This window comes from Crassostrea angulata, chromosome 4 (assembly GCF_025612915.1).
Source record: "Crassostrea angulata isolate pt1a10 chromosome 4, ASM2561291v2, whole genome shotgun sequence".
NCBI classification, from domain to species: domain Eukaryota; kingdom Metazoa; phylum Mollusca; class Bivalvia; order Ostreida; family Ostreidae; genus Magallana; species Magallana angulata.
The window spans coordinates 17,587,159-17,639,247 of NC_069114.1; the positions used below are offsets into that span (position 1 = coordinate 17,587,159).

General features: G+C 34.1%; 3 protein-coding genes across 6 annotated transcripts; 2 read left to right on the forward strand and 1 right to left on the reverse strand.

The window, feature by feature from the left end:
- Positions 1–10,618: 10,618 nt before the first annotated feature.
- On the reverse strand, positions 10,619–25,605 carry LOC128181070 (grpE protein homolog 1, mitochondrial-like). 2 transcript variants are annotated; one of them, XM_052849320.1, is made up of 4 exons: positions 25,451–25,605; positions 21,401–21,563; positions 20,014–20,094; positions 10,619–11,414 (listed from the first exon to the last, which is right to left on the reverse strand). In XM_052849320.1, exons 1-4 carry the CDS (start codon positions 25,540–25,542, stop codon positions 10,986–10,988), a joined length of 765 nt encoding a protein of 254 aa, XP_052705280.1. In that variant the 5' UTR covers positions 25,543–25,605; the 3' UTR covers positions 10,619–10,985. The 2 variants fall into 2 exon arrangements, with proteins under 2 accessions (XP_052705280.1, XP_052705281.1); XM_052849321.1 differs by lacking the exon at positions 20,014–20,094.
- Positions 15,074–19,926, forward strand: LOC128181069 (uncharacterized). 3 transcript variants are annotated; one of them, XM_052849318.1, is made up of 3 exons: positions 15,074–15,360; positions 15,637–16,049; positions 18,345–18,978. In XM_052849318.1, the coding sequence occupies exons 1-2, from the start codon at positions 15,244–15,246 to the stop codon at positions 16,045–16,047; spliced, it is 528 nt and encodes a 175-aa protein (XP_052705278.1). In that variant the 5' UTR covers positions 15,074–15,243; the 3' UTR covers positions 16,048–16,049; positions 18,345–18,978. The 3 variants fall into 3 exon arrangements, 2 of the variants coding, with proteins under 2 accessions (XP_052705278.1, XP_052705277.1); XR_008243281.1 differs by adding an exon at positions 19,790–19,926 and having other exon boundaries at positions 15,078–16,049; positions 18,345–18,480; XM_052849317.1 differs by having other exon boundaries at positions 15,078–16,049.
- Positions 25,606–25,973: 368 nt separating the features above from the next.
- On the forward strand, positions 25,974–47,772 carry LOC128181151 (erythroid differentiation-related factor 1-like). Its single transcript, XM_052849443.1, has 21 exons — positions 25,974–26,459; positions 26,756–26,819; positions 27,242–27,370; positions 27,645–27,701; positions 28,011–28,090; positions 28,981–29,062; positions 29,364–29,485; positions 30,656–30,767; positions 31,293–31,440; positions 32,424–32,632; positions 33,516–33,641; positions 34,145–34,306; positions 34,801–35,137; positions 35,394–35,594; positions 36,204–36,425; positions 36,761–36,987; positions 39,575–39,730; positions 45,223–45,375; positions 45,998–46,145; positions 46,663–46,882; positions 47,521–47,772. The coding sequence occupies exons 1-21, from the start codon at positions 26,041–26,043 to the stop codon at positions 47,690–47,692; spliced, it is 3,546 nt and encodes a 1,181-aa protein (XP_052705403.1). The 5' UTR covers positions 25,974–26,040; the 3' UTR covers positions 47,693–47,772.
- The last annotated feature ends 4,317 nt before the right edge of the window (positions 47,773–52,089 follow it).

Consider the following 52,089-nt stretch of genomic DNA (forward strand, 5'->3'; position numbering starts at 1 on the left):
ATATGGGCAAAATAGGTAGTGACCATTGAATACGCGCTGGTTTCGTTTCTTTTGTACTGCTTGCTAGATTAATAACCGCATGAAACACTAAAGAATGCAATTTAAAAAAAAATGCAGATGATAAACAAATTTTTATGACAAAGTTCATGTATTTAAATCTTCCATGATTCTTTTTCATTTTAATATCAATTTTTGTCTGTGTCCTGTCCAGAATATGCCATTCTTAATGAGACGTCACAAGTTATTGTGATTAGATTTCAGTTCGAATTTTAATGTTGTTGCGCAGTGGAGATAAATCTAAATGGCACCTACTCTGATGGTACCATATAACTTACAATGGTTTTTTTTTTCTAGGAAAAGTTAACTTACATGCACGTGTACAATAAATAATACAAACGCATTTTTTTGTTGAAAATTATTTTTAAGCATGATTTAGCTCAGTGGGAGACAGAACCCCGTCTATTAAAGCAGAGACAAAAGGCCCCGACCGAGATGCGAAATGAATTGGATTTAAGACGCGCTACAAATACAAAATGCAAATGGCGATGTCTGTTGAAACATAAATCATATATATATGGCTACATTACATTATAATTCCCTTTCTTACCCCCTGGAAAGTGTATATATATATATCGTCACTTCTCCAAAACAGGACGCCAATTTTGTTGTCTTCAATATTCCGGCTGGTTTTGTACTGTTGATGATGTTGTACAATGGCATTCCTATATTGCCTCAGTGCATTAGAACATAGCAGGCAATTTAGCTCAACTCAATAAAAATAGAAACATTTGCTATGCACTTTGACGCTTTGTTTTGGTTCGGGTCTAATTCTGGAAAATTCGTGAAGTTCAGATGGTTCGTAACCCAGAGGAAACAAATTAAAACAATACGAGTCATTGCGTTTCAATTATTATAGATGGGTTTCTAGGTTTCCAGGTTCTCCATGCTGTGTTTATGTGTACTATTCACAGATACTATAAGTACACGGTTAAAGGCAAGAAACTCAGCAAGAGGCAAATAGAACCATTTTAAAAATACGTTGGACTTTTCGTATGACGTAACTATCTATATATTTCTTGCATCAAAATAAGTTTTAAAAAATGACGCTTGCTTCAAGCGAAATATACACCGACTGCGTTGCCTTAGCTCAAAAGCCAGACAAATTTTATTGAATTAAAAAAGCCATCGCTGAGTGGCCTACAATGTAACAGACAAGCCTACGTCACATTGCAGTTTGACACAACTACTAAAAGTCTAAGCTCTTGTTAAAATGGTTTTACTTAGAAAAATAGCAAGTGATGCACAATTTTTGGTATTTCCATAAAGATTTCATTAAAAATCATTTTCGTTATCTATACGTTCAATCAAATATTTTGAAAAGATATTAGTATTACAATGAATTACAACCCAACTTGATTTTCAAAAGAACCAGTGTAGACGTGCATATATAGTCTTAGGGACGTATATACTAAACATACCGCGTGATTTCGGCGAGACTTGCGAGAGTTGCCTATCCCGTTAGTATATACGTCCCTGATAGTCTCGTTCTACAACTTGTTGCTCACCGTTTTTAAAATGGACATGTATTTTGGAAGCATGCTCGACTTTGATAGACTTAACCCTTGGTGCTGATTTTGTTCGGATTCAATGACCAGCCATCACTTGTGCATATCTATAGAAGAGTTCCAAAATTATAATGCCAAATTACATGATCCATATGTATATAAAACACAATGCAATATTCTACGAGCATATACGTATTAACAAATGTGTTTTCGTAGAATATGGTGTTTGTTTAAAAAAACCCAGATCATATATTAACCATGATAATCTTAATGGAAGCGCCAACACAAAGGAATCTATTATACTTTTGTCGAATTTTATTGTGTTTGATGCAATTCACTGATCAACGCAGACAATAAAACCACGCACAGTTTGTTTATAATCATCATTTAATGGAAATTGGAGGTTGAAAACAATATACATGTATAATGTTATCCCACACACAAAAAGTAAATGTACAAAATACCAACGCCTTCGTGACTTTCCGACAATTTATTTACTATCACCAACACAACATTTTTAGCCTCATATAGACAACCAATGGAAAAGAACATAGAACCATTTGAACAGACTTTGGACTTTCGGTAGGACGTAACTATCTATTTCTTGCGTCAAAACAGGTTAAAAATGACATTGGTTTCTAGCGAAATATACAGAGATTGCGTAGTCTTAGCTCAAAAGCTAGACAAATCTTGTTGATTTCAAAGAGCAATGGCTAAAGTGGCAAACAATGAAATAAACATGCCTACGTCACATTGCTGTTTGACACCAACTACCCAAAGTCCAAGCTTTTGTTAAAATGGTTCTAGTAGAATTTTCGTCAGCAGCAGCACTTCATTGTCGTCTTACAAAGCCCAGAGCATAAACTAAATACAATACGTGCAGCATAAGCATTTTTATTCCAACAATCCAAACCTACACATTGTAGAAAATTGATAATGAACACCAGTATTCTATTAGATCCACTTAAACAAGACCTTGGACTTTCAGTAGGACGTAGCTATCTAATTCTTGAGTCGAAACAAGTTAAAAATGACGCGGTTTCAAGCGAAATATGTACCGATTTCCTTGTCTTAGCTCAAAAGCCAGACAAATCTTGTTGTTTTCAGAGAGCCACGGCTGAGTGGCCGACACTGAAATAGACAGGCCTACGTCACATTGGTGTTTGAAAAAACTACCCAAAGTCCAAGCTCTTGTTAAAATGATTCTATCTAAATAGATATTCTATACCGCCGCTTTATATACTAAACAACCTGTTCATCATACACAGGTGTACGGCAATAGTTTACTAAAACACAAAACTGTCACATAGGCTAGCTAAACATTGAAGTACATGTACATCAGCTTCGCAAAAGATTAAACTGTCAGCACACAGTTTATTTTATTAAAAATTACACTGTCACCATTGACTAACTAAACATTAAACTGTATAGACGTTATACAGAACATCGTAGACTTACTGAAATTGTACTGTACAGCATATATTTGTCATGTTGTAAATTTTGAATTTACAGGGTGGCAGTAAATACAAACTTTACAACATGACAATCATGCTTTGTAAATTTTGTAAATTTTGTATTTACTGTCACGCGGTAAATTCAAAATTTACAACATGACATATTTACTGATTATCAAACTGTATATATAGTATATAACCGCCTGGTTTGTACCGTATGGGGTATTTTCCGTATCAGGCGATTACCAGGGAACAACACTCGCTATATTTTCCATATTTATTCTTATTAATAACACAATCCTAGTTACTCTCCACTTTGTACACATTAAAAAGGGGAACTCGCTTATTAATAATTCTATTTTAATGTCAAAGCGTTTGATCAACATTGTTTTACATTCTATCACATCACAGTCAGGAGGAATTTCACCAGAATTAAGAATTAAGAGAAAATAACGTTAATTTACCAACAAGCTAAAACTACAGAAAATGTTCACAACATGTAAAATATACATTTCACATGGTGATAATAGACATAATTAACATAGAATTTAACAATGCTACATATACCTAAATAATAAAACTGTACCGCATAGCACTAAAAGAATAAAATACTTAAAAAGGTAAATCTTTATTCAAAACGAAGAAGAAGCAAACCATCTTTTTTCTATCTTGTTACATGGAGCAGAACTATACAAATAAACATGATCATATGATGAGCACAAATCTTCAAACATATTTCAAAAGCCACAGTCGTGTAGTACCGTACCTATATAATAACACTTTATAACTACTATTAAACAGGGGCATAGGTTAACTAACATACCACGTGGCTAGATGTTGATCAGTTTAGAACCATTTAAATAAGACCTTGGACTTTCGGTGGGACGAAACTATTTATTTTTTGCATCAAAACAAGTTAAAAATGACACTGGTTTCTAGCGAAAGATGCACAGATCGCATATTCTAAGCTCAAAAGCCAAACAAATCTTGTTGATTTCCAAGAGCCATGGCTGAGTGGCCAGCAATGAAATAGACAGACCTACCGGTCACATCGCTGTTTGATACAACTAACAAAGTCCAAGCTTTTGTTAAAATGGTTCTATGAATCTTTAAACATAATAAGCTGGCAATAAATATCAATAAAGCGTGGTTTTAATCGTACATCTTCCAACAACTAGCATTGAACAACTATAAAATGATCGAGGAGATACACATGTACTATAGAATAACAATAAATTATAAATTGAAGACACCAAAACACTGTTTGAATGAAAATCGCTATTCCGTATGCATATGTTGGTAAAACACTAAAAATGATGTGGGTGAAATAGACAGTATATAACTGCCCATTGATTTTATCGTTGAGTGGATAAATAAAGTATTGATCTACGTCCGATATTAGTACTTCATAGTAAGTGGTTGTAACAACCATAAAAATTAATCTTAACGTAGATTTAGACCCCCCCCCCCCTTCCGCCGAAAAATCCACAAAAAGAAAAAAAACACAAACAAAACTTGTTGCTTTTGATGTAAATTGAAATTTAAAAAAACAAATCATCAAACGTCCATCGTGACAATATGATTTCCCTTCACAAAACCTCGTGAATTCTTATTAGACCGATCACGGTTTCAAAACTCGTATTTAATATATTTGCTGCTATAAGGACAAACAACAAAGAGCGCTTGTCATCGACTTGATTAATTACACATGTGTACATGCTGAATTTATTATCGTGATTCTGGTTAAAATAACTCCCAAGTTCGTTGACATGACAAACCTACTTAAAAAATCGGTAAAAAAAAAACTGTCATAATTTACAGCATCATCAAATTCCAAAATGAGATTTGGAGAAAAAACGTATGTGACGTTTTATAAGACGCACTTGGCATGTAATATTATATTCAATTTCATAACACGAAATTAAAAAAAAAACCATAAAACAAAATAAAAGGTCGGTCGGAGTAAAACATTTTCTCATATATGGAACCGGAAAACTTGATTTTATAGCCTGAAATTCAACGAAAGTTTTCGTTTCTTGAATATACATTACATACACACTATTTAGAAGAGTCTTTTTAAAACGCGAATAAGGCAACAAATACCTTGATTTTATATACAATGTAGATCGATTTTACGATTTCTCAGACATATGAATAAAAAGACAACTAAAAAAGAAAGTAAACCTAAAATACCCGAAATAATTGTGGTTGGCTTGAAAATTGTTAAAGCTGAAAACTTTGCATCTGAAAACAAAATGGGGAAAAAGGGTGACTAATTATTTCTTTTGTCGTGGTAAATTAACTTGCTGAACCAATTGCATGGAAAGAATGAGAGAGCAAAAACACAATTAATGTGTCAAAAGACATTAACAGGGCCTGCGATCTAGTTTTATTCAAACTGAAAAATCTTGAAGAACAATCTATATCAAGATGAAAAAGGGCTCCATTGTGTCTTGGCAAATAAACACTCATTGTCCAGCCAAAAACCTCAACACAGACATCCGGGTTACTAGATTTGGCGCAAAACAAGGAGGGGGCCTTGTAGAAAATAACGATCTCCGTAGGAACTCGGGCAGAAACGGTTTCCTCCATGTGTGAGCATGCACGTCAGTGAAATAAAAAAAGACCGCCAAACAAAAATGTATAATTGATCACAAAAGTTTGCTTTTCCGCCAAATTTATTATCTGGAGATGTTATCCCATTCGTTTGCATGTAAGACCACCATTTATTTGTGGGTAAATCAAAGCCACACTGGACAAATGATCGATTAAAGCCTCGTTACTCAAGTCACGGAAGAAGAGAAGGTATATAGTATCAATATTTTACATTGTAGATAAATGCAATCACCAAGTTGTATTCTTCTACGCAAGCTCACCAACAATACCACGTAAACCCATTTCTTGGTGTGAAAGGGGGGTTAATTATACTAACCTCAGTGGAATACCGCGGAGGTCATGAACAATTGTTATGATCAAGATAATGAACGATTTTTTGTGTGAAATACAGACAGGAAATGTTGAAGAAGACAAAGAAGAAACGAAACGAAAAATAGGAATCATAAAATGACGCAACAATTTTGCTTACGAGAGAGAGAGAAGGGGGGGGGTGAGAACGCCTACGACGATGCAAAGTTAAATGCATGTCAAGTGAGTAGGCAAAACAGATTCATTTTAAGGGGAAAGCCTCACCAAAATCCCGATTAATTGTATTTACACACAAAAGTAATTACGGTGCGCATGTCACCTAAAGATACTTGTTAGATAACTCTCCTTGTTTATATCAGGCAATCTTTAAATTGCTTAAGACAATGCGTCAGATAATGCAATAACAAACCGACCTTGCACAACTCTACATCAGAAGTTCTGCGCCATTACGACCTTGGGTTTACAGGGATTCTAGGTCTTTCATGTGTTTATTATAAAGCAGCCATCAACGCTAATCCAAACGGTTTTTAATGGGTTTAAATTAACCTTGACGATGATGAAAAAAAAAAAATTATTAATACAACACTTTAACATAACCTGTGACTTTGTGTACTCTTTAGCAATGAAGATTAGCAATTTAACATTAACAGCGAAAAAGTCACATTAAATCTTACATCGAATATCAATTGCTGATATAGAAAGTGAGGATTCATGACTTGGAAATAAAAATACATTTCTGATAGCACACAAATTGATAGCCCTCGGCACGACGACACGGTTAATGGATTGATACGGGAAGTTTATGAGAATTTTTGTATTAAATTTGGGGTAATTAATATGGTGCTATATCAAGGAGGGGTACAGGTTAAGTTAACTGATCAGGTATACGCACACTTTTAACTTAAGTATAAAAAAATTCATTCCAGACTCCGTAAAATCTGATCTTGTCACTTTGAACGTATATGTACGAGAATAGAGAAACACCTGTCCTCAACCTATATATTACCGATATTTCGCCGTATGGATGCTGAAGTGACCTTTACTCTAGTTGTACTAAATAATTACACAATGATTCGGGTCAATGATCATTACAAAACAACATCTTCCCACGTGTAATAAAATTGTGTCAGAGAAATTAGGAACACATGCTTCAAAGCATTTTATGTTCACATCAGAGATGGGTTTTTTTTATTGTTTTTAAAATATGTTCAAAGATATATACCTTCATTCACTGAAATTGGATTTTGCGATATGATAAATCTGCATTCTGGTCTCCGTCTAATAGCAAAGTATTTATAATGTAGATGCATTAAAATATATTATATCCATAACGGCTGCTTTCCATGCATGTTGTGACTTTTTTAAAAATCATCGGAAACTCATGACCACTCTCCCATACATTTACTAACGTTCGACCAAATCCTTTTGTTCCCATCACTACATGTAATTCATGAACTACCGGTATTACGATTGGCTCCTTCAAACTTTTGTGAAGATAAATTCACCAATTGGAAAGCGCGGTGAAACTGAACAGTTTTGCCTTTTTATTGATGGAATGTTTATAATATTCATAAAAACGAGAAAAGTTCAATGAGCTGACCATGGCCAATAACATGTGTGAGGGACTAACAGAGATAGGAATTTCCTAACACTACTAATATAGTCTTAAAATGTCCCGACTGTCGAGCCCTTGTAATTATGAACCTCTCAGTGATATTTAAAATATATTTGTACGTTATGGATACGAAGTCGGACGGGCAGACGGACAGAGTACCCCCTCCCCCTAAACTTTGCTGGTTAGAGTGTTATTAAACATGCAGGACAACCAACAGAATTATTTCCATTACAATCGATGATCCTACATTAATGCAGAGACCACCTCAGATTTTTAAATGATTTTATCTCCCCTATATTAATTGAACTTTCAATGTGTTGAATAATAAATGTCTAATCTCATTGATAGATTTCTGAATCAAGAAATGATGAAATATGGCAGCTGTCCCTGAGCAGTCTTTTCCCATATTCTTCTTCTCTTTTTATGTCTTTTTTTCTTGAAGTCCTAGTCATAAATGCCTCCAGAATGACCTTGGGGATCATTCAATTCGGATAAAACACTAATACCAAACGAATCAATATGATGTATTTTATTAGACTAACTGGCCGTTTGTTGGTAAAAAATAATGTACTCAAGTCACTCTGCCATCTGAGCAAATTATTGCAAGCTTCCATCTTTGACATGTAGTTGTTCTTTTCCAAGCAAACATTCAGACAAGTTAGTATATAAAATCATAAATGTCCAAACCCATGCACATGTGTACTTAAATACATGTATCACAAATATTCGATCGTAAACTCATTGTAATTCTACAAGGTTTCGGAAGTTTTTTAAGACAGTGTACGTGTTCCTTGAATACATTTTTGGTGTTGTGTTAAAATAGTATGAAGTTTCTTTAAATTTAGTTATTATAGTATTTGTTTACCTTCACTGGATTAAGCTCATGCACAGACAGAAGTAAACCAACAATATTTTTTTTTAAACCAGATGAGTATTTAAAGTAAAGAAAAATTGTTTCTGTAAATTACTTGTAATGTACTGTGAAGAGCAGTGTAATGAAATATGCGAAGTCAAGTAATGGTACAATTTATTTGTAAATAGTCAAGTATGGAAGTGTTTGATCATTTAAAAGTCAAGTGAGCAACATTTGTTTCTGCGTATGTTCTTGGTGTAGTCTAGTACAAAAATGTTTGTTTCTGTGTAGTCTGGTTAAGCAATGTTTGTTTCTGTGTAGTCAGGTAGAGAAATGTTTGTTTCTGTGTAGTCTAGTACAATAATGTTTGTTTCTGTGTAGTCAAATACAGAAATGTTTGTTTCTGTGTAGTAAAGGAATGTTAGTTTCTGTGTAGTCTGGTAAAGAAATGTTTGTTTCTGTGTAGTCTAGTACAGAAATGTTTGTTTCTGTATATTCTAGTGAAGAAATGTTTGTTCTGTGTAGTTTAGTAATGAAATGTTTGTTTCTGTATAGTCAAGTACAGAAATGTTTGTTTCTGTATTTTATAGTACAGAAATGTTTGTTTCTGTGTAGGCTGGTTAAAAAATGTTCGTTTCTGTGTAGTGTGGTAAAGAAATGTTTGTTCTTGTTGGATTCTGGTAGAGAAATGTTTGTTTCAATGGCCGTAGGCTGGTAAAAAAAAATGTTTGTTTCAATGGCCGTAGGCTGGTAAAGAAATGTTTGTTTCTGTGTAGGCTGGTTAAAAAATATTCGTTTCTGTGTTGTCTAGTATAGAAATATTTGTTTCTGTGTAGGCTGATTAAAATATGTTTGTTTCTATGCAGTCTAGTAAAGAAATGTTTGTTCACTGTAGTATAGTAAAGAAATGTTTGTTTCTGTGTTGTCTAGTACAGAAATGTTTGTTTCTGTGTAGTATAGTAATGTTTGTTTCTGGGTAGTCTGGTACAGAAATGTTTGTTCCTGTGTAATCTAGCTATTATAATAGTACAGATATGTTTGTTCACTGTAGTATAGTAAAGAAATGTTTGTTTCTGTGTTGTCTGGTATTTCAATGTTTGTTTCTGTGTAATCTAGCTATAGTACAGAATTAATGTTTGTTCACTGTAGTGTAGTAAAGAAATGTTTGTTACTGTGTAGTCAGATAAAGAAATGTTTACTTTTGTGTAGTTTTGTAAAGCAACGTTACTTCCGTGTAGTTTTGTAAACCAATGTTTACTTCTGTTTAGTTTTGTACAGCAATGTTTACTTCTGTGTAGCTTTGTAAAGCAATGTTTGTTTCTTTGTAGTTTCGTAAAGCAATGTTTACTTCTGTGTAGTTTTGTAAAGCAATGTTTGTTTCTTTGTAGTTCTGTAAAGCAATGTTTGTTTCTTTGTAGTTTCGTAAAGCAAAGTTTGCTTCTTGTAAAGCAATGTTTACTTCTATGTAGTTTTGTAAAGCTATGTTTACTTTTGTGTAGTTTTGTAAAGCAACGTTACTTCCGTGTAGTTTTGTAAACCAATGTTTACTTCTATTTAGTTTTGTACAGCAATGTTTACTTCTACATTGCTTTGTAAAGCAATGTTTGTTTCTTTGTAGTTTCGTAAAGCAATGTTTACCTCTGAGTAGTTTTGTAAAGCAATGTTTGTTTCTTTGTAGTTCTGTAAAGCAATGTTTGTTTCTTTGTAGTTTTGTAAAGCAAAGTTTGCTTCTTGTAAAGCAATGTTTACTTCTTTGTAGTTTTGTAAAGCAAAGTTTGCTTCTTGTAAAGCAATGTTTACTTCTATGTAGTTTTGTAAAGCAATGTTTGCTTCTTGTAAAGCAATGTTTACTTCTATGTAGTTTTGTAAAACAATGTTTACTTCTTGTAAAGCAATGCTTTTTTAAGCAGTGTTTATTCTTGTGTGTGCAAGTAGTGTTAACTTATGTATAATCAAGTACATGTAGAACAGTGTTTCTTTGTTTGCTTATGTACATTTTTAAAAACTTAAAGGCATGAATTGTAAGTTGTCAGCATCTGTAGTTGTATACCAGATGTTATTGTCATCTGAGAGCTTGAGGACTGTAGAGGACACATAGATATTGCAAAGTTTTTCAATATTTAGTATGACTGTTAGCCTTACTGCATAGTGTAATCATCCACTGGATTTCTTTTGAGTATGAATGAAAATTAATCCACTCCCTCTGTTTATCAATGAAAAGATTTTATTTTCATGCTGTTACACCCAAATACATGTACAATACTATTCAAAGCATGAGGAAATCAAATCTGTCCTTCAAAACACTAATATAATAGACCATTTTTATCAATTTTGTAATTAATTCATACATCTGTAGAATCAATTCTCAAATCAATTATCTATTCAAAGCTTAGAAGTCTTGAAACTAGTTTAATGGACACATTCATATATATTCCAGTAGTGTAAGAGAAATTTGTTGAATTCTCTTTCATTTTTCAACTTGGACATTGAGAATTGACAACATGGTGTGGATGTTCATGTATGAAAACACAAGTCTGAAGATGACGTCACAATGAATCTGGTCCAATGGCTCATCATGACTTGAACACACCCACTAGTGCTGGCCGCAAGGTTCTTTCGTGGAGTTTATATCCCAATTTTTCGACAGTGGCAACATTGGAGGCCATGCTTGGATCTTCCGCTGGAACTTGAAACAAAGCCTCGTGGAAATGAGGATCGAACTTGTCTCCTTTTTGGGGAATAATTTGTTCAAGTCCATGTTTCAAGAAGACCTTCTGTAACTGCGCCTCGGTCATCACAAGCCCATCGTATAGGTCCCGCAAGTGTTTGTTTTCCTGTAGTTCTTTCTCGGGCACGCTCTGTGTGGCCTGTTGGAGGATATCCGCCACTTCCAGCAGGTCCTTACAGAAACCTTGGATCCCGAAAAGTCGTACGTCACTGACCTGCTTCGTCATCCGTTGTCGGACATTTTCCGTCTCTGCCAACGCTCGCATGTACTTGTCCTATAACAAAATTTTCATCAATGAATGTCTAATGATTAATTCTACACACATTTGTTCTACTAAAAATTTTCACCAATGAATATCAAATGATTTTTTTTCCTACCAAAATTTTTAATCAATTAAAACTTTGCATAACAATACATTCATGCATAGTCATACAATTAACTTTATATTTAATGACATATACTTTTTTCATTCAAATATGTGTGTGGTTTCTTTGAACACAGTATATCAGCAAGGTTAATTTCAATCACAATAGTCTATTTTACCCTGCGTCAACCTATGACTACCAATAATTATCATTAATTTTATATAAATCAACAATTTGATCAGCGATGTTTGAGAACCTTATGAAAGGTACAACACAAGTGAATGACATTCTGTTCATTGATTCGGCGTATAGCTATTCAATATTCTGTGTTCGCATCTCTTTATAGGACCAACATCCATCTTTCATCTCCTCTTACAAAACACGACTTATCTGACAGCGACATCATTTCAGGATTTACGCTGAATATTATGATTTCACATCACAGCATTAAGTTACTTCCTAAAGCATCTTTAACCACGTTCAGTGTCTGGATTGACATGTTTATGTCTTGTGCAATACGTTTCCTCCGTGCCAGACTTTTTTTTGAGGAGTAAAGTACATATGGCATGCTTTGCAAGGTCTGACTGTTTTATATAACCACCATCTACCCCCCCCCCTCGAAAAAAATTCTTTTTCAAGTACGACGTGACAAGACCAAATTAAGATATAATTTAGGTAGGCCCAACATTCACTGCGTTTAGACTTCCTTTTTTCTTTTTTTCTCTTTAATCTAGCCCATTTTCTTTCCTTCTTGCTATTTTTGTAGGTGTATGGGATATGTTAGCATACTTTATATTACCCGCTAGATCAAAGACTTTCTACCCATCTACACTTTCATATCCAGTACTGAACATTTTACACTCAAACAACGTGGAGGTTCTTTCTTGAAAAACAGGCTGGAATATTTTTTTTGATTTTTAAGCTTTTATGGAAGCAAAAGACTGTGTGATCAAAAATACTTTAATAAAAGCCATTGTTTTTCTTCAAGGCAAGGACACCATCAATATAGGTTTCTCATTTGTAAACAATGAACTTTTTCTAATTAAAAAAAAAGAAGCTGATGTTAACATTCGGTATCAAATATCACTTTCATATTTGATTATTGCCTAATTAACACTTTTAAAAGGTCACTAAATAGCAAAAATAATAAGAAAAGTGAAAATAAATCCTATAAAAAAGAGAGATAAAGAAAATACAAACAAAATACATTACATTGAAAAAGCATAACATTATAAAAATGGTTTGATGTTTTTCTCCCCTGACTTTTGATTTTGCATTGTAAAGTGAATCAACCTTTGTCAAGCATAAAGCGATTACCGTAATAAGACTTAGCAAATAAACGAAATGTCAGTTTACAAACAAAAGCTAAACGGCACCTTTCAAAGAATTTGCAGACTTAGAAATAAAATCAATAAAAAAAAAATCCTTTCTTTGAAAAGATTTTATTCTCAGAATGCTTGATTTTTTTTTTATAACTAGCTCGTGTATTTCTCAAAGCCAGAAGATGAAAAATAAATTCTGCACCCACAAGTCTAATATTTCTGCCCACTGTAATCTATCTTTAAGTGACAAAGACCTGTGATAATGATAATGCTACACGTTAAAAGCAAATTATTGTTATGCACAAAATGAATTTTCAGTTTTTCTGGAGTTTGTGTGAGATAAATTCCAATGAAGCATGTCACAACAGTGACACAATTAAACTTTCGACATGACACATCATTTTCATTTCATTTCCAGTACATTTGCAGCTCAGACTACAGACAAAAGAAGGTTGCATTGTACCATTTCCTGGGGCCCCAAAGAACAAGAGGCTCCAGCAGACCATGGTCTTTCTGATGTTGATTTTACTGGGGGCTGTAAACCTCTGTAACACTGGGGTCTAGCACTCTTTAATACCGAGGTCTTACAAACGTTTGACTACATCCCAAAACTAAAGTGCATGTACCTGGTTTTGCTGGAATATGACAGACGACGATCAATCAAAGCAGACGGCACTCAATCACTTATAAGGGGACAAGTCATAGACTGCAACGTGCCACGAGGTGCTTATTTGAGACAATTCTTTGATAAGACAGTCAACATGTAAACTATTACTCAAAATGGATTGTTGAACAGCCGTATTTACTGCCTGTATCAGATTTCATGATCTCTAAAATAGGTGTTTAGGGCTCCGACAAGAGAATAATAAATTTAAATGTACTGGGTATCATCGAGTATGCTGAGCATTTTGGTGCAATATTTCTCATTTTTTGATTTGTACATATTTGAAGATAAGACCCAATTTGTCCAATTTACTGCATGTTGTAACTTTATGCATGACTTTAACAGGATCAGCAAGTACGTTTTGCTAAAAAGTTCAAACATTATAAATTTTAAGTGCATAATATTGCAACTTTAAAAAATTGCAAGAATTATTTATTGCCACCTAGAGATGTTGATAAACTTGTCGGCATGGTCAAAGAAAAGCAGTCAATAACGTTCACATAATAACAAATTTAAGCTGATTCACTCCGAATCGATTTCCAATTTAATAGATAAAAATCGTTTCAAAAAAGTCAATAAGTAGGGTAAAATGAAGTAATAGGCTTTAATTCAGTTCTCAAAAGAATAAAATCATTCATCGCTTTTTCATCAATTAGAGTGTTTTCAAACTTATTTGACCTGCCCTTTTTTTGTATTTGGAAATTCTTTGAGTAATGCATAAGATTTAACAAGGCAATTTGTTGACATGGCAGTTCATTTGAATTCCTTTCTATTCCTTTTCCAACATAAGTCTAACCTGATATATATAGTCTGTGCTACGTGCATTTAAATCTGATTCTTGTACCACCTCTACTCAGATTTAGGCATGTATATACGTGCAACTCCATAGAACCAATTTACATCCAAGACAGGACACAAATATAAAGTCAAAAGCAACAAAATTGAAACAGTTTTCTAAATTAATCCTTTTCTCTGCTATATAGTCACTACAATTGTAAATGATTTTTGAGGCAGAATTCAGATTTCCTTTCTTCTGCGATTTTAAAAATCACATTATTTTTATAAGAAACATGTTTTTTTAAAAAATAAAACATGGGTCTAAGAAATTTACCTAAAATAAGAAACACTAGTTTGTAAAGCATATGAAAATTATTAATTATATAACACAAACCCAAAACAAACCCCAAAACTTCCAATAGTTATACAGACAGTTAAAATTAATACTGTTACTATTTTAAGAATATTATAATTGAAGCAGATCTAAAGTAAGTGTCTGTATGATGACATATTTTTTAAATTTGTCAAAAGATCTAATTAAAATGATATCATAAGTTCCAACTTTCTGAGATTACCCTGCTAAATCTATGTCCAAGTTTGTCAATAACCCTGTGTATACTGAACAAAGTACCTAAATGTGGTGAATGACATTTAAACCTTTGATACAGTGCAGATATTTAAGGTATGTTATTTATTCTTAATGCAGTCTTCTATTTGCAACACAGAAATTCTTTATAAAACAAAGAAAGATAACTCTAAATTCATGTATTTATCATGGGTACTGAACATTATTTGTACATGTGGGGAAAATAGGCGGGTTTGTTTTGGTACGGGTGATTGGTTTTTACAATGATTGGCTATTTATATAGTAACAAGTACGCATGAGTGGAGATGTTATATAAGGGTGTGTATTTGGTAAATGAGCCATTCGAAGGCTCAGATTCTTAACTTAGTTCACGTTTTTTCCATGCCACTATGTCCGAGCATGAGGACGCAGAGTTAAATCTTCTTTACGACACATCAAATCAAGGCCGCTCTCAACGGGTTTCAAGGGCACCCGAGGTTCAGTCGACACGAAGTACTAACGGCAACGTAAGTGACTTGGCGGATGCAGTAAGTTTGTTCAAAAGCGTAATCGATTCTCAGTTTGCATCATTATCTGAAAAACTTTTGACTGAACAGAAAGCTAATGCAAAAAGTCTCTCTAAGAAGATAAAAGAAAGCAAAAGCACGCGAATTCAAGGGGAAGGAAATCGCATTCAATACATTTTTAACGAAGAAATTATTGAAGACTTAGACAATCTTTCCATTGTTGTTAACGACAGTTCGGCTGTTTCTGTAATAAATGATATTAAAGAAAAATTGCAGAAGCGCAATAAGCTTATCAGGATTGCAGACAGCAGTCCAGCAGGATGGAAGACTGTTAGGGAATACGAGCAGAATGACTACGCAGATGACTCGGACGACGACAAAAAGATTCGCAGCGCGGAGTCACGGGCTATGCGGCAGAAATTCCGGGGGAGGGGACGGCCCACACCGTACAGCCGTCCGGTGCCAGCAGCAGCAGGGTCTCAGGCGCAGCTTTCCTCTGGCAGTTTTGGTGGCTACCCTCTACTTAATCAGCCCTTTCGTGCCTTTGGGGGTTCAAGGAGAACCCCCCAGCCTTCAGACGTGTGTCACAGGTGCTTCAAGACGGGACACTGGAAAAGTCGATGCCCCCTCAACTACACACAATCCGCCACAGGGTCTGCAGGGGCAAGCTCTTCAGCCGGTCAATGATGATGAGTATTACTATAGTTCCAGCTGGTCCGGTATTCTCACTATTTCGAAAAGCATTAAAGAAAATTTGATTTCTTATGATAGAAAATGTAATTTGATAACAGGTAGAGTCAAGAAAAGTTTATTTCATAATCTTCATTTTTGGAAAGAAATAGATGTTTATGATTCGGTTTTTTCTATGATCAAAAATGGATATTCCCTTGATTTTGAAATTCACCCCCCTTCAAAACACTTTGAGAATAATAAATCAGCTATGTTGAATGACAATTTTGTTTCAGATGCAGTTCAAGATCTGGTAGAATCAGGTAGAGTAATTCAGGTACATGAAAAACCATATATGGTTAATCCGCTGAGTGTAGCAGAAAATCACGAAAAGAAAAGGCTAATTTTAGATCTCAGTTTTTTGAATAATTTCATACGGAAAGAAAAAGTAAAATTCGAAGATTGGAAAATCGCATTACAATATTTCAATAGATATTGTTTTAGGACAAAATTTGACTTGCAGTCGGGATATCACCATATAGATATTGACCCTTGTTTTCAGCAGTATTTAGGTTTTTCATGGAAGGGAAATTATTTTTGTTTCACTGTATTACCTTTTGGTCTTACTTCAGCCCCATTTGTTTTTACAAAGTGTTTGAGGCCGTTGGTAAAATATTGGAGAAAAAACAATTTAAAAGTAGTTCTATATTTGGACGATGGTCTTATTATGGCTATGTCTGAGGCCCAATGTAATTCAGCTACAGGAATTATTAAACAGTCGTTAATTTCTGCAGGTTTTTTCATTAATGAGAAGAAATCTATTTTCAGCCCTGTACAAGAGATTGAATGGCTTGGATTGCTATGGAGATCTTTAGATTTTAGTTTACGAATACCGGAACGAAGAATCATGGACTTGGAAAACTGTTTAGATAGAGTTTTGAATGCTTTACCTAATGTTTCTGCGAGAATTGTTGCACAATTTACAGGGAAAATTATTTCAATGTTACCGGTTATGGGAAATGTTGTAAGACTTATGAGTCGTGCTTGCCACATGGCAATAGAGAGTAGAACTTCTTGGGATCGAAAGTTAGATCATGTTATTGTAGATTCTATATTACCTGAAATTTATTTTTGGAAAAAGAACGCAAGATCGTATAACTGTAAAAACATTCAGAATTATTCAAGAAAGCATGTCATGATTTTTTCAGACGCAAGTGATGTTGCAGGGGCAGCATATACTGTAGAGTTGGATCAAAAGGTTTTTCACATTGGATGGAGTGAATTTGAAAAAGGAAAGAGTTCTACATGGAGAGAACTAAAGGCTATAGAGCTTGGTTTATTATCGTTTCATAGAGTTATTGAAGGAAAAACAGTGAAATGGTTTACTGATAATCAAAACTGTGTAAAAATCATTGAAAGTGGGAGTATGAAAAGTGATTTACAAGAAATTGCACTGGGCATTTTTCAAATTTGTCTGTCAAAAGGTATTTCTATAGACGCTCAATGGATACCCAGAAATGAAAATCTTAGAGCAGATTATTTAAGTAAAATAATTGACTACGAAGACTGGGGTGTAACGGATGAGTTTTTTGAATTTATGAGCAAAATTTGGGGTCCATATGACATCGATCGATTTGCAAATTTCAAAAATGCAAAGTTAGAAAGATTCAATTCGTTATTTTGGAATCCTGGTACAGAGGGCGTAGACTGTTTTAGTCTCTCATGGGAAGGGGATAACAATTGGCTAGTGCCACCCATTTCATTAGTTGGTAAATGCATTTTACATTTGATTGCGACCGAATCAAGGGGTACTATCATTGTTCCACATTGGCCCTCTTCTTATTTTTGGCCTTTAATTTTTGACGACCATAATGAAACAATGCCCGCTGTAAAAGAAGTTTTAGAATTCCGGGAAGCTTACCGAATTTTTAAGCAAGGAAATAATGAGAATTCTATTTTTGGTTCTCGTGAGTTTTATTCTAAAGTACTGGCAATCAAATTAGATGCAAGGATGCAAAGTAGGTCCTGATGTGCAAGGGCACATTGCAGATGTTTTACCTTATTAATGGGCCTGGTGCATGGGGGTGCATTGCAGATGTTTTTATGCATGTATATATTGTATGATAAGTTTTCAAGAGAGATACAAATCAAGATTCTTTATCTTGTTGTTTTGGTTGGTCCTGATATGCTAGAGGCATATTGCAGACGTTAGAGTGAATAACATGAGGGACGTCACGAATAATCAAAATGTATTTACATTGTACATATTTTGTATGCATATATGAATTCATAATTATAAATGCTTTTAATTATACGTTTTACAGATATATTCCGCAAGGGACGATGGGCAGAAGCCAAAGCTTACAACAATCCCGAGCTGGATAGACTATCTGCTCTATTACCGGAGTACTGTGTGAAAGGAAAGGCAGAGAATACGAGAAGGAAATATAAGTATGCATTTAATAACTTTTGTAAATGGTGTACTTCTCATTGTTCGAATTTGTCCTTTTTACCTTCAACCGATATGACGGTGTCTATGTATTTAGTTCACATTTGCCAGGTTTTTTGCTCGTCAGCCAAAATAGAGGAAGCTGTAAGTGCTATTTCATGGGCTCATAATTTAGCAGGTTATCCAAACCCATGCCATTCTTCTTTAGTTACACAGGTCAAAGAAGGCGTGTTGAGAGAATGCAGGAAACCAGTCACTAAAAAGGAACCTATTTCACCTTTCCATTTATTTCTTCTTGCAGAAAAATATGGCAATGAAAACAGCTGTCTTACAGATTTAAGAATAATAACAATTTGTCTTTTAGGATATGCTGGTTTTCTTAGATTTTCGGAAATTGTTAACATCAGACGATCTGATATTTCATTCCAAGATCAACATGTCTCCATATTTATTCAGAAAAGTAAAACAGACAAATATAATGAAGGATCTAGTGTTTGTATTGCAGACATGTCCAGTGTATTTTTTGAGAAGATATTTGAAATTAGCTGGAATAGAGAGTTCTTCAGACGAATATATTTTTAGACAAATAACATACTTGAAAAAAGCTGCTTCCTTTAAGTTAAGACATACAAACAAACCTCTGTCATATACTAGAACAAGAGAAATTATTCTTTCTGCCTTAGAGGATATTGGTTTAGATAAGAAAAAGTTCGGATTACACAGTTTAAGGTCAGGAGGCGCTACAGCTGCAGCTGCTGCAGGGGTTAATGACAGAATTTTCAAAAAACATGGCAGGTGGAAAAGTGAAACAGCAAAAGACGGTTATGTTAGGGAAACACTGTCAGAAAAATTGAGTGTTTCAAGTAATCGGGGTATATAATAATATATCCTTTTTTAAACTCAACTCTACTTTATTTTGTCGAAATCTGAGCGCTTCGCCTCCCATCCTATAGTAATGTGTTGTTTTATATGGTAAATGATTTATGTTCGTTTGAGTGTAACGAACTAAGAACATAAATGTATTTATCATGGGTACTGAACATTATTTGTACATGTGGGGAAAGTAGGCGGGTTTGTTTTGGTACGGGTGATTGGTTTTTACAATGATTGGCTATTTATATAGTAACAAGTACGCATGAGTGGAGATGTTATATAAGGGTGTGTATTTGGTAAATGAGCCATTCGAAGGCTCAGATTCTTAACTTAGTTCACGTATTAGAGATATTCCCACCCACCCAACCCTTGTTATGATATGTTATTTGTAATAATCGATTTGCTATCAGTATTAAAGTTATAATTTATCTTTTGTAGTTTGATGATTGTACATATGGATGGAGTTAAACGAGAGATTGATTGATCGAGTTGATTGACTGTGATTGGATTTGATAAGAAACAGAAAAAGAGAATTTATGTAATGTGGTTGAATAAAATCTGAGCGCTTCGCCTCCTATCCTATAGTAATGTGTTGTTTTATATGGTAAATGATTTATGTTCGTTTGAGTGTAACGAACTAAGAACATAAAGCTTGATCCAACCTTCCAATTATTGTCATCGTTGCTACCGCGCTGAAACAGCGTTTTCCCTGACAGAGATAACTTGGACCACCAGCTGACATCCTGCAAAGCCAGAGAAACGAGTTTGAGAATACTGGCTTCCTAATGGTGAAACAGCAGACCAAACAAGAACCATTTTAACAAGACCTTGGACTTTCGGTTGGACGTAGCTATCTATTTCTTGCGTCAATACAAGTTTAAAATGATGCGGTTTCAAGCGAAATATGCACCAATTGTGTAGTCTTAGCTCAAAAGCCAGACTAATCTTGTTGATTTCAAAGAGCCATGGCTGAGTGGCCAGCAATGAAATAGACAGGCCTACATCACATTGCTGTTTGACACAACTACCCAAAGTACAAGCTCTTGTTAAAATGGTTCTAAGTCAAAGCTAACAGTATAATCAGTAGGTGGTCCTATCAGGTACATGTAGTTCAAAGTTATAATCCAAAGAAGTGATATTATTTAAATCGTAAAATAATCAAGAATACCTGATTTTTTCTATAAGACAAATAATTTGAAGAGAAAAACCCACTATGGTACATGTAATAGTTACTATCTTAGTTATATGATAATTTATTAAGGATCTTCCTTACAATGTTCAAATCTAAATGAAGTTAAAATAATGCAATAAATTCATTGTGCAATATACTGTATACAGGGAAATATTCGTCCCTGTTTTATTTTCACCCTCTTCGCCCTCGTTGCCAGTGGGCGAATTTAAGACCGGGCGAATACCAATTAACTTTCTTTAAACACAACTGTGTAGGGGCGAATTCAAGACGGGGCAAAACTATTTGCAAGTGAAGAGGGGCAAAAATTACACAGCGCAAAAATTACACAGGGCAAAAATAACCCTGTAAACAGTATTATGATTTTAAATCCAATGTGATATATCGGCCTTCTCTCAAATTTGGATTTTTATTCTGAACTGGAAATTAGATTTTAATACATTAATCCATGAAACTTTTGTTCTTCTTGGGGATTCTTGAAAACATCCCAGGAGGCACTACCACTAAGCTGTCAAATCACTGTTACGGAACAACTGAACACCCATACCAACTTTTAAAGACAAACATATTTCAATTATCATAGTATGTACACTTGAAATGCTGAATCTTTTCTTGATCATAAACCTTGGACCTACTAAGAACTTTTCCAGCTTACTGGAAGGGGCTCAGACCGTTGCCATTTCTGTAACAAACTCTTTGACAATGAAAGAGAGATAACTCTTTCACTATTTCCAGAGAATAACAGAGCTGTTGGAGTCAATTAAAAACCCTTTCATCCATCAGACCAAAAAAAATTAAAAATTAATAAAATAAATCACCTGCAATATACTGGTACTAGTCAGATTAACTTAATATTTCACCTTAAAATCTTTTGCCTCTGTTTTCAGTTTTTCACCATCTGCCTTCAAATTCTCTATGACTTTCTGTGGATCGTCATTAGTGTTTTCTGCGTCTGGTTTTTCTGTTCCCTCTTTGTTTGATTTTGTGTCAGAATTTGTTGTACAGAGCTGTCTATGCTGAAGTCTGTGAAAAAAAGAGAGACAAAAAGCATGTAACCTATGGTTTAATTCTTGGAAAATATATACAGTCAGTTTAACTACATACTAACAACAGATTACTTTCCTCTTCTATACAAGGCCAGAATACCAGTAACCATTGTTTGTTTAGAATTGCCTCTTGCCTCATTGAAATACCCCCCGCTGATGAAATTATATTAGCAAAAAATAAAGAACTTTTTTTTAGGAGATATTTTATTTTTTACTATTACCTTTTAATTAGTTCAACTTCAAGTTTGAAAAATAATCCTTCCCTCCCACCTGGTCTAGATACATCCAGGCAGCAATTCCAAACAAACATTTTTTTATTAGGATGGCCTCATGTGAATGCTAAAATATTTATTTGTAAGCAAAACTAGAGGTACTGTGAGCAAGCTAACAATTGATACCCCCCGCTAAGAAAAAAATCATAACGCGTGTATTTTTGCTATTATAGAAAATATTGGATGAATCTATTTCACTGTCCATTTTCTATAAATAACAACTGCTTTATTTTTGAAAACTGTTAATTTTTAGCTTCTAATATTTCCATTAATACAAGACATGACACAGACAGAATTTAGCTTTTTTGAAACAATGACCTTGAGTTTCTCAATTGACCTTGGGTCAAGGTCATGACACACCCTTAGGTCATAAGCAATCTTTGTGTGAAGTAAGAAATTCCAATGTTTCTCCATAAGAAAGATATGGACCGGACACGAATTTTGCACTTTTTCTGCCAGTGACTTTGACCTTGCCCGAATGACCTTGGGTCAAGGTCATGACACACCCTTAAGTCATAAGCAATCTTTGTGTGAAGTAAGAAATTCCAATGTTTCTCCATAAGAAAGATATGGACCGGACACGAATTTTGCACTTTTTCTGCCAATGACCTTGACCTTGCCCGAATGACCTTGGGTCAAGGTCATGACACACCCTTAGGTCATAAGCAATCTTTGTGTGAAGTAAGAACTTCCAATGTTTCTCCATAAGAAAGATATGGACCAGACATGAATTATGCACTTTTTCTGCCAATGACCTTGACCTTGCCCGAATGACCTTGGGTCAAGGTCATGACACACCCTTAGGTCATAAGCAATCTTTGTGTGAAGTAAGAACTTCCAATGTTTCTCCATAAGAAAGATATGGACCGGACACGATTGCACAGACGGACAGACAGACAGACAGACAGACGGACGGACGGACAAGGTGATTCCTATATACCCCCCCCAAACTTTGTTTGTGGGGGGTATAATAAAATCTTATCTTCAAGTTCCTTAGACTTGGGGGAAAAAAATGAAAAAAGAAAAAAAAACCAATAATGTGAAAATAATGACATTTTATTTGAAAAGGTGAACATCTCATTTTTCAAATACTGGACATTAATTCTTTAAGACCCAATCAAAAAATCCCTAGACCCTATATACAAAGATAGTTCTTGTGAAATAAGAGTATACAGTGAAACTATTAAGGTGTCTCAAACATGGATATGATGAAGTGAGTTGCAAGTCAAATCCACCGTTTCTTGCACATTACAATCTTCTTTTCTGGAATCCTTTTTTCCTCCAAGCTAGGACCAATTAACTAATAGAGTTGAACTACTGTACAGCTTTTTAAACTATATTTTTTTCGTGAGTTTATGTCTGACATTATATTATGGTGGTATATTATTTCAAACACACATTTTCTTCCAGCTCTTTCATGCAACATAATATCTTGTGCCAGTGACTTATTTTGCATGATACATTGTATATATGACATTAAATCTTGTGTGGACAAAATATCATGTGTAGGACTTATTATCATATGAGATTATTACTTGTAAATGGCTACTCATTGTGCACACAACATTTCATGCCAGCATTTGAATTGGCATGTCTCAGGTGCATGCAATCTGACAAAATTAGGTCAACTGGCAACTATAGTACCATGCAGAGTGAAAAGCAATGCATAAAGATATTGAAAAAGTGCATTTAAAAAAAAATATCTATGTCAACTTCATAATTGTATTAATTTAAAGGGGCATAGTCACGATTTTGGTCAAAAACTATTTTTTTGATTTTTATTTTAACAATGCTTCACTAAGGCATTTTTAATGGGCAACCTAAATTTGCGTGTCATTCGTTGAGTTATGGGCGAGTTACAGAGCTTACAATTCTTTTCAATGTAAACAAAGTCTGTGTTTACATTTTGAATGTTGAAGTGAAAATTCTAGTTTCAGACTTAAAATGAATGTGTTAAATGCTAGAAACTGTCTATTTATGCTTAAAATAATAAGAAGATAGACAAATCAGTTGAAAAAGGTTTTTACTGGTATATTGAACCTATGTAAACAAAAACGAGACACGAGCCTTATTTACATGACAAAGAATTGTAAGCCCTGTATCTTGCAAAAACCTCTACGAATGACTCGAATTTTATTTGATCATTAGAAATGCATTCCTAAAGCACTGTAAATAATAAGAACAGAAAAATAAAATTTGAGCAAAATCGTGACCATGCCCCTTTAAACAACTTTTTATGTTTTCCACTTTTGATTACAAGCTGATTATCAATTATGTTGACGTATTGTTTGAATACCGACAACAGATAGCTAAGTTGGTAGCTACAGAGCACCAATCTGTCTGAAGATTTAGGGGGCCTGGGTTCAAATCCTGGTCATTATTTCTTTGGGATGGGACGATCCACTGATGCATCATGGTATTTATTTTGACAATATTTGGATCAATACATTTACCATTAATACAACGATAACTTAGCGAACTTTTTTTTATTTTCCAAAACATCCGAGCTTCATATATCGGCCATTTTTAGTCTGCACGCCTAATATGAAAGTACAAATTAAGATGGCGGAAAACCTCGTAAAGTTGTCAAAACTGTTATGAAGCTAAATCTGGAGTGTGGAAAACTTTTGGATTACTTGTTTATGAAAAAGTGGTGAATATAAGATTAAAGTAATTTGTAAATTGTGCAACGCTCATTTTAAATATGTTGAAATAACTTTGGACATGCGGTAATACATTGACAGATATAATAAATTTTAAGCCCTTACTCATGTTTTCATTAAGTTGCAATGTATCGTGATATGTATCGTATTGCAACTCATGAATCATGATATGTACAGAATCGGCTAAGTAAAGTATCGTCCCAGCCCTAATATTTCTACCATCTGAGTATATTTGGTGCTGGGCCAACCCCTGGAACTTACAGGTTAACTCCTGCCAGGGGAAGAAGCCTTGTAATGTTGATCTTCGAAGGCAAATATCATTTAAGGGGTTTAGAAAGCGATGGTCAGCCAGGTTAGAATATGCACACTACAGAGAGTTTACTGGGTAAAGAACCTGACTAAAGATTCAGGGGTCCCAGTTTCAAACCCTGGTCTGGTCCATCATCATTTCTCCCATCCCATTACAGATGTTAAAAGATTTTGACCCTATCCTGAGTTACTCTTAATGAAAATTTACTTGAACCTTAATCTGCATATTTAAATTAACAATAACTCACTCCTAGGGTTGACCATTAACATTTCATCTACTTTTGTTCACTTATTTCTTTACTGAAAACAATGACTTTTTCAATCAGTAACATTTTATAACATTTTAATCATGGCTTATGCAATGTTTACACAAGCATACGAATGTTAATTCCGAGGTCTAAACAAACATATCATAAACATTCGTACGTTTATTGCAACATAACAAACACAAAAATTAAAGTACAATACTATGAAATCATATTATTTGAAAGATTTCAGTATCAAAGATGCAACGGGTTTCGTAACCTTGAGAACTTTAAGGATCAAAACAAATATAGGTTAGAAATATCACGATAAAGCAAGTATATTTTAAGAAATGTAAAAACTGTTCAATATTTTACCCATTCCATGTTGCTCTTTGGTGAATACTTTGTCGCAAACATCTTGAAATCGATGTGACAGTTCTCACGCACATGCCTCCAACGGTCGCCATTGTAAGAATAATTTCGTAATGATTCTGGTCAGATATTATATATCCGGAAATATTTTATGTTATTGCTTCATCATTATTTCATAACAAGAATTCGAGTATCAATCTTTCACAAATGTCTTTTCACATGATCTAGTATACATGATTGGATATATTTACTGGTTTATATCAATAAAATAATTCTTAAAAATATATAATTTTTGCCGTTTTGAGATTACCCCTACTAAGTAAGTTGTGTTATAAATATTCGACTTTAGAGAAACATGGTAATTTAGTGATAAATCTGCCATTTTATTGTTTCTGTTTCAGAGAAATAGTTTTATGTATATATGTTTTAATATATTCACCTTTTTTCCACAAGTTTTGATAGATATTTTCTAATTTTGTAGTCTTAAGACTCAAACTTGTTCAAGTTAACAAGTTAGTAAGTTTTACTTTCGATTTAAGGAATGAATATTCTGGAAACCGTCTTGAAACAGTCGTAATCAAAACAAAGTATATATGTTTAAAATTTTTGGCGCAGAGATTGCTATGGATCCAACGGAGGCAATGTATCAATGTGCATCAGTTTTAAGCTCAAAAGATGTTGCAACCACAAGTTCTGACAGTAATAACGCCTGCTCATCCCACTATGTGTCTCGGTCCCAGTCGCCAATAAGCAATGAAAACTCAGAATCCTCCCCAACTGTTAAGGAACAGTCTCTTGTCAGACACAGAAGCAGTCTGGCGGGGAACCCACATCGCCAGCTCAAACGGGAGATGTCTATTGTGAAGGGGCCAACCCTTGATTTCTCTCCCCTGATGACTTTGCTTCAGCCCCACACTGACTTGAACAAACCCCCACCCAACTGGTTAAGGAGACGACCCCCTCAGCAACGACAACAGGGTAGACAGTTCTTTTGGCCAAAGTCTGTCTCCAGGTACAAGGGAAAGCTATATTTTTTTTGCACTTGTGCTCCATCTTCATAGGGTTCCCTCTCTTACAAACCTATATATATGTATTTTTTAATGAACCAATATTACGATTATTAATGAACAGTATATTTTTACCTTTTGTATCAGTGGCGGTTTAGCCATGATATAAAATAGAGTGTATAAAATATCTTTATCTCTATATACCTTTTCTTGAAATTAAAGCTTTGCATGTATTCATGTACATTTTTGTGACGGATTAAAATTTCATTTCATAAAACAGTCTAGAAATCTCCTTTTTCAGTTTTTCCATGGCAAACAATGCACTGGAACTCACAGGAGAGGTTGATGTTATCTCACAAGCTAAGGTACCGTACATTAATTATATCTCTTCTTTGAATGACTTGATTCCACATACACTTTGTATTATTTTGTTCATGGTGTGCCCATTGGGGGGGGGGGGGGGGGGGGGCGGCAGGAACCACAGATAACTCAAATCATTGTCACCCAGCCCCCATCCAAGAATGCAGTCAAAATTTTTTCTTGACAAGTGTATAGCTTTAGTTCTTTTTGGCCATAAGAGCTTGCTTGCAAGATTGCAATAATATCAGATCCTATAATATTTAAATTTAACTTCAGTCTGTAATCTCTGATTTGGTTTTGGGGCAATACGTAACGTGTGATAGTGTTCAAGATAGGAAGTGGGAAAGTATATGGTAAAGTGAGTCTTGAGACATGTTTATCATGTGTTTATTGATATAATGTCTTTAATCCTTTTCTTCACATCTAGAATATCAAGAAGTTGTTGAAGATGCCATTTTCTTCAAAGTCTCAGATCAGTATGATGGTTCATAAGGTTGACAACTCCCTCTTGATTGACGACTTTGACATCCACAAAAATCTACTGAGAAAGCAAAATGTAAGTGTATCATGAAGATTGAGGATGTTAATTTACTACATATTTCATATAACCTTCACTATATAATGCATGTTTGTATCCTTGATTATTGCATAACAATACTTTACTTGCATGTTAGGGGTGAACAAAGAAGAAAGATGTTGTGGTATCAAACCACTCAGCAAATGCAGAAATTCCATTTTATTTTATAGTCACCAGTTTAATTAATATTCAGGGTGGGGATGGGGGGGGGGGGCAATACAATAGAAATCCTTATGTATTTGTGCCACTGTAGGATGACTGGAAGTGGTTGAGAGAATTCTACCTGGAGTCTGTGAAAAAAGATATGCAGGTATGTATACATTTTGATAATTTTGTGAATTGACCGCATATTGCTAATTTTACGTGAGTACTTTCTTCAGGAATTCTTCTGTTTTGTATCCATTACCAAACATATAAACTTTGAAATGACTAACTTTTATTACGATCTCATTAATTTAACAACTGTTTGATAAGTAATATTGAGATTTTTCTTGTGATTTTATGCAGATATTAATTTCTTGCATATATTTAGGAATCTACTGTCATAAATATTGCTCCATCTTTTTTTATACACTAGCTCTTAATAAAAACATTGAATTTAAATGATTCTCTTTTTCAGGTGAAATGTGTTCCAAAGAAAAAGAAGAGCAGAGATCATCTTCAGAATAAAAACATGCTTTCGAAATTTCTCTACAGAAGGTATAAAGCACGCTGTTGTTATCAATGGAGAAGTTTAAAGAAGAGAGTTTATCATTTAAAGCAGTATGAGCTGTATTTTTGAGAATTATTTTTTGCTGCCAAAACATGGTACAGTGAAACTCTGTTATAGCGAAGTCCTAGGGACCAAATAATTTACTTCGTTATATCCATAATTCGTTATAGCAGTATAACTAATTCGTAAAAATAACAATAGTGAATTTGCTATATACATGTTTTCTTTCACCAGACTATAATTTTTGCTATTTGAGGCTTAGAATAAAAATACATAACATTGATACTTTCAACAATCGGATTGTGCATTGAAAATTTTATATGAAAATAAATTCATTTAAACTATTATGTTAAATGGCATTTAAAACTTTTCAAACTGTAAGATATGTTGTTATAAAAGTGTTCAATTTTGTTATTATTCACCTCTAAGGGACTCAAAATCAGTTCGCTATATCCGTAAATTCGTGATATCCGAATTCGTTATAACTGTAAAATTTTGCAAAGATTTTTAAAAAATTGACCAGGGACTCCAAAAAGCTTCGCTAAATCCGAGAATTTGCTATATCCGTGTTCATACTCAACGAGTTTTACTGTTATTTGATAATTCTAGTGAAGAAAAAATTAAAATAAACATAATATATTAGTTGCATAAAGGTTTGAGAGATAAATATTAAGATTTACAAGTATTCCCCCATATTTCCCTCAGGCGATGCTAAAGAGAAATACGATTTTAAGATGGGGAAAACTTCATATCTTCCTCACCATCACACAATAACAATAAAGAGTCTGATGTGAAATTGTAAAGTGGCAGAAATTAGTTGTATGGAATTTCAGACACATAAGCAATGTAATTAAGAGGTGGTCGTTTTTTGTTTTAGCATGCAAGAAGCTCAGAACTCTGGAGAATCTCTGCCTGTGACCTGTTTAAACAGGGATGTTAGTGAACAAGATTTCTCAGAGGTAAACATACAGTTACATGTATACCAACAAACATGCTTGATCTAAATCATAATACTGATTGCATTAATACTTAGTGTTCTTTTTTTTTCAAAAATACATGTAAAATTTTGTACTTAAAATTAGTTTGGAGAACTTTACTACAATTATTTGAACTTCTGGGTACAAAGAAATGACATTAAAAAAATGCTTGTCTGTCTTTTGTCATAAATGTATTCTATTTCTGTATTTTCTGTCTTTTTTCAAATGACTTTTATGATTAGAGATTTTATGGATTTTGTTGTTTTTTCCATAATTTCTATAGGACATCTGTGGTCAGCACAGAGAACTGATCTGGACCTTTGAGAACATTCAGATGCTGATTGGAACAGACCTACCCATCTTCAGCAGAGGCGCCAACTACCCATGTGTTAGTCTGAGACTCAGGTCAGAATACTGTAATCACACTTAATTAAAAGCTGTATAATATCTTATCAGAATACTTTAAACTAAATTTAGCTTATACATTGTACAAGTATTAGCAGAAAATGAATTTTCAACAAATTAGCCGTTACGCACAGCCAAATGTTTACAGTACTGTAAACTACTGATGAAATGTGAGAAATCAGTTTTTGTACAAAATTGCTAGAAATACAGTATCGATCAGACCCAACCTAACAGAAAGTAAACCCCAACTAAACCCTGGGTTTACTTTCTGGGTTTACTTCGGGTTTACTAGAGTGGACCCAGAGTAAACCCAAAGTAAACCCAGAGTGGACACAGAGAGTAAACCCCGATCAGAAATACACCCCTGAAAACAGATGCTAACTGTGTATTCGGAATACACAAGGGGTAGGAATTACAGGCAGAAGGATTGTAAGATAAATTACGGGTCTGTTTCACACTTCAGTGCGCGCAGTTGACCAAAAAAGCAGTTTCCAAGTAAACCCAAAGTAAACCCTGAGTGGACCCAAATTTACAAAAAGTAAACCCATAGTAAACCCATAGTAAACCCAAAGTAAACCCCAAAAGTAAACCCAGGGTTTAGTTGGGGTTTACTCTGGTGTTAGATTGGGTCTGATCGGTACTGTATCCTTTGTGGATTTCAAAATCTTGTTTTTATTTTTCTGAAAGTTGTAAACTGTATTAGATCACAACAACAGTGTAGTGCTCACAATTTTATAGTCTCAAAATTTGATACAAAATGTTGGAATCTTGGAATTAAGTATTTGCATATAATGAGGAATATACAGTTTACTTGCAGAACAGTTGTCTATCTAAAGTGACAGTCTCATTTTCAAGGAATTTAAAAAAGATTAGAGCTCCCTGCAAGTATAAAAGAGATGAAGTAATCTGAGTTATTTGTCTTAATTTGGATGAATTTAAGATTAAGATGAAAGTAACTCTGCATATAGTTTGTCCTTTCAAGTAAATTATTTGATCAGTTGATGTTTTAAAGTAATACATTCATTATGACCCCTACTCTCTTCCTTTTATACATATAGATTGTATATATCTACAGGTATTATGGCAAGTAATGATAGACATGCAGTTTAATGATATTGGCAATTAATATTGTACTTTATACATTTATTTGACGGTTTGTTTTATCTGCAGGGACATGAATACTCCTATCAACGTCCTGACTGGGCTGGATTACTGGCTTGATAACTTGATGTGTAACGTTCCGGAAGTGGCCATGTGCTTCCATGTGGATGGAATTGTTCAGGTATATGTGCTACATGTATCTTCAATATTCAGGGTGGCTTAATTTTTGTAGAATTTGTAGGTAGCCATCATCCATGAATTTACATCCTCAACCAATGAAGATCTTGATTTAGTTATCTGCAAAACTATAAACGACTATCATTCTACAAAAATTGGCCACCATTTATTTGTAGTAAATCCAAACATTGAGTTTGTTAATTTAAGATGAACTTACATTTACCTTTCTTGTTCAGCTAACTTCTAAGTAAAATCAGGATCATAAGATACCTGTATGATATAAAACCAATCACTTTTTAGACAGGATACTTGGATGAGAAAAATAATCTTTATCAAGCTCTATTTTAATCGTAATCAAGCAATGTTACATATTTATATATCTTCAGAGAACTTTATTAATCAGTTGATTAGAAATACATACATACATGAGCAGATTAAGACAAAGTAATTATTCAAACAATTACACATTTTTTATAGAGAACTTTATCAATCAATAGGTTAGCTGATTGTGTTTTCCTGCTCATTGCAGAAATATGAGCAGATTAAGACCGAGGATATCCCTAACATGAGAAACTCTCAGTTTGACCCGAACATGGTGACAGACATTGCCTGCAACATCCTATCCTTCCTTAAATCCAACGCCACCAAAGAGGGCCACACATACTGGCTGTACAAAGGTCTGCTCTTTAAATCAGTTAATTATTACAAATTAATGCAACTTTTAAGTTTATCCAGATAACCGTAAACATATATTTACCATACCATGAAGAAATTGATTTTTCTATAACAAGATTCTTTTAAGCAACTAAAGAGGGCCACACATACTAGCTGTACAAAATAGGTCTCTTCCTTAAATCATCTGTGAATTGATTTTTGTTTCACAGATAAAATTTTGGGATTTTTTAGCATGTAGGGTACCCTATTTCAGTTTTATCCAAATTTTTACATGTTCTGTTGAGGGGAGAATCAGAATTTAAAATATTTCCACTAGAAATTATTTTTGTTGAGGGGTTAGAGGGTTTAATTATTTGTTTGGGAAGGTTTTAAAAAAAATTGTTGATGTGCTGTTGGTACTGATTCCCTTTACTTCAGAATTGCAAATTTCTAGAATTATACTGGAAAATAGAATTCATCTTAATGATAAAACAACAAGCAAAACTGTATTGGCAAAATCAGATTAAAATAATAAGATCCTTTGATCTGCTCACTTTATATAGCAATTATATGTGAGCATATCAACTGATCTGAATTTTTAACTGGGTTTTCCAGAGGAAAAATCTGGTTATTAAAATGATGAAAATGGCAGGCGGGCGGCTGCCAAAAGGGTACCCTCATTGTACGGATAACTCCTCCTACAGTTTTCAAGATAGGGAGTTGTTCTTTTGCAGATCAATTGTACATATATCAGAGGTGTGCATATTGCTAGGATTTTGATTTCTGATAATTTATGAAAAAAATACCAGCTTTTGAACTTAGTCATTTTTTGGCAGAATATTGCATGTAGGGTACTCCATTTCACTACATGAAGTGTTTATCAATTCAGGGTTGACATGGATTATGGATACAGTTCACATAAAAGAAAACCCGGTTTGCTGTCACATTGACAGCTTTTCACTTGTACATGTATTAAGATTATCATCAACATATGTCATCATTGCAGGTGTGGATGATGACATCGTGAAATTGTACGATCTGACCTCGTTAGAGGATGCTCAAGAGGACCAGGGAAATCCCTTCACTGTGCCACTGGGGCGTCTCCTGTACCGCGTGGCTCGTAACATGTGGAACAACGGAAACAAGAGTCGGCGGAAGATCCGCATCCTGCTGGAGAATTGTCTGCTTCTATTGGATGAAGAGAAACACTCACAGGTTTGTATAACCATTGCGAGACATATTACAGCATACATGTGATACGTATCAGCAGTACACAAAATGTACTGTTTTTTTTTTTTTTTTACCCCATTCACAAAATCCAGGTGGGACACCAAAATTCACAGGAAATGAAAATTTGTTCATGATTTTTAATTTTTCACTAAATGCTGCCATATTTCTAAAATTCTCGTTTGCGAGAAACATGAATTAAGTACAGTAAACCTTAATTGGACATATATAGAGAAGTGATTTTGTGATGCATGTGTCTTGTGTTTTGACAAAATGTACAATGTATATCTGTATTTTTCTGCTGGGTGCTATTTCATGGGGAATTATGAGGCTTCATTTCAAACACTAAGATTCAATTGCAGAAAAAAAAATTAGTAATGTTTCAGTTTTCATCAACATAAAAAATTAAATCTAAAAAAAACAATTGTACCTACATTGTGTCTTTGAATCAATTTTAAATAGCAAAAAATTGCACCTGCTGAAAAAAAAGTTATATACATACTTAACTAACGTGAAGGCTATATTTACCATGATGACAAAATTTGTTAGCCAGTAGACATTTGTCCTCAGAAAATTCTTTATTAAACATTTTAAAATGCTGGTTAAGATCATATGTGTCTAGTTGACAGTTTTTATCTTTTGAAGTTCAGTTTTGAAATTTGAAAATGCTATGGCATTCAGAGAGTGGGCACATTTTAAAAGGCTAATTAAGAGAATATTTGTCTAGTCGACGGTATGTGAAAATTGTATAGACATTAATCTTTTAAAGTTCTGTTTTTGAAATTTGAAAATGCTATGGCATATAAAGATGTGATTGATTTAATTGACTTGGCTCTAACATCTGGAGAATTTGTGTCTTTTTTCCTGTTAGATCTGTACCTCGGCCCACTTTCTCCTGTCTGATGTCATGGTACCAGACGGTATGATTAAAGACGACTGGACAGACAGCCCCGACAAGGATTCTGATGAGGATGACGCCAATCCTCACTCTACACAGGTAGGTCAAGGTTATTTACACTGAAATGGACAGGTCATTCAAGGTCATCTGCACTACACTGCAGACAACAAACAATATTTTATACATAACATGTCAGATGCAAGTCAAATTCATCCTTAATTTAATACCATCATGCAACAGTTTATGAGTTTCCTGTCATCCCCATGCCTTTAGTAAATACCAGGTTATTAGTTAAATCGCTTCCATTCTCTTGGTAAATAACAGATTGTCAGTAAAATTTCTTGTAGTTTTACTTGGCAGATGTTTACACAAAAATCTGTTTTGTATTGAGTAATGGAACAAGCTAGCACCTTTCTCTACACTGTAGACAGTGAACACAGGTCAAGGTTATCATTGTCCTGGTTTTCCTTTGCTTGTAGTAAATGACAGAAAAACATTACTATAATGTTAACCTTCACTTAGATCTAAGATATAAACAGTTTATGTAAGTGACATTTGGCAATTTTTTGGACTTTGATTCTTAAATTTATAATTTTTTACAGTCAGAGAACTCAGACCTGGAGGAAGATCAGTTTACATCAGTAACAGTAAAGACGTTGTGTAAACAGAATGGTTACAGAAAACAGCAGATCCCGAGTAAATGTAAACCCGCAGTTACTGACGTCACACAGAAGTGTCTTGATGCTGTCAAACACACCTCACAGGTAAATACTAAAACATACTTCATAGGTATACGTATACACTCAAACATACCACTCAGATAGATACACTCAAACATACATGTACCTCACAGATATACGCTTAAACACACCTCACAGGTAAAAACAAAAACGTACTTCATGGGTACTATGGATTCCAAATGAAACAAGAGGAATTAATATCCACAAAAATCCTGCAGATCAGATTTTGAAATTTTGCTTTTATTTTTCAAGCAGATGTAAACTAAATGAAACTATAATAAAAATTTGGCATTCTCAATTTTATAGTCTTATGGTAAATGGTTGAATAGCAAAATTAAGTACTCAAGTGAAATAAGGAAAATACACTTTTAGACTGAAACATACTTTACAGATATACATTCAATGATTGAATATTGATGAAACCACAGTAACATCTAAGCTGCATAAATCCAGCAATAATCTGTTTCTTATGTTTGATAAATGGGACCTTTGCTTGGAGTACTTGCTTATTTTTGCAGGGCTTAATGTGTCTTGATAAAGACTTCACCTTACAAATCCTGAAAAAGAAGAACATTGTTGAGGAGCAGGCCACCTGTAACAAAAACACGGCCATTCCCCTACACTACGAACCCCTTAAGAAATCAGCCCCTCCCCACAATGATAAGGAACCACCCCTCCATGACAAGGACCAATCGGTGGTGGAGGCGGAGACTTCGGTCACTTGGCACCGCACCCTGAAAGTTCTCCTTCTGAAGAAAGCGGCCATTGCTCTTTACACACTGGCCAGGAGTTCTGCTCTAGAAAACCAGCCGGGGAAGAGTCTCTGTCTACTGAGGATATCCTTACAGTGCTATGGTCAGTATTGTTGCATTTGGGACAGGTAGAGTTTACTTAGTGGTTATCCTTTATAAGGAATGTTGTAGCTTAGACATGATATCATGAACTTTTCTCTTTGCCAACCATTTTATAACAAACGGGTTGCAAAATAAAGTTGTCACAGATGAAAATACTCTTACTATATCTTTGCAGTTTTTGAGAGTTTAATAAAAAAAAGCTTTTAAAAATGCTATTTGATTATACTTATTTGATAAACCTTGTTTTCTGTTTACAGCCGCCATGAAGATCTTGCTGCCGGAGAAAGCCACAGAGAACAGCCAGCTGCTGTGTGTGCTGCTGAGTCTGGCCGGGGATGTACTCTTCCTGTGTATCCACCGGAACCTACACAGGGACAGCATCGCTGAGGAGTTGTCTAACCTGACCGAGGACCAGCTCAATCTGTCACAGAGTGTGTCTAGGGAGATAGACAGCTTTGGTAAGTGATATCTGTCTAAGGGCGTGTTTATGCAGGCCGGGAGATAGACAGCTTTGATAGGCGATATCTATCGAAGAATGTGTTTATGCAGGGAGATAAAGAGCTTTGATAGGTGATATCTGTCTAAGGGTGTGGTTATGCAGGGAGATAAACAGCTTTGGTAAGTGATATCTGTGTAAGGGTGTGTTAGACAGTTTTGGTAAGTGATATCTGTGTAAGGGTGTGTTAGACAGTTTTGGTAAGTGATATCTGTTTAAGGGCTAGTCCATGCTAAGGGCATGTCAATGTAGGGGGGGGGGGATGAGATTAAACTCAATTGTTAAATTATTTTAGTAGTGGTACTAGAATACAGACTGTATATCTTGCCTGTGCATTTGCTGTTTTTTAATTGTTACTTTGTGAGTTTATAAAACCACAATTGTATTCTTCAATCAATGAAAATTACAGATTATTATTCTTATCTCAATATCCACAATTTAAATCTGTGGATTTTTCATGGATGCAGTGATTGTGATATATAATCTCAATGGTCCTGAATTTCATATAAGATTTATCTTTCTTTTTACCAATAAAACTGGTGTATGGACATGTAAATGTATTTCATTCTAGAATATGAATGGATATTTGAGACAAAAATAGGAGAGTCAGACATTGAATTCTGTTTGAACCAATGCTGTCGGTGCTATGAAGAGGGCCTCAGAGCAGTGGAATCTACAACGGAGGACAACAAATCGGAAATGAGAAGCTCTCTGAAAAAACGCTTGGCCAACATCAAGAATGAGCTGGGTGTATGGTACATGAACAAAGCCCAGGCGTGTCTCCAGAATGATGGTAGGATGTGTGTGATAATAAAAAAAACCAAAAAACTGACAGATTATTTTATTGCCAAAAATTAAGATAACATTTTATCAGGGTTTTTTTTCATGATGAAAAAATTGCTTCTCTATGAAAAGCCATAATTGTATTGTAGAGGAGCAATTTAAACTGTCAGGTTTATTTTTTCATTAGACTGACCATGGACTACAATCTTAGAGGAGCAATTTTACAAGTCTAATATTTGATAGATTGTATTTTAATAAAACACACACAGAATACAAGATACATGTGTTTACATTTATATAACAATATTGATATATTCCAATCTCGTTCATCTTCTCTCTGTATAGAACCTCCCTACCCGTCCAAGGAGACCAGACTCCTCTGTGAGAAGTCTCTGTCTTCCCTGAAGGAGGGTGTGGCCTTGTTTGAAGGCGTGGCTGACAAGGCTAACACCGCCCTGCTCTACATGAACAAGGGGAGGCTGATGCGGCTACACGCCCAGATATGCACCCAGAACACGATGTTACAGGATCAACCCCAGTTCACCGACGCGGAGCGCCACTATTATAAAGAGGTCTGGAAAATTATTAAGTAGGCTGGGTGGTCAAAAAATAACCAAACAAAATTATGAAATTGAATAGAGAAATCAATCATTTTATTAATCATCATATTTTTTGGTTACAAATATTATGATTTATTTCCTCAGTAAACTTTTATTAATGTAATTTGTTTCCCGTCATTAAAAAACCAGAATCAACAAGAACAGAAATTGGTTACCTCCCTTCTCCATTGGAAATATTCTGTATTCTATTCAAAATAAATCTTATTATCTCTTTCAATTTAACATTTCCTTTTGCAATAAACTTGATTTATTGTAATTTTTACAAGATCATTATCATTTCTTAGTTGATCATTAATTTTTGATAGAATAATTTGATAATTTCTTTTTAAACACAAAAATAAGTATTTTCTCAGAAAATTTATATAGGTAAAACACCGTAAATATTATTGACCTTTAAACTTCCCGGTATGACCTTACAGGGTAACACTTTGCAAATCTGATGTCTCTTGGCGAGGGGCATTTATTAATAAATGAAAACACTGAAACATAGATTTTTTCTGATGTTGCTTATAATGTGAGATCTGATTGGTTAACCAGCCGGACGTGAAACACCTGCTGAAGCCGGATGTAATTAAAATGTGATGTCATAATGCACCTCTTGTTTACATCTTTGGTCAAAATAATGTATCCTTAAGGAGGCCGACTTTAGTTTGCATTGCGCATGTTTTTGCGCATTCTAATAAAATACAGTTGATTTATACTTCTTATGAATTTTTTTCGATATCATTTATAAAATCGAACACAATAAACGAAATACAGATAAAATATTAAGATTTTTAAAGGAAATTTTTCTTTTTAACACGATTTTTACGTTGTGCGGTAGGCGAGTATTGCCATTGCGCTTTTATGACATTATGATAAAATGAAGCTTTGTAGGAGTACGTTATAAGAAATTACATAAAAAGAAAAAGTAAAAATTGTATGCTGTTGAAATTTTATATACAGAATGATGCTATCCTCAAGGTCATTTTCCTCATTTTTGGAATGAATCCATTATACCAATCATCAATCGTGATGATCCAAATATATAGCAAAATTTGGTGCATTTTGATATTTTGAGATGGCCCCCACTAAAAACCAGACGGTAGAATTTTGTTTTTTACATATAATGAATCCATTATACCAATCATCATTCGTGATGATCCAAATATATAGCAAAATTTGGTGCATTTTGATATTTTGAGATGGCCCCCACTAAAAACCAGGCGGTAGAATTTTGTGTTTTTTACATATAAGGTAGGAAATGATATTACTAATCATATATAACAATTTGAGAAAAAAAGCTATTGTAGTATTTTTTTAAACAGCTTTGATGTGCGGAAAATGACAGTTTCCTATATATTCCTATAGTAAATGTACCTCTATTTTGAAATGGTCCCTAAAAAGAACCAGACGGTCGATTTTCATGAACCTTCGCAAATAAACTAGAGATGGTTTAAATAACATATGGTTTAAAAATAAAGAGTTTTGCGATTGTAGTTTTTCGGCAAAAAACCCCAAATCGGCCTCCTTAAATGAAGTAAATGAAAAAATGTTTTGTCAAAATCCCTATTTAATATTCTAGCTATTAGTATGAATAAAGGATTTTCAGCACAATTCAATTATTAATATTTGGTTCTTTGTATCAATCTTATTTTACTGGTAAAACAATATAATCTTAATTTTGTAAAACCTATGAAATAAATTCGTTATCCAGGTCCATTTATCAAGGATGTATAGGAATTTACCCCGGGTTGTATTCCATACACCCTGAGGCCTGCGGCGTAAATCCCCGTACACCTTTGATTGGACCTGGATAACTTTTAATAGTATCATACTTTAGTTCATTATATTATTAATATTAAGTAGGTTGTGTAACTTCTTAAATTAACACTAAATTATTCTGACATATTCGTTTCCTGTCCATGTCTACTTTATTGAATGCCCATTTTTAGACATACATATACTTATGTCTTTGTGATAAAGTGCTCAATATGCATGACATTGTATAAAAATATAAATGGATAGAAATCTAACGTTTTAAATCTAAAATATTTCGAATTTTTCTTTGCTTAATTGTAATGTATTGTAAAAAATATCTAACATTTTAAATCTAAAATATTTCGAATTTTTCTTTACTTAATTATTAGTTAATACAATAATGTATTGTAAAAAATATCTTGCTGTATTTAAAATTTCTGGTGATGGGTAATTTGTTGACCATGCAGCCTCCTTAACACAATGATTTTGCTCCCCATCAAAACTTATTAAAATAAAAAGAAAGAAAGTAAAACTGCAAACTTAAGTAAACGTACATATGTGGTAGAGTCAGGTATATGGCATTTAGTTCGATCGGTAGAGTGCTGGACTGGCATGCCAGAGGACCCAGGTTCAAACACCAGCAGAGGCAATAGGTGTCTCTGTTACACATATACATGTACTAGCTATAATCAACATCTTTGCATCATGACTTACATTTGCCCTAGCCTAATTGGCATGCCGTTTATTAAAATGTTGCTAATTGCTTTAATGAAATAATATAATGCGTGTGTTATTTAAGGCTATAGAATGCTACAACAAGGCATTAATACAGCTCAACAGCCATCAGTTCACAGAAATCTGGGAGTCCGTGTGCTGGGAAATGTCAACATGTCTCTTCAACATGGCCACCCTTCTACAGGACTACGCTCCACTTCAGCAGTATTCCCAAGACAAGGTGAACCCTTATTTCTCCTTTTGTCCTTGTATAATTATCACAATTAAACAACAGCGATCACATGTTTAATGTGCGTCAGATATGTTATGTGCAAATAGTTTTTATGTAAAAAATAAATGTAAATAGTTTTTATGTAAAAAATAAATGTCAAATTGTTTATTTGTCATAGTTAGTGTTATTAACAGCTGAAGGAAAACATTGTGTTGTGCATGTATTCCAATGCGCGCAGGTAAGTTCATCTGTGGGGAAACTATGGAAAATACGCTGGATGCAAAGTTCGAAGATCAACCTCATATTTTAATTTGTGCATCAAGTGCATCTACAGGAATTTAATTTATCCTACTAAATTTTGAATCAAGGTTTTTTTTAGGAAAAATCCGATTATTAAACTGGTGCAAATGGCTGATGATCGTGTTGGCGCGGGGGGGGGGGGGGGTTGACGGGCAGGTGCCAAAAGGCTAGCCCTATAATATGAAAAACTTTGGATTTGAATTTTTATAATATTTGAAAATAGTACCAGCTGTTTAACTTATCATTTTTAGCTCACCTGAACCGAAGGTTCAAGTGAGCTTTTCTGATCACCCGTTGTCCGTCGTCCGTCCGTCCGTCTGTCTGTCTGTCCGTCTGTCTGTAAACTTTTCACATTTTCAACTTCTTCTCAAAAACCACTGGGCCAAATTTAACCAAATTTGGTACAAAGCATCCTTATGGAAAGGGGGTTATAAATTGTAAAAATAAAGGGCGCAGCCCTTTTCAAAAGGGAGATAATTGCGAAACAGTAAGTATAGGGTGCATGTCTTTAAAAATCTTCTTCTCAAGAACCACTGCACCAGAAATGCCAATATTTACACAAAAGCTTGAATATATAGTGAAGATTCTAAATTGTAAAAATCGTGACCCTCGGACCAAAACTGGGGCCCCAGGCGGGGTTCAAAGTTTAACATAGAAATACATAGGAAAATGTTTTAAAAATCTTCTTCTCAAGAACCACTGCACCAGAAATGCCAATATTTACACAAAAGCTTGTATATATAGTGAAGATTCTAAATTGTAAAAATCGTGACCCTCGGACCAAAACTGGGGCCCCAGGCGGGGTTCAAAGTTTAACATAGAAATACATAGGAAAATGTTTTAAAAATCTTCTTCTCAAGAACCACTGCACCAGAAATGCCAATATTTACACAAAAACTTGTAAATATAGTGAAGATTCTAAATTGTAAAAATCGTGACCCTCGGACCAAAACTGGGGCCCCAGGCAGGGTTCAAAGTTTAACATAGAAATACATTGGAAAATTTTTAAAAAATCTTCTTCTCAAGAACCACTGCACCAGAAATGCCAATATTTACACATAAGCTTATATACATAGTGAAGATTCTAAATTGTAAAAATCGTGACCCTCGGACCAAAACTGGGGCCCCAGGCGGGGTTCAAATTTAACATAGATATACCTTAGGAAAATGTTTAAAAAATCTTCTTCTCAATTAAGAACCACTACACCAGAAATGCCAATATTTACACAAAAGCTTGTATATATAGTGAAGATTCTAAATTATAACAATCGTGACCCTCGGACCAAAACTGGGGCCCCAGGCGGGGTTCAAAGTTTAACATAGATATATCTTAGGAAAATGTTTGAAAAATCTTCTTCTCAAGAACCACTGCACCAGAAATGCCAATATTTACACAAAAGCTTGTATGTATAATGAAGATTCTAAATTGTAGAAATCGTGACCCTCAAATCAAAACTGCAGCCCCAGGCGGGGTTCAAAGTTTAACATAGAACTACATATGAAAAATGTTTAAAAATTTTCTTCTCAAAAACCACTTCACCAAAAATGCCAATACATACACAAACGGTTGTATATATAGTGAAGATTGTAAAAATCGTGACCCCTGAACAAAAAGTGGGGCCCCAGTAGGGGTTTAGATTTTAACATATATAGGAAAATGTTTTAAAATCTTCTTCTCAAGAACTAGAGTGCAACTGTTGGGAATATTACTATGCATACATGTACATCCTTAAATAATGTAGATTCAAAAAATTGTAACTCCCGGACAATTGATGGGCACCAAGAGGGGTTCAAAATTTAAACATTTTAAAAAACATAAAGGAAAAGTATAAAAATTTTCTTCTCAAGAACTACAATGTTTTAGTTTGTGGAATTTCTATGCCTTCGCTCATGTAGATTCCTAATTGGTAAAATCGTGACCCCCGGACCAATACTGGGGCCCCAAGATGGGGTCAAAGTTTATTATAGAAATATAAAGGTAACGTTAAAATATCTTCTTCTCGAGAACTACAATGCCTCAGTTTGTGAGATTACTATCATGCATACAACCTTGGATAATGAAGGTTCGACAGTTTTAAAATAGTGACCCCTGGACTAATACTAGGGACCCAAGATGGGTTTAAAGTTAAATGTAGAAGTACCGGTATATATGGAAAATGTTTAAAAATCTTCTTTTCGAGAACTACAATGCATCAATTTGTCAGATAACTACGTAAGCACCCTCAAATAGTGTAGATTCGAAATTATAAAAGCTGTGACCTCAATTTAATACTGGGGCCCCAAGAGGTGTTCAAAGTTTAGCATAGAAATATATAGGGAAAATGCTGAAAAATCTTTTTCTAGGGAACTATAATGCTTCATCTTGTGAGATAGCTATGCAAGCATCCTTAAATAATGTAGATTCCAAATAATTAAAACTTTAGCCTTGGACTAATACTGTGGCCCCAAGAGGGGTTCAAAGTTTAACATAGAGAGATATATTGAAAATGTTTTTAAAAAGTTTTTTCTCGAGAACTATAATGCTACAGTTTGTGAGATTATTATGCAAGGATCCTCAAATTGTGTAAACTCTAATGTAGTGGAACCAAGAGTTATCTTTCTTGATGTTCTGTACAGTCTGAGAGTTATTTCTCTTGAAGTGGAACTCTGCTACGTTCAGTTTTTCAGGTTGTGTACGTGCGGTCCTACCGCAGTGCTACACATTTTCATTCCTATGTTACTGTTTATGTTGTTCAAGCCAACCATAAACCTCGGACCATAACTGGGTCCCCAGAAAGGGGTTCAATGTTTAAAATAGAAAAAGCATATGCTACGAAATGTAATGTTACAAGGAACTGCTGTTCAGGTGAGCGATGTGGCCCATGGGCCTCTTGTTTGGTATTATCATTTCGCTTGATCGGTAGTTTTCATCAGTTCAGGGTTGACAAATGGATTATAGATACTGTCCACACAAAAATATTTTCATTTGCGAATGAACCTATAGAATAGCGAAAACATTTAATTCTGTGTGAACTTTTCTGTGACTTTACAATGATAACCGCACACGCTTATCGCTTGATGGTTGCAATATTGTAAACGTAAAAACACCATTACATTATTGATTCTGAACAATTTGCCATTCTCAAATGTAAATATAAGTAAAAAAACAGCAATGTTAAAAAGTTCACCAGGATATGAACTTGGTTGGTACATGGTCAAATCTTCTGAGAAGCCCTTTGGGCTTCACAGGATTTGATGTAGTGACCAACCAAGTTCATATCCCAGTGAACTTTTTAAATTGCTGTTATTTCTTAAGAAATCCAAGTTTGCTGTTTCATTGCCAGCTTTTCTATTGTCTTGAAGTTTAAATATATAAAGTTTTGTCTTCCATAAGTGTATAGTCCTTATAAATACAATTGTACTGTACCAGTTGTTGATTAAGTACACCTTAACTAATGGTCATTCCCAGTAAGCAGCTTTGTTCAATCTTATTTTAAAAGGACTGGGTGGTTGTGGCCATTTTTAGACTCTATTTACGTCCATAAAACAAAGAGTTCTGTACGTAGATATTATATTATCATATTCATATAAAATATTTGATTTTTTCCCCTAGTCAACAAAAGTTTGTCAATGACAGATCTTATGAGTAATTTTTAAACCACCAATCCTCCTTAATTTTTCCTTTTGTGCAACAGCCAATGTTCACCTATATTGTAGGCTTCATGCGTTTAGCTTAAATTGCCTTCTTTCAGAGGTTTATTATGTTTTCCATTTTGTCATTTCACTTTGTGCTTCACTTCTGATGTAAATTTTGTTGCACACAGACCCAGACTATGATGAAGCTATTTTAAACAGCCAATTAAGAGTTTAATTTGACTTTGTAATTACATGCACTTGTTTTTGTATTTTGTTGTTTACTTTGCATGCATGGATCTAGTTAATGACTGATATTTAATTCTTAATTGTTTAAAATTTGAGCTTGTCTGTCCTCAGCCTTTTGTGATAATTATCTTTGTTTAATATCTAAATTATGCTTTTGTTTAGGTCACCTGAGTAAACTAATTGCTATCTGTTTTCGTCCGTCATTTAACATTGTTTTTTAACTTCTTGTAAACAACAAAGCCAATTGTCACTATTTTTGGTGTGAAGCATCTCTATGGTAAGAGGAATGTAAATTGTGAAATTCATGGCACATGAAACATGAAAGCTGTGAAAAACATGGAAAAATTACTTTCTATCAGAGTCTTGCACCTGTTCAATATTAGGTCATGCACTCTATTATAAGGGTTGATGAACAGCAATGATATAGCAATAATACCTTTGAAATAGGCAGTCAAATATAATTACTTAAGCCTAGTCTGATGATGGAAAATTTACGTAGTATCAATTGATATGCATGTACATGATTTTTAAGATTTTTGTTCCACCTGTTCATATTATGATATTTTCGATGACATTTGTGTTATTCATTGACCTGCATGTACAGTTAAACTCGGTATCTCGAACACTGATATCTTGAATACAATAGATATGTCAAAGTGATTTGTTACTTATACTTTAAGTATTTTTCCCTTGATAACTTGAATACTTGGATATCTTGAAGTTTTTAACCAATCCTATCTAGTTCGAGATACTAATGAGGTTTGACTGTTTTAAGGAACAATATCCTAAACATTCAGTTGACTTTGGTTAAACTAGAGATAAAAAGGTCTTCCAATAAGATTTAATAATATTCTTTTATTTGTTTGATAATGATTTTTGCCATTGGATACAACAGGGTTTTATTTATGTGTAAGACCATGCTGAAGTTAGAACTTGAAAAACAAACTTAGATCTCCAATGCCGACCTATAAAGTTCCCTTCGATCAAAATAACTATTTCTTGACTATTTAGAAAACAACATATTAATTGTCCCTCTTTGGAAGAAGTGTGAAAAAGTTGCTGTCAATAAACTTGCTATTGTTAATATTAGATCTGTATTTTTCCTTTGTCAATGACACTTAATTATTCTTCTTTTGCACAAAAATATGTCAGTGATATTAAATTATTCTTTCTGTGCACAAAAACAATATAGTTGCATGTCTGCATGAAATTCAAGCTTTCAGAAAAAAGAGATTGTGTTTATTTGTCGATTAAGAGAATTTATCAATAGCTAAATATAAGATATAGAAATATAATCCAGTGTAGTTTTGAAAAAAAAAATATTGAATAAATACTTTTAGGTGGAAAAAGAAGTGGTGGATCTCATGTTGAAGTCTCTAAAATACTGTAATGTGGATATCAAATCTGCCAAACAGCCGATGTGTCAGTACCGCGCAGCTACCATCCACCACCGCCTGGCCTCGCTGTATCACAACTCTCTCAGGAACCAACAGGTAGCACCACTTGTTTGAACTAACGAAAAATCAAAGTACTGAAAGTGTTGACGGGTGCAAAGGACCAATCTGATTAAGCTGTTTAGGTTTGATACACTGCTGCTCTCGAGCAGTAGAATCAACTTGTAATTAGGTCTTATCCGATTAACCAGAGAATCTAATAAGTATTTAAAAATGAGGTCATGATCATTTGGACCAATCGAAATTTGCTTTTCTTAAGTACTATCAAGAGAAGTTGCATAAACAACAAGTTGCCTGTATTGTTCAATGTATTCCAAGCTAATATTTAGTGAAGTTTTTGAATATCTGCAGAAAGGAAATCCCACTGCTGTGTACACGTTGCATAACTAGACCTTTTCCTGGGACCAAATGGTCACCCTAAATAAATACTAATATAATCTCAAATTTTGTCAGTCACAGTTTGATTGGTATATTAAAAAGTCATTTGGACATGACCTCTAAGCAAGTTTCAGATGTTTGAGAGCTGTGAGGCAACAGAACAGTTGATTTTACTCAGATTATTAGGAAGATCTTTTGAACCCGGGATTATATAAAGCTTATATTTTTTTTTACCTCAGGAACAATTTAACATTTCTTAAAATGAGCTTGTATTTTTTGGCAGAACTCTGACCAGAGGAAAAAGTACTTGAGGCAGTTGATGGAGACCCACTATAGAAAGGCTGTATCATTCTTCTCTGTGTTGGAGTGCCACACAGAGCTACTAAGAGTACTCCTGGAGCAGGTAGCTTACTGGGAATTCATTCTCAATGGTCAGTAAACATGGATTGCTATGTGTACATACTACATCTTACAGTTGAAATAAAAAAGAACATGCTAGAGACCTTGAGTTTTGAGTAGTTGGCTGTCAGTTTGTTGCTGATGGAATTTGTTCATCAAAATTAACAGGTCTGGCATGAAAAGTTTTTTTTTATGTGAGGCAGTGTAAAATTCAAGGACATGTTCTTTTTATCTTCAGATAAATTATATTAAGTGTTAAAATAAATATACTTTTGATAAATGTACATAGAACAATTTTATATTGATATCCAAGTATTGTGGAATCAGTGACATTTGTGGGGGCTCAAGGATTACATGGCTATACCCCTTAATCCATGAATTAACATCCAGAACAAGTTGTAAATCATGCTCAGATACATTATGCATGATAGATCTTATCAGGGAAAAATTGACAATCTATGAAAACTTGCCCCTTTCAATACATTACAATCTTTTTTTACAAGACATGAACTATCTACTATGAATTTTAATGATTTCTCCGTTGTATAGGTCAGACTAACACCAAATCTCAGTTGAAAACCCTTGCATGTGCTGTCAGGTGCCTGCTTGAGTGTAAAGGTGTTCTAAATCACATGATCAAACAGCTTGAGGACCCGGATATCAGCGACAAGGTAAAAACAGAAGGGGCGAGTCTGACGGATATTTTGGAGTCGAGACTACAATTTATACTGCTACAGTTGATGAAATATTTCAAGGCCAATAAAGCAAGGTAAGTTTATGAGTTTTCTGACTTTTCTATTCATCTTTGGAGAAAAAAATATAAAGAAATTCAGCTACAGTTGAAGTGCAAGGCATGTGATCAGATAAACTCACTTGAACCAATACTTCAAGTGAACTTTTCTGAGCATGTTCTCCGTCGTATATCCTTCCATTTGTCCATCCATCTGTAAACTTTTCACATTTATTACTACTTTCCTAAAACCACTGGATCAAACTCAACCAAACTATATACTTTAATTTATATAATGTATCTGAATTATGAAAAATTTCATCTGTTTTGACCTTTGAATTTATTGTTGAACTTTCTTACAATGTAAGTTGATATTGGACTAAAATTTTAGAATGTTCAAATTTTACAATATTTGATAAAAAAATTTATTAAAAAAATTATTAAAGCTCTAATGAGATTGAACCCCTGACTAACAGATTCATAGTTTACGCTCTAACCGATTGAACTACGCTGTTAGGTAACAATTCTAGTAAAAAAAATTATAAAATTAACCTTGATTTTAATAGGAAGTGTGCCACAATATGGAGATGTCTCATATATCACCTTAATATCTACATGCACTGTCAATTAATTAATTGCATTATTCTTTTCTTTATTGCATAATTCTTTCTTTTTAGCAATCATAGTGATGTCCAGAAAATAAAAACATTATACAGACAAAGTTTGGAAAACCAGAATGCTACAAAAGCTTCACCAGTGATGGATAAATGGAGTCACCTTGTCCAAGTGTTAGAGGATCTTCACTCCATGTCACAAGATATACTTCCAAAGGAGATGGAATTCACTTGATTATTTGTTTATGAATGATTTGTCTGCAAAATTATTGTTTTGATGCATAACTGATAAAACTCTGGTTACTATTCCACTAATGACTGAGTTGGTTTTGTTATGCAGATTAATTGTTCATGAGAATTAAAATTTAAAGTAAAAATGAACTCCGAATGAAGCTCTGCTAATTAGTTGAAGCCGAAAAGTGACTGAAAGGTTACTAAAATGTGACTGAATGGCCTAGCTCTGCAATTCAGTCACCTTTCCAGACCTTTCAGTTATGAGGTATTGATTGTTGTGGCCATTTTGAACCTATTTTTATCTCCTTTTAATGAAGAGCTCTGTAAAAAAGATTTCGGAAAATGATCAAATTTTAAAGCTACAATAGTTGGATTTTTACTTTACTTTATGTTAGTTTATTGCCAAAAGTATCATATTATTAACCACCTATCCATCTTAACATTCATTTGTCTGAAGGGCAAGGGTCCATCATATGGGAGATTTTACCACTGTTTACGCAGGGACGTATATACTAGTATATACGTCCCTGGTTTACGTGATTTTGTTTTACTTCTTTATTCTGTTTCTGTAGCATACATAGTTGGTTTAACGATTTAAATGAATCACAGAGGTAGCTACAGATACGGAGAATGATATCAATTATCTAGATGCTGAGGCAGGTTAAAGATTTTAGAACAACTTAAATTGTGTTAGGACAGAGACACAATTATGTCTCTGGTTAGGGTCTTGGGGCTGGGTACAAAATGAATTAACGAGGCTGGGTCTAATTTTTTCTGCCCTAGATGTTTTAACAAAAATTTTCACATGAATTTCTTATTAAAATATTTTTTGTAGGATATTGAATGTGATAGGATTGTTGTGTCAACTTTCACGATAGCAGCACTGTACATTTAGTTTATTAGCTATTTTTTCCTGATTAACTGACGAAATACAATGCAAGGATAACCCCCAAGGCACTGTGAATAAATCGTTTATCTTGCGTTCACAAAGAGTTCTTCTAGCGTTCACCGTTCACTCTACGCTCTGCGTTCGCTCATCGTTCACCATTCAAGAGCGTTCACCAAATTCCGTTCACCGAACGCTCAGTGTGCGTTCACTGTTCACTCACCGTTCAAGTGGGAAAGTAGAACGTTTCAGGGACTCTACCTTAAATAGATTTTTAAACCCCATTTGCAGATTGATGAGAAATTCACTATTTATTTGAAGTTAATTAAGTAAATCCATGTCACAAAACTGAGTCGAGAGGCCTCAAAAATCACCAATTGTTTATATTCTACAAGTTATGGAATCTCAACTGATAAATTACAAACACGTGTACGTTTACAGTCAGTTCAAGCATATCTTTTACAACATACAACATAGCATAGCATAGAATTGAATTGAAATCGCATAGCATAGCATTGAAATCTCATACCACAGCATTGGAATCTCATACCATAGCATACAACTTCATTCGTCATACCATAGCATAGCATTGTATCCAACTTTATTTTACCTCGGTTTAAAATATTTTTATTTGAAACGATAAATGTTCACATGTTGCAGATTTGTGGTAAACTTTGGCTTTCTATCATTCAAGTTCGAAATGCGTGGAACTCTTCTGTGTATAGAGGCGTTTTTGTTCAATTCTCATAGCATACCATAGCAAAGCATAGCATAACCTGTGTTAAGCCCTTCATTTCAATTTCTCATAGCATAGCATACAAATCTCATAGCATAGTATTGAAATATCATAGGATGTTATCAAAATAGCATAGCATAGCATGAAATTGTAAAAGATATGCATAAAATGTGTCATAACTACAATGTACTCGTACACGTTTTTGTAATTCAGTTAAGATTTCATAACTTGTAGGATATTTAAACGTTTACGTAAACGACGCAGTTTTGTGACATGGATTTACTTATTTAATCCTAATAAATTGTGAATTTCTTATCAATATGCATGCAAATGAAGATTAAACTCTAAATAATGTATTACAAGAATATATATTCACTCATCATTTGGAATATTTTTGTTGTAAAAGCTACAAGTTTGTACTTGTAGAAGACACTCAACAAGTTTAGAAAAGCGTAGAAACCTTGTCGTCACAAAAACATGACGTGATACGCAAGATTTCCTTAGTACACATTCACGTAAACGTTTAAAATCTCAACCTCGTGAATTACATGAGACGTTGTTTTGTTACGTATGAGTTATTGCCCTAAGAAGATGGGGGAATTAGATGGCGCAAATGCCCATTCGGTTTAGTAGTGAAATACAATTTTAAATTTATTTTTCCCCAATTAAATCTATTCAAATATATAATAATACAACTTTGCAAAAGCAAAATTTCTAACTATAGTCAGTTTTTAATATATTGAAAAAAAAATAAGAAAAAAAAATATTGTCGGAAATTTTGGTGGTATCGAACCCGTAACATAAAAACCCTAGATATCTACGGTTAGCATATGCCAGGTACTTTAACCACTGAGCCAATTCAGACACAACAAAGGCGGGTTTTTAAATATTATGTGTGACTAAGGTCACGAATTACCGGACATGTATTATTTTTTCAATACGTTCAGTTGTTGGGATACAAAATGATATTTTTAATGTATTGTGGGTCATCTCTCCACGTTTTTGTTGATTGAAATCGGTTTGTTTTCCATTAGACATTATTTAGACTATGAGAAAAATATGGAGCACAGACCCACTCTATAAAAGAAAATGCCTTGAAGTTCTAAAAAATGACAATATTTGCAGGTTTTGATACGTATACGCCTGTTTGAGTCAAAATATTCCAAGTAATGAACATACCTACAAGTTACAAATCAATGATTCGTTAAATATATAATATTGTTTTAAATGATTTAAAAAAACCCATCAGATTTGTTGATACTTTAATTTTTTAGTAGCCTGTCCGACCGCGTATGGGCATTTTACACGCCTTATCCACCCATCTTCTTTATACAAGCTTATCTTTTAAAAAGATTGGTGAGCTAGCGCTGTAGCATCACAAACACAGAAGCAGATTTCTAAAACATTGGTTTAAATTTCTGAATCGATTAATTAACAATAAGAAGGCAAAGTGGTGTACTGGAATTGTGCTGGAGTGGGGTCTCAATTTAGAATTGTTAATCTAGAGTGGGCTTTACATCGGCAATGGCATAGCTCATTGACTGTGCCTTAATCATTATGTATATACTGTAATTTCAATTTCGAGGTGAAAATTTTCAAGAACCTTTGGTTCCTTTTTGAAGCAATCGTATCTTCTCGGGACTTTCCGACAAGCTCAGAAAACATATCCGAAGTTGTTTTCCGAGCTTGAAGGAATTTAAGATAAAGATAGCTTTTTATCATAATACTGAAAATAACTTTGCATTATAAGACCTGAGTTACTGTTACTTTTTGACATTTACAATAAAACACAAAACTTCATGTGAAGACGATAAAACGAAATTCAAATGGTACAGTTTATCTATCGTAGTGCAGTAATCCCAGAATCCCCTACTATGGAGTCGAGCATGCGTATTCCAGTGAAAAAGACTAACGTAGTTACTAGCGCTCGAGAGCGCTAGCAATAATCTACCTTATTCTGAAGATCAGCCCGCAGCTCAATATCAGTCCTGCATAATTCGTATCAGTACTTAAATCTGATACGGTATTATAAACTTAGCTGTATCGCATATGCAAAACCTTAAAACTAAGTATGTAATAAAATATAATAAAATAAAAATACAATATTATAAGAAAAAATGAAATATCATATTGAATCAACCTCATTACTAAGTACATGTGTGTAAGAAATCAAAGTAAAATAAAACTGTAATATTATATGTAAAAAGTATTATATTGTATCATGATATTTTACATGCAATTTTCTATTGTAATATTTTTCAACCGTTTCCCTTTAGGTCATTAATGAAATAATGAAAGACAAAGGGGTCCAACGCTTGGCATAAAAATATGGAGAAAAATGTTTTTGAGAACAGAAGGGGATCGATAATACAAACATGGACTCCCTGACATGTACATCTAAGGGCCATGGTACTCAGATGACCGACAAGGTCGCTGGGTCTCTTGTTTCTTTATGTGATATTTCACGACTGTTAACAAACCCATTTCATGGAATTAGCAAGTAAAGTACTGACGTAATTCCTTAATTCCTGTGTTTAAATGTTGTTACTTCATGTAATATGGCTCTTACTTTATCAACAGGATAGTCGATCAAAACGACATACTACTCACTCTGTACTCACGGTATATATTATAAGAAAAGGAAAAGAATTTCAAAGAGATGAGAATATTTTGTAAGAATAAGTGAATATTTTTGTTAGCTTACCTAATCTGAAAGCTTAAGTGAGCCTTTCTGATCACCTTTTGTCTGTCTGTCTGTCTGTCTGTCCGTCTGTCT

Bases quoted from the DNA above. Each gene is read 5' to 3' on its own strand.
- LOC128181069 (XM_052849317.1), top strand. From the start codon at position 15,244: ATGTCCGAGCATGAGGACGCAGAGTTAAATCTTCTTTACGACACATCA.
- LOC128181070 (XM_052849320.1), bottom strand. From the start codon at position 25,542: ATGGCGACCGTTGGAGGCATGTGCGTGAGAACTGTCACATCGATTTCA. The intron at 21,564-25,450 runs GTAAAATATTGA...TTTTTTTCACAG, and splicing joins CAAAGAGCAACATGGAATGG to ACTTCAGCATAGACAGCTCT. The intron at 20,095-21,400 runs GTGAAATATTAA...CTGGCTTTGCAG, and splicing joins CAGAGGCAAAAGATTTTAAG to GATGTCAGCTGGTGGTCCAA.
- LOC128181151 (XM_052849443.1), top strand. From the start codon at position 26,041: ATGTTTAAAATTTTTGGCGCAGAGATTGCTATGGATCCAACGGAGGCA. The intron at 26,460-26,755 runs GTACAAGGGAAA...CTCCTTTTTCAG, and splicing joins TGGCCAAAGTCTGTCTCCAG to TTTTTCCATGGCAAACAATG. The intron at 36,426-36,760 runs GTAGGATGTGTG...CTCTCTGTATAG, and splicing joins GGCGTGTCTCCAGAATGATG to AACCTCCCTACCCGTCCAAG.